General features: G+C 53.0%; 2 protein-coding genes and 1 long non-coding RNA gene across 9 annotated transcripts; 1 reads left to right on the top strand and 2 right to left on the bottom strand.

Moving 5' to 3' along the window:
- Nucleotides 1–11,525: 11,525 nt before the first annotated feature.
- Nucleotides 11,526–22,188, bottom strand: FXYD2 (FXYD domain containing ion transport regulator 2). 6 transcript variants are annotated; one of them, XM_041771131.1, is made up of 9 exons: nt 21,901–22,188; nt 18,605–18,748; nt 18,428–18,468; nt 13,812–13,850; nt 13,563–13,637; nt 13,053–13,220; nt 12,153–12,189; nt 11,951–11,981; nt 11,526–11,724 (listed from the first exon to the last, which is right to left on the bottom strand). In XM_041771131.1, the coding sequence occupies exons 1-8, from the start codon at nt 21,951–21,953 to the stop codon at nt 11,957–11,959; spliced, it is 582 nt and encodes a 193-aa protein (XP_041627065.1). In that variant the 5' UTR covers nt 21,954–22,188; the 3' UTR covers nt 11,526–11,724; nt 11,951–11,956. The 6 variants fall into 6 exon arrangements, with proteins under 6 accessions (XP_041627065.1, XP_041627064.1, XP_041627067.1 ...); XM_041771130.1 differs by lacking the exon at nt 21,901–22,188 and adding an exon at nt 21,183–21,859; XM_041771133.1 differs by lacking the exons at nt 13,053–13,220; nt 21,901–22,188.
- Nucleotides 22,189–24,370: 2,182 nt separating this feature from the next.
- LOC121499895 lies at nt 24,371–25,721 on the top strand. The gene is made up of 3 exons (XR_005990262.1): nt 24,371–24,426; nt 24,560–24,727; nt 25,244–25,721. It is a non-coding gene; the product is annotated as an uncharacterized LOC121499895 (long non-coding RNA).
- A 1,244-nt stretch (nt 25,722–26,965) lies between these two features.
- FXYD6 (FXYD domain containing ion transport regulator 6) lies at nt 26,966–57,971 on the bottom strand. Of its 2 annotated transcripts, none has more exons than XM_041771138.1 (8): nt 57,842–57,971; nt 32,550–32,612; nt 31,974–32,009; nt 31,780–31,854; nt 31,111–31,147; nt 30,251–30,300; nt 29,682–29,732; nt 26,966–28,293 (listed from the first exon to the last, which is right to left on the bottom strand). In XM_041771138.1, the coding sequence occupies exons 2-7, from the start codon at nt 32,605–32,607 to the stop codon at nt 29,704–29,706; spliced, it is 285 nt and encodes a 94-aa protein (XP_041627072.1). In that variant the 5' UTR covers nt 32,608–32,612; nt 57,842–57,971; the 3' UTR covers nt 26,966–28,293; nt 29,682–29,703. The 2 variants fall into 2 exon arrangements, with proteins under 2 accessions (XP_041627072.1, XP_041627071.1); XM_041771137.1 differs by having other exon boundaries at nt 31,974–32,012; nt 57,842–57,970.
- Between the last annotated feature and the right edge of the window lie 11,363 nt (nt 57,972–69,334).

Genomic DNA, 69,334 nt, shown 5'->3' with positions numbered 1-69,334 from the left:
ACTTGTTGAACGTTGGGGGCTGAAATACCTCGTGAATCAAATGGCACCACTTGCACACTCGCTGGGTAAGACCATCCCTGCGCCCGAGGTCCTCACTCAGCCCCAGTGAGGGTTGCAGATCTCAGCTGGGAATGCAGGAACGAGGAGCCAGAGGTCCCAATTTCAGGCTACATGTCATTGAGAGCTTAGTATCTGCATCAAACTTGACTTTATTTTATGATTATTTCTTGTAGAGAGAGAAAGAGCAGTGGTGGGGGTGGGCAGAGGGAGAGGGAGAGAGAGAATTTGAAGCAGACCCCCCCCCCCTGCTGAGCACAGAACCCCATGTGGGGCTAGATCTCACGACCTGGAGATCACGACCTGAACCAAAATCAAGAGTTGGCACTTAACCGACTGAGACACCCAGGTGCCCCTAAACTTGACTTTCTTTTAAACAAACCATCTGAAAAGGCAAATAGATCTAACACCACATTCCCCAAGTGTGTCATGAGAAGGAAATGGGTTATAGGCAAAAACTAAATTATGGCCAAATAGGTTTGGAAAACACGAGTCAACCAAAGAAAAATAGGTGCCCAGAGCTCTGGAAACACTAACAGGCATGGCCAACCACCAAGTGGTGAATACAGGATGAGGTATTTGGAGATTGGTTTCCCATATCCCCTGGTCTAAAAATTCTGTCCTTTCACTGGCCACCACCCACATCTTGTCAGTCTATTTATTCCTTCAGCAAAGCTGTGCCCAGCCCCCACGTAGGTAGCTCCCAGTGTTCCTAGAAATTCCAACATGGAACTGCTGCCTTGGGGGAGCCCGAAGCCCAGTGGGGACCACCTGCAGAGGGCAACAGAGGGAGGTCCACGTGCTCAATCAAAAGGTCAGAGTGGGGGATGCCTGGGTGACTCAGTGCTGGAGCGTCTGCCTTTGGCCCAGGGCGCGATCCTGGGGTCCTGGGATCGAGTCCCACATCAAACTCCCCGCATGGAGCCTGCTTCTCCCCCTGCCTATGTCTCTGCCTCTCTCTCTGTCTCTCATGAATGAATAAATAAAATCTTAAAAAAAAAAAAAAAAGGTCAGAGCGGGAAGGGGCCTGGAGACCATCTACTAGGAGCAGCTTGTATCACAAAGGAGGAAATGGTGGCCAGATGGATGAAGAATATCCCTGGCCACATAGCCTGAGGGCTAGAATGGGGTTGACTCCTGGACTCCTGATTCTGGACTCCATCTACCATAGTGTTCATGGCCTCTGTCATGAGGATTGGGCTGGATGACTTTTAATGTCTTATCTAGGGTTGAGAAGTGATGAGTCTATAAGAAGAGCTCCAAAGGTCAAAGAAAGGTGTTGGCTGGAGAAAACCAAGGCAGGTTATGGGTGGGCTTGCACCCCACATGATGGGATGATGGGAAGACCCTGGACAGGCTAGCTGGAAGGAGAAGGACATAGCAGGCATTGGGAGGAGGGCCTCCCTGTGGGGTGAGAGCTTGGCTCTGTGGTGTGCGTTCACCCACCTGAGACACCCAGCACAAGGGAGCCAGGGCAGTGTCTTCCCAGACTCACTGGTTAGAATCTTGGAGCTGAACTCAATTGGTCAGTTGCTTGTCTGAGTCAGCTAAGCTAGCTTTTCCGTTTGGCAAATATAACCAGAGCCATGAACTCTGGATAATGATTATTATAATTGAACACTTGTGGCAGGTCTAGCACTATATGCTAAGTACTGTAGATGCATAATCTCAGTTAATCCTCAAAACAACCCTATAAAATCAGTATAACTATTGTTATCCCCATTTTACGGAAACGAAACTGAGCCACAGAGAAATTAAGTAACTTGTCCGACACACCCAAAGTCAGACGCCCAACCCTTGAGCTGGACAGTCTGGTTCCAGAGGCTTCATGCTATTTTACTGCCATTGGAGGTGGTTGGTAGTGTTTCTGCTGTCACATTTTTAAAAAGGTTTTAACATGGAAAATTTCATATCAAAAGTAGGGGGAATAGTATAATGAATTGCCACATACCCATCTTGTCGCTGCTACAATTGTTGACTCATGGCCAATCTTGTTTCATTTTTATTCCCACACTCCCCCCTCCACTTCCCATCACTGAGGATTTTTTTTTGAAGCAAATTGCATGCATTATATAATTTCATCCGTAGATCTTTTTAGTGTGCCTCTCCAAAAAATAAGGCTGAATCTTCATTTTCAATCACTACACTTCATACCTGAGAAGTAACTTAGGCCAGGTACCCGCCCCCCGCCCCAACACACACACATATATACACGCACTGGACTTCAGGCTAGCCACTGCCTACAACAGCTGAACTTGCACCCTCTGGGCACAGATGCAACCTGCTGAGTGGGCAGCCTGTCCCAAAGCCCTCACCTCACAGCCTGGCCAAATGGCCTCTCTGACCTCCTCAGGGTGTCTGGCTACAGCTGAAGCTGGCTACAGAAGCTGAAGCCCCTGCCCTCAGTCTAGCTTCTTTGGAGTTAGAAAACAATTACATGTGGTGGCCTTCTGCCCAGTGGGGTTGTTGCCACAAAAACAAGTCTTTCTCCACCAGCCTGGACCTGGCCTCCAACCCCCGCCATTCCCCTAATCCCAGTTCCTATTTCAAGATATTTTGAGGTGCCCAGGAGGGAATGATTCCCTACCCTGCCCAGTCTAAGAGCAAGAGGTATGGAGGAGATGTAGCTGAAACACCTGGATTCAGTCCACAGAGATTCACTGTGCCTCCCAAGAAGTGGGAGTATGATGTCTCACTTTCCGCATCTGTCAAATGGGAGCATAACACTTACCTGGCAGTGTGGCTGTGAATGTCCGAAGAGATGGGGAAGGGGACCCTGGCTGGCTCAGTGGGAAGAGTCTGCAGGGTCATGATCTCAAGGTCATGAGTTCGAGTCCCACATGGGTGTAGAGATTACTTAAATAAGTTTTTAAAAAACTTTTAAAAATTAAAAAAATAACGAGATGGGCAAGTTTTCTCTGTGGATTTGCTTGGCTAGGGTAGGATGCAGTGCCTGCTATAGCCAGCAGGTGTCACCCAAAGACCAGCACCTAACGGTAGGGGCGAGATGGGTGGGTGGCTGCTCCATTGAAAGGATTATCCCTATTAGAGCCAGTTGGACTTAAGGAGAGTGGAAGAAAGCCTAGCCTGTGGGAGTTCTCCTTGGAAATTCAGTCTGGGGGGCCCCCTGGGGCGACTCAGTCGCTGAAGCATCTGCCTTCTGCTCAGGTCCTGATCGCAGGGTTCCAGGATCGACTTTGCATCAGGCTCCCTGCTGAGCATGGAGTCTGCTTCTCCCTGGCTCCTGCTTGCCCTCGCTTCTCTCTGAAATAAATAAATAAAATATTAAAAAAGCAAAAGTAAAAGGCAAAGAAAAGTCAGTTTAGGTCTGGCTGTACCCAGAATTTAAAAAGTAGAACTGTGTCACCTTCGAAGCATGCTCAGAGGAAAGCCCCACAGTGAGCCAGGCATCAATAACCCCATTATACAGATGAGAAAATTGAGGCTTCATGGAGATAGCGACTTGCTAAAGGTGATACAGCCCCTAAATGGTAGATGCTGACCTCTGAGCACATCTCCCCTCAGTGGGGCTCAGATTCCACTGTTGAGCGAGGGCCTCCGAGGGCTCGCCGGCTAAAATTCACAACCGCACACACATGTGCATGCACACATGGGCATGGGGAGTTGGGGGGGCTGGGAGACAGAGAAGTCCCAGACTATAAACCAGGGATCTATATGATGTCCCGGGCCATTGATGAGCATGTAAACATAGCCTGGGACTAGCGACTGGCATCTGCGAAACACTGGACTAGAAGAATCCTTCATGGGTTTAGGTTCTGTGGTTTCACAAACAACTTCCATGTAAGCTTGTCGAAACACCTAACACCGTGCCTGGCACATCCTCGGATGTTTAAATGCTTAAATACTTTGCTGAATGAGTGACTGAAAAAGAATGCCATCACCCAACTCAGTGAAAGCCTGGGCTGACATTGCTGCATCCCTCAAACCCGCATTGCGTTCTCCTAGTACTCTATGGCTCGTTTATACGTGATCTCATTCAATCTCTTTAATGAGTTGAGTAGGGGGATCCCTGGGTGGCTCAGTGGTTTGGCGCCTGCCTTTGGCCCAGGACGTGATCCTGGAGTCCAGGGATCGAGTCCCGCGTCGGGCTCCCAGCATGGAGCCTGCTTCTCCCTCTGCCTGTATCTCTCTGCCTCTCTCTCTCTGTCTGTGTCTATCATGAATAAATAAATAAAATCTTTTAAAAAATGAGTATTATGAGGCTCATTTTACAGAGGAGGGAAGGGGGGATCAGAGACACTAAGGCACTTGTCCAGTGCTGCCCAGCTAGTCGGTGGCAGAGGCGAACCCAGGTCTGTTTGCCCCATGATCAGCACCCCTTCTACTTACTATTCCCACTTGATCGCGTTTTCATTGCACAGTTTGAGGGGAGGGAAAATATCAAATCTAGAAGACAGTGAGTCTTCCTAAACTGTCAGGCATCACCTCACATGTAAGGAGAGGTGACCCCAGGTCAAGAGTGGTCCTGCCTCATCTGCTGAAGGGGCTCATCGTGGAGCTCCAGGAGGGTGGATGGGTTCCACTTAGGGTGGCCCAGAACATGGGCTCTCCATTCCCTGGAGAGGGCGGTTTGGGAAGGATAGGAGTCTGCCTCCTCCCTCCTCTGTCTGGGCTCTGGGGTGTGCTCTCACTGCCTTCCCACTTTCCCACTGCTCACCCACAACCTCTGCACAGGAAGTCTGGTCACCTGCCTCCCCTCTAGTGTCACAGGAGGGGATAGAGTGCTGCAAGGTGCCTACTCCACCACACAGCTTGGGCTCTCCACCCTACTGGCCCTGCCTTCACCCCACATGGTACCTCACAGGCAGAGCTGGAGTCTGGGCTTGCTCCCTGCCCTGGCTGTTTCCATGCTGGCATCTAAGAGTTACTGGAAGGGCTGAACAAATGACCTTCTCCCATCCAGGTCCCGGCTCTTAGTTGAGGGGCCAGAGAGGGGTCTGCAGAGAGGCAGGGTGAAGACAGCCCATCCCCCAGGTCTCCAGAGGCTTGGGCCACACTCCTGTCCCTCCAAACCTCCCGGCCTGCTTGGCTCCCCCCAGTTCCAACACCACTAGCAACATAGGTGCTTACACACCCTCGCCTTCACACACACGCACAGGGGAAACCTGTAATCAAGATACTTTTTTCCACCAAATCCTCCTGGTCTTGGCCCCAGAACCATAGAGCACCCTCCGCTGGTCTCAAAGGAGCTGGGGGCCAACAGGGAGCCCACACCAAGCTGGCAGTGGTGTCCTGGGGCTGGGACCTTCCCAAAAACAGGCCAGGCCAGGTCTCCGTGGTGCTCAGGAGTGTCTGGGGCTGGGACCTCTGGTTGCACCAGCCTCTCCTTGGGACCTGGTGAGTCTGAGGGTGGGACTCGGGGGCCCCTGCCTCTTGGTCCTCCTGGACAGTGTCCTGAGAAGATCACACTGAAGAGCAAACATTAAAGCAGTTAAGGGAAGGGGCTGAGATGCCTGGAGGGCTCCAGGAAGATGCCGCAGCATTGAGTGTTAGCGCTGCGAGGGCCTTAGGGACAGTAGTCAATAGCCTCGGCTCGTTACAGACTGGTTGGGAGCAAGGAACCACCAAGAGTTAGAAATTGTCTCTCCACTGAGGAAACCGAGGCTCAGGAGGGACTTGCCCAGGGTCCCTAACAGTTCACAATTAGTGTAGCCAAGGATCAAAGCCTATGATCTTTACCACGATGCCAAGGAAGAAATGCTGGCCGTCCCCGAGAGAGGTGCCCAGTATGGCATCCTGAGCCATACTGTGCACGCACACCACCACTCCAGCCACCCGCCCAGATGGCTAAGCCCAGCGGCCCTCCTCGCCCCTTGGAAAGTGGGAGGGTGGTCAGCCGGTCATGTGTGCATTCAGCAAGCACTTACTGAGCACCTACTATGTGCCAGGGACAGGCTGGGCTCTGGGGGTTGGTGGGTGAACCATCAGACAGGGGCAGTAAGGCAGGCCTCTACTCCCCTTACAGAGGGATGATCCGAATCCAGAGAGATGGGGGGGGGGGTCCCCCAGCAGGTCTCTGGTGGTGCCGGGGAGGACAGGTCAGGAGGTCAGGAGTAGCTGAGGCCCAGCTGGGCCTATCCCACTCACACCCGGGGCAGGCATGTAAGGGCTGCAGCCATTCCCTGATAATGTTATTAACGGTGTTGGGAGCATATGGTCCATGGACGTGAGACCTGAAATATTATTTACTTCAGAGCAGAGGACACTCCACTCCCATGCAGGCTGCATTTGGCACGACTCTGTTGCTGATGGATAGGCCTTTCAGGAGACAAAGACCACGAGAGAATTCAACATGCTCCTGGCTCGGGGCCAAGCCAGCCTCATCTCCTAGGCTTTGTGGAGTGTGGCTTTTTGTCTGCCTTCACCACTTGCAGGGTACCTCTGCTCTCACCACCGGGAGGAAGCAAGTGTGTATACGCACACACAAGTACACACACGCAGCTGTCTCTGAGCACGGCTCTCCTGGGGGCAGGAAGCAACAAGGGAACTGCTAAAGCCCCCCCATTAGCCCTTTCCTTTGGCCCTTTGGCTTCTGAAGCCGAGACCTGGGGTGTTGTCTTGTGTTTGCCTTTCGTGAACCCAAGCCCAGAGACAGTCTAGGGCCCTCTCAAGGTCACACAGCAGGCTGAGGGCAAAGCCACCAGAAAGGCCAGTTCTCCACCTCTCAGGCACCGGCTATGCTGAACTGCTGGGGCCACAAAAGACTGCCTCAGCTCGGAGCTTCCACCCCACGTTGCCTTCCCCTGCCACCGTCACCTGGGGAACTCCTCCTGATGACACCAGAGAAGCCCTTTGGGGAAGTGACGGAGAATTTCTTGAAAAGGGAACCAAGTTTAGAGCTCTACAGATATCTATACAGACGCAGACCTGGGGGCCTCTGGGTTTGGGGGAGCAGGACTCGGGGAAGTCACCCAGGGTGGGAACAGGCAGGCCAATACGCTGGAAAAATAAGCTGCCAGGAAAACCTGGGTGGCTCAGTCACTTAAGAGTCTTCCTGTGGCTCAGGGTGTGACACCGGGGTCCGGGGGTCGAGTCCCGCATCGGGCTTCCCAGAGGGAGCCTGCTTCTCCCTCTGCCTATGTCTCTGCCTCTCTCTGTGTGTCTCTCATGAATAAATAATTAAAATATTTTAAAAAATAAATAGATTAACAAAAAATAAGCTGCCAAAGCGAGCCTGGGGGCTGCCAACACCCACCCCAGGCAGCTCCTTCCAATCACAAAGCCCATCCACACCTGGAGGGACAACCCCTCACTTGGGTCTCCCTCACCTCTCCCCAACCCCTCTAGTGTCCGGGCTGAAGTCCTGGGCACCGAGGTCCCAAGTTCTAAGTAGGACGTCTTCCCAAGCCCTCAGTGGCTCAACCATCAAACTGTCAAGTGTCCCCAGTCCGGGAGGGGGGCACAGAGCCTCAGCCAGGACTGTCTTCCATGGCTGGGTCACTTGGATGCCCCCTCTGGCTCTCACAGGCCAGCTTAGGGCTCAGAACCGCCCTCCCGAGGGCCTGGATGGAGGCCCCTGTGGTCCTGGCCCCAGGTCCCTGCCTGTTCCATCTTCCCAGCTGCGGACTCACCTCCACCACCAGACAAGGCCTGGCGGCTGTGGCATTTGCCTTGATCTCCCCCTGGCTAGGAGCGTGTCCAGCAGAGGATGGAGAAGGGGCACACCGCTGCCGCCCCAGAAGCCTCAGCTGAATTGCAGTTCAGGGCTGAGCTGCCTGGAGCCGCAGATCAACAGGGAGGCCTTTCGTCCCTCCAGTGGCAGCCAGCCGGAGCAAGGAGGAGCCCTTAAGGGGAGCACCTGGGGCGGGGGGTGGGGGGGAGACTCAACTCCCCTTTGCTCTGGGCCCTCTTCTGCTAGGCCCTCCGGCCCCCATTCCATCCCTGTCTGCCCAGACACCCCACTCCCTCCGACAGAGGTGGGACCAGAGTAGAAGCTCTGGGCAGGTTCTTTGGGGCACCCCCTCCTTGCTCAGCCCGGGAGAGTTCGGGATTGCTGGGGATGAGGGGGAGTATCCCGAGGTCCAAAAGTTTAGAAAATCAGAGGCCTGTGTCAGAGGTACCCTCACTCTGGAAGGGAGGTCATCTCAGCACCTGTAGGATTAGGGACCATCTGGTCCAGGCCCTCCGTCCCTCTGATGGGGAAAACCAAGTGCAGGGAGGAGGGCTTCCCCCACCCCACCCAGGCCACTGAGCCAGAGGATCCAAGAGGGAATCTCCTGCTCCCCCGCCCCGGATCTTTCTCAGCCCCCACTCCACACGTACGGGAGCTCCCCAAGCCCGAGTGCACAGAGGCTGGGTGAGGTCGGGCAGCTGAGGACAGGGGCACCACTGACTGATGGGGCCACTAGCTAGCACTGCCCCACCCCGACCTTGAGCCCAGCTCTGCTTGTGTGTGGAGGCTGTGAGGGAAGGCCAGGGCAGGGCAGGCTCAGGAGAAGACCCCATGACCCTAGGATTATAATCCAAGGCCAGCGCGTACCTTTTACGCTCTGAAAGCCAGAGCAGGGTTTCCTGAGGGTGCCGGGGTGAGGCCACCACTGGGCAGGTGGTGCTGCCTGGCCCTCTCCCCAGACTGTGAGGCCGGTCAAGTCTGATTGGGCCCTCTGAGTCTCCACCTCATATCTGTTCCCCCTGCCTCCCATCGCCCACCCCACCCCCTAGCTGTGCCCACCTAGGAGGCCAATAACTTGCAACTTTGCCTCCAGAACGAATTCTCCTGGGGGGTGGGGGGTCAAGCATGACCGGCATCGCCTCCATGAAGCCAGAGTCTCTGTGGCCCGATCTCTGTTGGGCGGTGCCACTCAGACCACCAACCAAACTCTTCCACCTGCCGCCTCCACCTCTCTCAGGTCCTGCTCATGACGTTGATTAGCTCAGACTATGGGGTTAGAGGCTTTGTGGTTACCCCGAGCACTGGGGGAGATGTGCAGACCGCACATGATCACTGCCTTCCCCAAGGAGAGGGCCCGTGACCCACAGCCAAGAACAACCCCGGATAGGGCACCTGTTACACCTGAGGGATGTGCAAACAGACTGAGAAGAGCTCTCGCAGCTTTCCCAGGAAGCCTGGAAGACCATCCAGGGAGCCCAACTGTCAGCAAAGGGCCCCAGGCCTTGGAAAGGACCAAATTTGAAGGAGCTTTTAGACTAAGACACATGCTCTCTCTGGTGGTGATAATGGGAATTGCATGGCCTCCGACCAGGGGGTTTTGTCGCTGTTGGTGATGGAGAGTAATTCATTCAACCACTACCAGGCTTGGTTGCTCTTTATGACCCAATTTGTGTCTGAATCGTGAAAAATCCCAGAGTGAGGTGAACGTACAGTAGCTCCCAGTCCCTGTGACCTTTGTGGAGAGGGAAGGAAAAGTATTCATAAAGACCCTGGGCCAGGAACGGGTCACAGACCTCAGAATGTCACTTAGATCCGTGGTTCTCAGCCCCAGCTACCCTCCAGGGCTACCTGGGAGCTTAAGCATCAGCATTCAGGGGCCCCACCCCAAGATTCATATTCGATAAGTCTGCAGGGAATGCTGGGTGTCTGGTGGTTGGGTTCTCTGGGGTACACCACCTGAGACCCAACACAGCCTCACATTTCACAAGGACGGAGGATTTGCACCAGGGCTGGGAGAGCTGAGTGATGCACCTGGGACCATTTCCCCTGTGGAGCAGTTAGAGTTCCCTTCCATTTTTGGTACCCTCCGAGGTCTGTGATAGAACATTCTAGAAGTGTAAGCCCTCTGCACTGCTCTTATTTCTTCCCAGGTGGGCCACAGACCTAGAACACCCCCTCCTCTACTTTGTCTTGCTGCTTCATCCAAGAAGCTTCAGGACCCAGCCTCCTTCAGGAAAGTGCCCCTGGCCAGACCCACCCCATGCCTGTACCTATCTCTCTCCCTCCATCGTGGGCAGGTCAAGTACGTGCTCCATCTTGTGTCTGGAAATACTGAATTCCATCTAGGGGTGCAGCCTGTCACATTTTATTTGTCCTAGGGGAGCCCACATTTGGAGCAGGGTGTCACAAAGACCTTGGCCCCAAGTTGCAGGCAGCCAGACCCTCTCTTTTGTCCCTCTGCTTTCCTAGCCCATGGGGGCCCGTGGGGGGTCTGCTCCACCACCCCCAGGTGTCAGGAGAAGAATGCTGGAATGGGAGCCAGAGACCTGGTTTCTAGCCCTGGCCCTGATACAGGGCTGGCTGTGTCACCTGGACACATCACTGCCCTTCCCAGGGCCTCAGTCTCTCTTTCTGAAAAGTGCAGCTTGTCTATTTTGCTCCCTAAGGACCTTGCGTGTCGAAACCTTCTGTGACGCTGTGACGGCTGGTGGTCTTCAGGACCTGGGAGTGGTACAATGAGGCAAGGAAACTAATTTGAAATGGAACGGTGGCCTACTCTGCCTCTGGCCCCAAACATGCCCTGCTCATTTTAAATGTTTTAACTTTTTAAAAAAAAATTTTTATTTTAAGTAGGCTCCACGCCCAACGTAGGGCTTGAACTCACAACCACTCCCCACCCCCACCCCAGTTCATTTTAAACTCCACTAATGTGCTGCTGTGTGGGTTCCCCTGCCAAGTTCTCCTCTCCCTCCCCGGCATGCCTACAGACCCGGATGACGAAAATGGACACTAGGTGGTGCCATGATCCAGCCACCCCATCCCTTCCACAGGAAGAGCAGGAGAGGGAAGATAGGCTCCTTCGGGTGCAGAAAATGCCAGAGGGGAGCACGCTGCCCTGCAAGGGGGCCACAGGCTTTAGGAAGTCGGGGGCTGCTAGGAGAGGCAGCCTGATACCCTCGTGGCTCAAGTTGTGCTTGGGTGGGTGCCTGCCAGCGTGGACAGGGCTAGAAGAGAGGGTGCCAAGGTCACACTTTCACCATCCACACCTTGGCCCCGGGATCAACCAAGGCAGCACCCAGACAGGTGGCTGAGAACAGGCCCAGTGGGAGTCCCCAAGGCCCAAGAGTAGAAAGGGAGTGGCCTGAGCTTAGCACCAGGGTCAGGAGGTGGGTAGGGGGACAGTGTATGCCGAGGCGCTTGCGCCAGGCCCCCCAGACTCATCCTGGCGCGCTGGTGCTCATGGAAGGTAGCAGAGCACACACTGTGGTCACAAGCAGCTACGACTTTGGCAGCTCAGGGCACGTCTGCAGAAGCTCCCAGCAGAGAGCTCCAGGAGCAGCACCCAGGGCCTGAGCAGATACCCAAGGAGCACCCAATTGTCATGAACGCTTCACCTCCGCCTGGCATTCAGAAGGCAGGCTGAGTCCTCTGCCCACGGGGCTCCTGGCAATTCAGGGATCAAGGAGAGGCCTGTGACTGTCATACTGAACTTCCTGCCACATGGGCACCTGAGCGAGTCACTGAAAACCAAGAGACTGGGCTGTATTGTTCTCCAGCTCGGAAGGGAAGGGGAGTGGGTCACCGCAGGTACAGGAGCCAAGGAGGGAGGGAGGCAGCCGGGGAAGGAGCCTCTCTGAGGCTGGCTTTATTATTAACGTGAGGCGGCCTGGGTGGGAGGAGGCCGAGCATACCCAGAGGTCACGTGGAGCCTGGCTCTTCCTTCAGCCCCAGGGCCTGGCCATGCTGGTGACAAAGGTCACCAGCTCAGGGAAGGCTTCCCAAAAGGCCCCCCTGCCCTGGGAGCACCGCTGACTCTGAAAAGACAAAGACAGGATCTGGGCTGCAGGGATTTTTGTTTTATCCCTTCCTCATCTCACCTTCCTCTTTGCCCCATCCCTGGGCCACCCACGCCACCCCAGGCGCTTGGCCATCTTTTGGAAACCCAGGGTGGGTTGCAGACCACCTGACATTCTTCCCAGCTTTCCTTCTTTCTGCACGGCCATCGCTGGCTCCCCCCTCACCTGTCACTCCCCAGCTTACCTGTCATTACAGATCATCCTCATTGACTTGCCTGGGGCGAGGAGGGAAAGACAGGTAAGGAGGTCAGAGGGGGAGGTGGCGAGTCTGGGGCCCCTGAGGTCTGGGACCCCTCCTCACAGGCTTGGGAGACCTGGCCCCCCTTTCCCGCCCACTCCTGGCCTGGTGTCCCCACCTCACTCCAGGACCCTCAGCCGGCACTCACCGGTGCTTCTTTTTGCCTCCACAGCGGAGTCTTTTACCTTGAAGAGAGAAAAGAGAAGAGTTCCCATCCACTCTTGCTTCCAAGGTGAGCCTCTCTGCCCTGAAGGATGAAGCACTGTAGCTTCTAGTCTCTGCTCCCCCCCCCCGCCCCCGGCCCCAGACCCACACTGACTCTTTCGGTCTGCATATAGGGCTGGGCCATAAGCATTCAGTCAGCTGGTCTGTCAGTCAATCAACAAACATCTACTGAAGTGGCTCCTTGGTAGACTGTGAGTACATCGAGCAGTGACCGAGCCTGGGCCAGGGCGGTGCCCCCAGCATGGGGCTGAGGACAGAGTAGCTGCTCAGTACGCTCTCGGAGGAGGACATCTGGAAGTCCAGAGCCAAGATCTCTGCTCAGGCCTGTGGCACCTGTGTGCAGGCCCACAAGACACTTCCGAGAGCTGGCGAGAGCAGCCGCGTCTGCAGACGGAGGCCCTCAGATGGAATGGCACTAATCGTGGATGTGCTAGGATCCCAGGCCCCAGAGGAGGTCATGTTTCTGTTTATTTTTCTTCTGGCTGCACCAGACCAAGTCCACAAGCATTTACTAAGCCCCTGCTGTGTGCCTGCTGGGGCTGGGAGATACACAAGGACCTCTCTCTCCTCTAGAACACTCTGTGCCTATGTCTGGGTGCTTCCTTGGCTGCCATGTCTTTGGACGCTAGCCCTAATTTTATGAGATAAGTAGGATCATCCCTATTTAACAGATGAGCGAACTGAGGCCCAGGGAGTCGGGGGGCCACACACGGTAAACTAGCAGTGGAATCCAATGCCCTGGCTCCCAGGCACGCTTGCTTGGTCAGCTGCACTCGGCTCTGCTTCGGATTGGCTGTGGAACCACAGGGGCAAGCTGGTGCACCTGTCACCAGGTGGGTGGTGGGTAGATTTTCCTCCGACAAGTGTGACCGTAGTGGCCATGCCTCCGTGTTGCTGAGAGGATTAACTGGATTGAGACGCAGCTCATGCCAGGAAGGGAGAGTGCCCAGATCCGGCCAAGGGAGGTGTCCGGTGGAGTCGGTTCCCTCTCCTGCAGTGAACCCCAGATGGCTGGAGTGTCCCAGGCTGGACGCAGCCGGCTCTCCCCTCCCAGTGCCACCAGAGGGCGCACGGGAGAAAAGGGGATTCCCTCTGCGTGGTCCAGGGACCCAGTAGGGAGGCGTCCCAAGGTGCAGGGGTCTATGGGGTGGCCCTCAGTTCCCGCACCCTGCGTCACCCTGCATGGGGGAGTGGGGGAAGCGGAGAGACTCACTTCCCTTCTGGCATCTAGGAAGTGGGGTGAGAGGACTTCCCCCCACCCCCACCTGGGGCACCAGTACTCATGCGGCCCCCCTGTGGCAGCCCTTTCCAATATGAGGCCAGCCCCACTTACTGAGGATGATAATGAGCCCCACGACGAAGGCCAGGGCAGCAAAGATGAGGCCCCCGTTGCGGACAGTCTCGTAGTCTGAGAAGGAGGGGGCAAGGAGGTGGGTGGCTCGTCCCAGGCACCCCTCCCCACAGCCCACCCCAGCAGCAGCCCCAGGCTACCAGAGAAAGATAACCAGGAGAGGGGGGCAGCTGGGGGACTGTGGGCGGTGGCAGGCTCAGGAAGGGGGGGAGGGGGCCCCACCAGGCTTACCATAGTAGAATGGGTCCACGTCCTCCTTCGGGCTGCCACCTGAGGGGAGAGCCAGAGGCAGGCTGAGCCAGCCACAGAAACAGTGGAACTCCCATCCTTCCCATCCCAGGGGCCCAAGGGTCCAGGTGGGCAAGAGGTGGGCCTGCTAAGGCCACTGCAGGTGCGAGCACCCGTCCTAGGCCGCTTTGGATACAGTGAACCCGGGACCACACACCGAGCATCCGAAGCAGGGTGCTGTGCTGCCTGCGGGGCCTCTGGCAACCCTGGGTGGGTTGGTTCTTTCCCCTCCTTGCTTCCTGCAGTGGAAGGAAGGTCGACAGAGACCTCTCCCGTCGGACTCACCCGTAGCCTCTCTCTCCCTGTAGACTAATCAACTGCAAGATGCATCTCAAATATTTGTGGAATGAATGGACAGAGAGGCCCTTCGCTTCCACGGAACAGAAGAAGGAGAAACTGAACCTGCTTAAAGTCCCCCACGGAAGCTGGGGGCGGAACTGGGTCTTGGACTCGGGTTTCTAGATTCTTCTTTCTTATGTTTCCATCCTCAAAGGGAAGCAAATTCTTTTAAGAAACAATGTATAGTGCTTACCACATGCCAGGCGAAAGCTAGGCAAACATCAGCTCCTTTAACCATTGCAACCTCTCCCCATGAAGCATGAATATGACCCCAATACAATCCCTAGAAGCTGGAGGCACAGGGGGGTTAAGCGATGCTCCCACAGTTCCACAGCATGAAGTGGAAAGCTGGGATTTGAACCCAGGCAATAGATTGCTAAGAGTGCAGGAGCCTAACCCCCTTGCTACGTCACCTCTCAGATGGTCAGAAGGCACGAGGCATTTCCAGGCCAAGTGTGGTCCAGTCCCCGTGCCTTCTGGGGTCTCACCCACCCGAGAAGGTGCTGCTCAGCACCAGGTGTCACAACTCTGCCCTCCAGCCCTACAAACTGAGCATGCTTGCTTCGGGGCAGCCCAAGGGCGCCGGCCAGAGCTCTGCTGCCCTGTCGGAGGATGGCCCCTCTTTCCTGCCCTGCTCGAGCCCAGTCTTGGCCCTGTACGGAACCGTGCCCCGGGTAGTGGGTGACCTTGGGGCCTGGGGAGCCCAGTTGTCCCAGGGCAGCCCCTCTGGCCAGGAGGGGCCAGTGCCTGGTCCTATGGGGAGGTGGCTATGGGAGCCCAGGAGCCTGTCCCCATGCAGGAGCCCATCAGCGTTGTTTCCAAGATTCAGTTCAGGTCACATGGGGGAGTTGGCACCAGAACCATGACTAGGCTGGTGGCTCCCCTCATACCAGGAAACCGCCTCCTCCCTCATCCTTTGTCTCGAGCCATTCGATGAGCTCCCCCCAACCAAACCCTCATGTTTTTTAGATCTGGCTCTAAGCCCACCAGAGTCAACAGATGGCCCTGTTGGCTTCCAGACCCAAGTGACCCCCATCATGCGATCCCTCTGGGGGCATCCCACACTTGGGAGCTCTGGCCCCAAAGCCAGCCTGAGCCCCTCCAGCTCCTGCTCTGAGCTTAGACAGTCCAGAAAGATACCCTGACCTGGGATAGGTGCATGCCAGAAGGTCAGGATGGGAGCTGGTCCCCACCCCCACGCCCCAGCTCTCACCTGGCCCCCAGGTTCTGTCTGTCGAGCTATACTCCTTTGGAGTTAAAGCCAGATCCCCTTTTCAAAGCAATTTTTTGAAAATCCTCTTAGGAGGCTGGCAAGGATGGGGGAGGGGTGCTGGGACTCTGGAAGGCAGGGATGCTAGGTGGCCCCACTCATCCCTCCAAAGGTGGGCCAGGGAGAGGCCACCGCCTGCCTCACACACGTACACACACTCACCGTTGTCCATCGACACCCCTGCCATCCCCCAGCAGACTGGGCTGGTCCCCGCTGCCCTCTCCTGCCTGTGCTCTGGGGAGAGTGGCTGGCCGTGAGGTGGCCGGGGATGAGGTGGGGGCATTAAACATTAACAGTGCCAGGTAATATTTACCCGAGTCACAAGAGAAGCCCTCGTGTGAGCGCAGGGGCTCCCTCCGAGGCCACAGGAGGTGTGCGGGCAGGCAGGGGCAGGGAGGAGCTGGCTGAGCTTCCAAACCCTCCCGAAGGAAATTTCCAGAGAAGGGTAGGGGACGGGTAGGCCACAGGGCTCTTCCACCTGCCAGAGAAGCCCTGGCGGGGGCTGCAGCACAATAGGGGGAGGAGCACTTCCAAAATCCACTCGGGTGGACTAGAGCTCAAGGGACCGTGTGGGGGGGGCCCCCAGGGGCCCCCACCCCCAGCGGTGGCCCACCTCCCTGACCACTGTGGAGACCACTGCTTCGGGTGCCTGGTCTTACCTGGCACCCAGGGCTCCCCTGAGGCCACCGCTGGGTGCCTCCCCATGGCCCACCGTGCACAGTCACGTCTCAGGCCTCTGCTGCCCGGTGCCTGCTGCTTCCTTCATGCATCGGGGCTGCATCCAGCAGCTCACACCTCAGGCAGGAAGGCTCCAGCCATCCCTAACTAATCTCTCTCCCTGCGGCCTCTGGCTGTTTCCTTCTACAATCTAGCTTTCCTGGGCCCCAGTTGCACCGTGGGCTCCTTCAGGAAGGGATCAGGCCCCAGCATGAGGACAATGTCTTCTTTTCTAACTCACAAAACACTTTCCCGTTGTCTCTTTGTGCCATGTGTTATTCCCCTTTTTCCAGATGATGCATCCGAGGCATAGAGAGGGTAGGGTCCTGGCCCAAGGTCACACAGCTGGTGAGGGGCCAAGGTGGAAGACAACAGGCAGGACTTAGGGTATAGAAGTCAGGTGCTTTCCCCCACCTCCGAGTCTGCCTCCCTGCTCTGTGGCGGCCTCTTTTGCCTTGGGGATCCCCGGGCTGGGTACTCCAGGTGCTTATAACCTTGAGCTGGGTTCCAGTCCATTGAACTGGCTTCCAGAAGAGGTTAATGCTCAGTGGTAGCCAAGGGGTCCAAGCCAGCAGTCAGCAGCCAAGGATGGGCTGCTCCTTCCAAAGGGAACTAATCCATCCGTTAACCCTCCTTGAGCGGCGGCAGGGGATCCAAGTGTGAGTTCATCCCCTGGCTTCTCTGACTTGCTAAGTAAATGGCCTCTGTGGGCTTACTGAACTTCTCTGTGCCTCAGTCTTCTGGTCTGTAAAATGGGACCACTCCTGACCTCAGGGAATTGTTGTGAGGAGAAGGGAGATAATGCAGGTAAAGAGCAGGGCACGGAGCCTGGTACACAGCAAGTGTCACTACTGTTACTGTCATATTTGGGTCGACTGGAAAATAAAGGGCATTAACCTTCTGTTGAACATTAGCTGTTGGGCACAGGAAAGCCAACTGCCCTACAGCAAAAATTAGCCTGGGGGTGAGATGGAGACAGAAGGTCATGGCCATGACCCTGCACACCAGGGGCCAACACCCATTCCACTCTCCTCTGCTTTCAGAGCCAAGCGATGAATATTCATGAGAATATGACAACACAGCTAATGCTTAGTAGGGACTGACCATGTCAGGCTCTTTTTTTTTTTTTTTTAATTTATTTATCTATTTTGAGAGAGAGAGAGAGAGAAAGCACATATGAGCAAGGGGCAGAGGGAGAAGGAGAGAGAATCCCAAGCAGACTCCCCATGAGCACAGAGACCATGCAGGGCTTGATCCCACAACCCTGAGATCATGACCTGAGCCAAAAAAAAAAAAACAAAAGTCAGACACTCAACTGTCTGAGCCACCCAGGCACCCTGTGTCAGGCACTTTATATGCACTGTCCCCACTGATTCCATGCTTGCTCCATTTTACAGATGGAGAAGCTGAGGCTGAGCATTCTCTCCCTGCAACGACCGCTGGAGGGGACCAGAGCAGTGGCATCAGCCCCACTGGGCAGACCAAGAAGATCAAGGGATTTGCCCACAACATCCCATTAGTGACAAAACCAGGGCTAGAAAGCCAGACCCCTGAAGCTGTGCTCCCAAAGCTACGGTAGCTCTCCACACAGGACACAGTGCCCCTTACTACACATTCTCGCAGTATCTTAGTGCCTTTTGTCCATTTTTGTAAGCTACTGAGGATTCTATGCAATAATGGATATAAAAATAGGTGGAAAGTTTAGGTAGACGGAGGGAGAGGTGGTGGCAGACAAAAGGGACAATAGGAAAAACAAGTTGTTAATCTGCATTTTTAATGCCATGTGCCAGGCCCTGTTCTGAGCACCTAACAAAAATTAAGCCGTGTGATCATCACAACGGTAAGGAAGAGGTAAGGAAGCCGTCGTCAGCATCCTCATCTCATAGAAGAGGACCCCGAGGCCCAGAGAGACAACTTGCCAACAGTCAGGCAGCTAGGGAGGGGGGGAAATAAGACCTGAACCCGGCAGCCTGGCTTTAGAATTCCCGCCAATGGACAGGTGGATAGATAGGACAAGCTGTCTTCCCGGCTCCTGCAGCTCAGAGATGCTCAGAGCAGGGATCACATGTCCAGGGCTCCACCTTGAGATGCCTTTGTTGAGAAAACCTGCCTGTCCTCGCTTCTGCTTTTCCTGCACCTCTGGGGAGCAGGTGGGTGCACCCGAAAGTGAGGAGGTGGACACCCGTGTCCGAGTCTGAGCAGGGGCGGGAGGCCTGGGGTTCGGGGAACTTACCCAGGTACCACCTGTCCATGGCAGGAGCCGCCAGCCGCGTCCTGGGTGGAAGAGAGCAGTGAGGCACCGGTTGCCAAGGGCCTGGCTGCAAAGTGCGGCACTCCCTCCCCCACGCCTCAGTGGGGCCCTTGGGCAGGAAGAGACAGGCAGGGAGGAGGGGCTGGCAGGGGCCCTCACCTGGTGCCTTCCCGCCAGCCCAGTGGGGATGGGCTGGGGCCAGGGATCCACGTGAGAGACTCTGACTTCCACCCGAGGAAGGGGGAACCTGGGAGCCACAGCAAAGCAAGCCACAGCTGGTCCCCTCCAGGAAGCCTGGGGTGCCTGCAAAGGTCACATGAGGGGTGATGGGGGGAGACCCCAAGAGCTATCTGTGGTCCTCCTAAGCTCCTACTCAGCTGCACCTCCACCCTCCAGCCAGATAGGGCCTTTGCCCTGACATATCCTGCCCCCAGATCTCATTCTGCAGCTGAGGGTCCCCCGAAATGGGCAGAATGGCAGCAGCCCCTCGGCAGCCACCCTGGGTGGGGCAGGGGTGCTTTCCAGGGCCCAGCTGGGGAGACTGAGGCAGCAGCTGCAGGTAGTAGGGTAGAGATGGGGAGCAGCTGGGGCCAGGAGGGGAAGCTGGTGTGAGCAGCTCCGTGGTGGCCAAACCATCCTCAGCTGGGGCCCCTCCCATCCCCCCGGGGATTTCCACGGGCTCTGCTGTCAGCCCCACCGCCGCACACAAGAGGCCCGGCTGGAGCCGGTAGCAGCCTAACAAGGCCTCCGAGGGCCGCCGGTTGGTGCCAGAGGGGATGGGCCGGAAGACAGCACCTCTTGTTCTGGAGGAGCAGAGGGCCCGTCCCCAGGGGAACCCGGAGCCCACAGGGGGCTGCACGGAGGGCCTCCTGCCTTGGCTCAACCAAGTCTATTCCCCGGCCTCTGCGGCCTCCAATGGCCTGGAGCAAGGTCGCCACAAGCAGTCTGGGTGCCGCTCAGTCCCTCGGTTACTTGTGGGCCACCCTGCCTGTCCACCCCAGAGCGGCCCCTGGAAAGCAGGGCTTGGGAGATGCTGGTTCTGTCCCCAGTCTCTGACCTCCGGCTCCAGTCAGACAACAAGCTGCCTCCCCATCGTCCCTCCTGAGCAGTGTCTCCTGCCCAGAGGGGATGACTAATGACACCCCCGGAGAGCCACCTCCAGGCTGGAAGATGCTCTGGAAGCGATGGGCTGGCCTGGAGGAGAGTGATCTGGGGGTGCTGAGGTCTGTCCTGAGGGCCCTGCCGGGGGGCCGAGCTGCTCACACCACCCGCCTTGGCTCCTGTTCCCAGGTGGAACCTGCACACCTGGGCAGCTCAGGGCTGCGGAGCTGAGATCCTCCAAGCTGGGCACTTGGAGAGATTCAGAAATCTCGGGGCTAGATGGCACTGCGGAAGCTACCTGGTCCAAACATAGCAGTGGTTCGGAAACGTGAAGATCTCAGCCGGAAGCCCCTTCCCACCCTCCCGCAAACACACACCTACACACATTCTGTGTTCCCTACCGGGCCCTCATGCTGTGAAGGAAGGCATCTCGACCCCAGGTGGAGAGCCTGTGCCACAGACTGGCTAACTGGAAAGGGCATCCAAAGTCATCCCACCCATCGCCATCACCTACAAAGGGTTCTCTCTCCTCCTGCTCCAACCCTCTGAGGGCTCAGATTATAAACCAAAGTCCTTTCTGTGTCCTATACAGCACTTCTTAATCTGGCCCCAATGACATCTTTGACCTTGTCTCCAACTTGCCTGCCCCTTCTCTCTGCTCCCGCAGTGCTGGTCTCCTTATGGCCTTCTCACCCTCTAGGCATGCTCCTGCCTCAGGACCTTTGCACTGGCCCTTCCGTCTTCCTGAACACTCTATCTCTGGAGAACTTCCTGGCTAACCTTGCTCATGTCTCTCTTCGTTGATTGACTCAGAAGAGACCCTTCCTGGCGCCCCAATCTAAAATGTTCACACCCACTCTCTGCAATATCTCAAATCCCTACTTTAGTTGTTTGTTTTCTTTTCTTCAGGAAAGCAAGGATTTTTGTTTGTTGTGCTCATTCGTAGATTCCTGGGCACAGGGTGGACCGCTAGTTTTGTTAAACCATTGAATACATCCTGGATGTGAAATCCTCTCTCCTGTGACACAGGCCCCAGAACTTGCCTAAACAGCCTCTTCCCCTGAAATCCCCTGCCTTGTAATAGGTAACAGGAACTAGTTTACTCCCACAGAGGGACGAGGGTGGTCAGCAACCCCATGCCTTGCCAACAGCACCCCCCTCAGAGTCCTCCTCGGCGAGTTCTCACCCCAACCCTCTACTTCCCCCCAGTGCTTCACCCAAAGACCTGCAGCCATTTTTATGAAAGTATTTGTTTCTCCTTTCAGGGGGAACCTGGAGCGAAGAGCCAAGCAGGTCTACTCTCTCTTGCTCACACCCAAGTCCTCCCTCAGACGTCTTGTCCTCCTCCAGCTGAGGTCATCGGCCTGGCTGACACTGGCGACAAAGGTGTCCCTCTTTCAGAGATGCCCTGCTGTCTCTCCCCGGCTCCTTCAGCCCACACCCCATGCCCCCCAGAGAGACGCCCAGGAGAGCCCCTCCTCCCAGGCATCTCTCCATGCCGGGGCACCCCTTGGGACAGACGCACCACACATGAGCCCCTATACAACCTGACTCTTCACTGTGGACTCTGTGATGCTGGGGAAGGTCACCTCTCCGGTCCCCTTCTCCCATCTGTAAAATGGGACAAAGCACCTACCTTGCATGGTTGTTGTAGGAATTGAAATGATGTAGGTGGAAGGCCTGGCCAGAGAAGGTCCTAACAAATGTCGACTTCATTACCCACACCCGAGATGGCCTTCAAGGAAGCGAGGACCCTCACTGTGATCCCCTCCCTGGGCTCCGTCCCTTGCGAAGACGATCTCTAAAGCATGTTCCCAGAGCACCTTCCCCTCCCTGACCCTCAGCACAATCTCTGCCAGCCTACCATCCACCCAGCACCCCCAACCTTCCTCTCCTCCCCTGCACCTATGCAGCACTGCTGGTCACTGCTGGGGTCTGGCTGCACTTCTTCTTTTAGTCTTTCTCAGGATACGGGGCCAAATGAGGTGGGAGTGCTGTCCCAGAAAGGCTATGGGGCAGGCCAAGACCCCCCGACTCCCGCCCCAAGCCATCCTTGCTTTGTCTGATTTTCCAGGCTGGAGCCAAGGAGATCTTTGGGAGGCATGGAGAGGTAGCCCCATGTCCTAGTCCCTCTTCCATCACTGTCATACACAGTGGGACAATATCCTTGGTTGTCATGCCTCAGTCTCCCCTGTCTTCCCCAGGCAGCTTTCCATTGTCCCCTGAATCTTCAGTCTCAGGACAATAGTCTGGGTGGTCACTTTTGGGTTCCATGGCAAGGGAGGCAGCAGGCTGGAACACCACTCAAGCATCGTCTGCCTGGTGCTCAAAAGGCAAAGGCCCTCACCACCCACCTTCCCAAGATGGGACTCTCCAGCCTGCTATCCCCCCACGTCTGGGGCTGCATGTCAGCGTGCACAGCCTGAACCCCAGGTCCCCAGCAGTCTTCCTGGTGTCAGCTTGCATCTGGAAAGAAGCCAGAGCCCCCAGAAAGCCCTGGTTCCAGGCTGGGGTCCGTCTGCAGCTGCATGGCATGTGTGGCCCCTCAGCAGGGAAGGCGGCAGGGCCCAGACGCCGATCCTTGCTGCCCAGAGGTCCCAAACCCCAAGGAGTGTTGGCTCTGTCTCCTGCTGTAGCCGCAGATGCCAGGGTCACTGGGGTCTTATAAAGCGAGGCCAGGGGAGGTGGGTCCTGGAGGGTCCATTCCTTAAGTGTTGGCTTCAAGATGACCTGAGCCGTGGGGCACACAGGTCCTGGGAGCTGCCAAAGGGCAATGTACTATGAAAGTCAAGGTCACCGAGGCTTTCTGCCCCTGAGCTGGCAAGGGATGAGGACGTCCTCTTCTGTTTCTACAGCTGGTGACAAGGGCAAACCTGTTTGACCCACCTCTCCCACAGTGAATACCCTGGAGAGAAATGCATTCTTGACTTTTCTCAGAACTCACGTCTGAGCTTGAACTAGAATAGGGGCTGCTCTCTCCAGCTGTGGTCCTTCTCCTCCTAGTAACCATGTCCCCCTCCTTTTTAACAATTTTATTTATTTATTTGACACACAGAGAGAGAGAGAGAGCAAGGGAGAGAGAGAGAGAGCACAAGCAAGGAGAGGGAGAAGCAGACCCCCCACTGAGCAGAGAGCTCAATCCCAGGACCCCGGGATCATGACCTGAGCTGAAGGCAGACGCACACCTGGCTGAGCCACCCAGGCGCCCCTCCCTCCTTATTTCTGAAAAGCAGCTCCCAGCTCACCACCTGCAGAAAGACCTCCAGGAGCAAGCCCACCCTCTCTGCTCCTGCCTTTCCTCCGTGACCTTCTGGATTATGCTGATGTGGCCCAAATGGCTCACATCTGGCTTTATAACCATCTTTGTCATTTATTTCACAGGTGGCCGAGTCTGGCCTATTGCAAGAACTCAGCTCATGGTGTCTCTGATATGCCTGTGTCTTCTCAAAGTCTGGTGCCCAGAAATCCTCACTTGGTAACAATTCCATCCATTTCATGGTTCTCGAGAGTTCCAAAGAGCTTTTGCCTCCTGGACCTGCTCTGTTCCTCCCAATGACTCAGCCACACAGGTGTTGTAGTACCCATCTAACAGAGGAGGAAACTGCACTGTGATGTAGGTGAGCCAGAACTCGAACCCAGGTCTGACAGGCAGGAGGGGCATCCCGCTATCAAAGAAAGGATGCAAAAAAAAAAAAAAAAAAAAAGAAAAGAAAAAATAAAGGATGCATAAGGCAATGAGAGGTAATATACATATTAATAATACAATCATAGCTGCGCGTAGAATTTTCAGTGTGTCCACTGTATCACTGTGACCTGTGAGGAAACAGGAAAGGTATTGCTGGGCCCATTGCACAGGTAAGGAAACTGAGGCTGAAGTGGCTTTCCCAGGGTTACACTGGAGCCCAGCTTACCCTCTGGCCAGGAAAGGACTACATTTTGCAAAGAAAATGACAGATGCTGGGGTGTGCCTAAGCTTACACAGCTAGAGAGGAGAGGGGACTACCACGGTATGTCCTGAGCCTCCTTTGCCCCTGCCAGCCTGCCTGCCTCCAAGCCTGGCTCTGAGGCAGGAGCCCACTCCTCAGGACAGTGCAGGGGGCCCCTCCCCTGCCACCCCTTCTGGCCCAAGCCGTCTGTGACATCCGATCCAGCATCACCTGCTCTGCCATCACTGCCTTGGCAGGTGCCCCATTATTGTGCAAGCAGGCCCAGGGCTGGGGCCCGCTCCATAAAATCAACAGCAGGTTGGCTTGAGCTGGCTGATTCTGCTCCCCTGGAGTTTAGCTGTGACAGCAATGAATCACACTAATGGTGAGAGGTGGCATTCTTCCTCTTTGTGGCCTGGAGACAGGTATTTCCAAAGCTCCTCCCCTGGCTCAGGCAAACACACCTGGTCTCTTTCTCTCTCGCTCTCTCTCTCTCATTGGGCCCAGAGTGAGGCAGAGCAGCCAGGGACAAGGTGGGGTGAACCAGATAGAGCTGGACAGCCCTCCACCCTGGCTTTGCCCGGCCACCCCTGCCAGCCCACGATCACTGGGAGGCCAGAGCCCTCCTCCCCAGAGGAAGGAGAGAGCCCGGTGACCTTGGCGTGTCCTTCAGCCTGGCATCCCCCTCACCCCCCACCCCTCCCTGCTGCTTGCGCTCTGCCTCTGACTCTCTTCCAAGAACAATTTGGCAAGTTCCAATCCACAACTTGCAAAAACAAAAACAAAAACAAAAAAACCACACATGCCAGAGTGGTGGGGAGGGTCACAGCCCGGGGGCTCAGAAGGCAGATTGACCTATTTTTATGTGGTGTTAAATAACACAAACACCTCCATGCAAACAGGCTTGAAAATCCTTGGAGTGGAATTCATGAGGAGCGGGGCAGTAGTTGGGAGGTAAGATGCGCAGGACACCTGGGAATCAGTGTCTGAGGCTTGGGGACCTTAGCATTCCCTTCTGGGAAGTGGCACAGCATGGCAGCTCTCCTATATAACCAAGTCTTAGTTCCTATATCCAACCAAATTACAGATATCAGTCACCGGCCTCGGGGCTGTGTGGTCAGACATGGTCCTGCCAGCGCGGAGCATTGGTCCAGAGGGAAGACACACATCAAATGGCAATCCATGCCTGGATTCTGGATTCTTCTTCCCTGACTCTACAGCTCTGGACCAGAGAGGGAGAAAGGGCTTATCCATTGTAAGTGGGTGGTGGGGTGGAGGCAGGGGAGATGGTCCTCAATTTGAGCCCGGACCTGGGTAGATCTGGCCATCCCGGGTAGATTCTCATAGTCCCTCTTGGTCAGAGGGTCCATTCTTGAACACTCCCAGTGACAGGGAGCTCACTCCCATTTGGGATCATCACAGCTGTGAGAACCAGGGACTCCCTCACACAAGGCCAAATTCTGCTCCTCCCATATGCACCCAAATGGGTCTATATCCTTTCTTCTGCTGCACAGAGCAAGATGGGCTTGGAGCTGGATGGATCTGGGCTGGACCTTGGCTTTGTCCCCAGGAGTGCAAACTCAGGCCAGTCCCACTGAGCTATGGTTTCCTTCTCTGTAAAACTGAGATACTACCAGGTAGGGCTGTGAGTTCTGAATGAGTTGAGCTGTGTGACATGGGCAGGGTTTGGCACATATTAGCTGCTTTATGTAGTTATTAATAATAATATTATTGCCATTATTTTGATCGTCATTATGCATCTTATTTCCAGGCCACAAGACGCAGAGTACAGTCTAGCTGGTGTATGCCCTGAAGGGCCAGCCAGGTTCCAGATGTGGTCACACCATGCCCTGTGATCCTCTTCTTCTGGACATCAGCCCTCTCCTGCAGAGGGAAACCAGGCCGCCTGGCATGCCAGAGGGAGCTTTGAAGACAGACAGCCAGGCCCTGTTCCTCGTCCCTCCAGGCCTCAAGGCTGTGACCTAGACCAGCCACAAATTTAGCAGAGAATCTGTAAGGTATGAATATCCTACCTGCCTCAGAGATAAGGTTGGGTTATCAGGAGGGAAAATAAGTGGGTGCCGACAGTCTGGCAAAGGAGGGACAACTATTTTCTAGATACACCAGAGCTGAATAACGTCATTCTCTGCCATTAACCTGATCATTGTGAGAAAAATCAGAATCTCCTCCATTAGATTTCCTCACACTTATTTTAACGTTTTATTTTTAATAATGAATGTGAAGAGGTATATCCATCATCTCTTGTGTTTCTGGGGCCTCAGGGTCTTCTTCGGGCCACACTCTGAAACTGCCACCAGACTTGTCGATTCCCTGATCCGCGAAGGTTCCACAAATGGTCGCTTATTTACAAACTTTAGGTGCAACCAGAAATTTTTTTTTAGCCCCCATGATCTCTGAGCTGACAAAACTGAGCTAAGATCTCAATGAAAAGCCCCAATCTTTTCAAAGACCTGGGGTGGGGCAGAGGGCAGGGCAGTTGCAGAACTAGGATAGGCACTCTGCATATCCCAGGGGTGGCCAGGGAGTAGCTGGACCTCCATGTCACTCAGGACCTGCACCTGCCAATTCTGTAGCTCTAAACAACTCCCAGAATCTAGACTCTTTGAAGATTTGGGGATGGGGGATGGTGTGAAGGTGTTCCAGGCACTCTTTTAGAACAAGACTTATTAGTCCTTACCCACTGAGAACTGTGTCTTGTAATAAAAACACACAAAACGCCCAGAGCTGGGGGGCGCCCAGCAGTGACCTCCCAGAGAATCAGCTTGCAGCTGTGCTTATTTGGCCAACAGTACTTTCTCAAAGACTGAACTGGAACATCTCTGGGAGGACACCATAGGTGACGCCTGGCCCCTAGGTGCCATCTATTGTGTCACCACAGCTGATTCATGAATGGACACTGTCCACCTGGACTCCACAGTTTGGAGGCAAGGTACGGAGCACTAAATGTGAAGATAAAGGCAGGAACCAGTGTGAACCGGAGCACAGAAAGGGACTTGCTCATTCTACCTGAAGTCCAGGAAGGCTTCATCGAGGAGGCAGTATTTGGGTTTAGAGAAAGATGAAAGGGTAAGAGCTCTGATCATAACCCAAGTGACCCACATACACCCTCTTTGCCAAGTCCTTAGGTGGTGGCCCCAGAACTGACCAAAGGGAGAGGTTAGAGCCTTTCTTTCTAGGCCAGCATGTCTTTGGTGGAGCCACTGTGACTCTGTGCTATGCAGGACATGCATTAGGTATAGGTCCCGCCACGGGGCAGAGCCTCAGCCACTGACCCAGGAGCAGGGGGTGGCTGGAGGAGGAAGGAGTGAGGAGGGGTCCAGGGGAAGCGGAGAGGCTCAGTGTCGCGCCGCTGGACCACACACACCACCTGGCTGCCACCCAGCTGCCGCTGCCTCCCTCTGACCAAGGGGGTGTCCCACAGGCCCTACACACGCTCAAGCTCTTTACACAGAGGAAAGCATTTCAGAGCCACTAGGAAACAAATGGTATTTTATTCCTTTTTGCTGTTGAGAGGATAGATCACAACACGGAGAACAGCAGTCCCGGTCACAGCGGCGCGGTTTGGTTAGTTTCCACGAGAACACGATGGATGGGACGGGCGGGGTCTGGCTGGACTTGCCATCCTTCCTGACTTTCAGCCTCTTGCTGTTCCCTCCGCAGCAGGGCTGTGCTGACCTGCCCGGTCTCTAACCTGCAGCCCAGCTGCCACACTTGCCGCTCTAATCGGCGACAGGCCAACGGTGCAGGAGTCATCGCTGCTGCCTGAGCAGTGGGATGAGGGGCAGAGAAGCAAAGGACCTCTGCTCCCCCTGCCGCCCCCCCCCCCCGCCAGAGTGCTGGCCCCAACAGAATGGATCCTATCAGCCCTTGCCTACCAGAGACCTCATTCAGGGACAGGAATCTGAGTCTAGAAAAGCCGGGCTGTAGCTGGGAGTCTCAGAAGCAGGGACGACAGGGGAGAGGAGGAGGATGCCAGAGCCCACGGGGTTATTGCTGAGAAGATATGCAAGGGGCACATTCCCCAGGGGCAGAGTAGAAGCCCTGGCCCTGGGATCCCGGGCTGCTCTGCCTTGGTGCAGGGCAGATGAGGACTCCGTGGTGGAAGCCCCAAGAGGAAACGACCATGGATGGCGCAGAGCTTGCCCGGAGGCAAAACTGGGCTCACCAGCTCCCTGCTGTGCCCCTCTGATTGCGGAGAGACCCCAGAACAGACTCGGGTCAGGGTAAGAATTCAGGAGCCAGGCTCTTGCAAAGGAAGCAAAGAGAGGCCATGTAGAGGGATCACGAAGGTGATGTAAACCTTCCCAAGTCCCGAGACAACTGGAGACCCCCACCCATGCCCCCTACCCCTATCTACACCCACCCCTATATCAAGAGAAGGGACTGGTCTCTCAAGGGAAAAAGCAGGCTCCCGGGAGTGGGAGATGATCAGGGGGTGGGGGGCACCGGGGAGCAGGGAGGTGCTGATGGCGACACGGCTCAGCACCCGCCCAGGAAAGTGAGTCCAGGGTCACTAAAACACAACATCATCCACAAACAAGCAGCCACAGAGACCACGGTCATCGAACACACACAGACACGTCACAGGAGGTGGACGGGACCGCAGGCTGTGGGCAGGGGAGGCGGGTGTTAGTTGCATCGTTAAGTTGCGGACCGTGTTGTGGGGATGGGGAGGGGGTCAGGGGGACACACATGTTCTTGGCTTCTCCTGGGGAAAGATCTGCTGCTGAAGTGGCCGGTGTTCTTAAGCATCAACATTTGCATCTAAAGGTTCAAGCAGCTCCGTTCAGGTTCTGGAGGCTAAAGGCGGAGAGAATTTAAATTAAAACACAACTTCGGTTCCTTTCGGGAATCTACCTGCTGCCTCCCTGCCTTTAGCATAGTCTCTCTGGCCACTGAGACCCACAGGATGAGACCCACTCTGAGCACCACATTCCTGGGGACACAAGGAGGACGAGCCTGACTTGCAGGGAAAGGAGGGGGGAATGGGGGGGGGTCCTCAGGGGAGTGCTTCTCTCAGCAGGGCTGGAACCTGGTAGCTGTGGAAAGAAAATTGTTACACCCAGAGTTTCTCCGTCAAGACACCGCCAGTAGTTGCTCACAGTCCCGTGACCTAAGAGAACAAGGTTTCTGAGGAAGTCCAAGTTTGTTGTTTTTTTTTTTTTTAAAGCCAAGACATGACAGCTGCTAGCTCACACCTCCCTCCCTGAAGCCCCCCCCCCCCGCTCCCCATGCCCAAGATGGGCCCTGCTGGCTGCCACAAATGGACAGAACACCAAGCCGCCAGCCTGGCCACCTGCCCCCCAGATTGGCATCGATGGCCACCTCGCACGTGGGCAATCCCTGACCTTTCCGAGCCCCATCTGGAAGATGGACATAACGAGCCCTGTTCTGCTCACCCACGGGGCTGTCATGAGGGCATCAAAGCACCTAGGAAAAAATTCACATGCTACCCAAGTCCACCGTGTTATCGCCATCACAGTAAAAGCTGGTGGTGTACCGGGCATTTCTGCATGAGAAATCTCTTCACTGACAATTTAGGATGAAGTCGTAGACCTATCATGCCTTATGCAAGGCAGATGTGAGTGGACTGCCCCCCTCGCACCCCCCGGCCCCAGTAAGTTCCAGGTACATCATAAAGCAAGTCTGCGTGTGGCAATATTTTGGAAACTAAAGCGTTTCATAGTTACTAGTCTTCTGTGTCCCTACAACAATCAACGGAAGCAAATACTAAACACAATGCCTCTGAAGGCTGTGCATGGATGATGCAGGTTGGGGGGGTAACCCACTCTTCTCGATTTTCTGTAGACACAGAAAGTTTCATTATGAAATGTTAATTTTTTTTCAAGTGGCCCTAAGATACCTTCTGAATCATCACTAAAAGCCATTATCTTCATGCTGCTCTGATATTAGGGGTATTTCACGAACCATACTTCTCTCCCAAGTCCTGCCCACGTGGCAGCTAAGATGACACCCCATGCACTTGACCACTGGGTTGTGCAGAATCCTGATTTTCCACCTGTTTACTGCGCATGTGTGGTGTATCTCAGATGTTTCCATCTGTCTTACTGCTCTCAGAGCATGGCTCATAAAAAAAGCTGTGCCCACTGCACCAGCTGGCCCCATACTTCTTCTCTGGGGAATGAACAGTGATGGGACCAGAGAAAGACACAGAGACAGAATCTTACCTTCCTACCCAAGGGCTACACTTCAGTTCTCTGCTTTCTGGGGCTCCGTTGCTAGAAAAAAAAATTGAATGGGTTGCAGTGAATGGGCCCCTCACCCCAGTAGGCCACCCCCCTGCGGGCAGCTGTGCCCATGCCCGACACCAGGGGAGAGTCTGGACCGTACAGCCAAGAGGCAACTTGGCAGGATTCTGAGTCAGACAGACCCAGGTGCAAATCCTCGCCCTGCTACTTGCTGGTTCTAAGAGTCTGGGACATTCCTTAGCTTTTCTGAGTCTTGGTGATAAAATGCTGATGGTGAGGTCTAATCACATGAAGGCCCCTGGTACCGTGCCCAACACAAAGCGGATGCCCTCTGAACAGTGGCTGTCAGTAGGGAGAAGAAAGCCTGTCTGGGGGAGGTGAGGGAGCCATGCAGAGCAGAGGCCCTGGAGGCCCCTTTTGTGGCACAGACACGGGAACACGTCTACTTAGCCCTAGGGAGGCTGTGGTGCCCAATGACCACCCCTCCCTGAGATGTCCGAGGACTCTCCGCAGTGACTTCTATCCCCCGGGGCTGGTGGTCACATTACCATTTGCAGTGATGAGGTTCTCCACCTGGGCCTCCTCATCCCCTGGAGCCCTGCAAGAACAAGAGACACAGCCCTTCCGTCAGAGGTCTGCACAGCAAGCCCAGTCTCCTTGCTGCCACGCGACAGTCTGCATGGGTCCCCACTGAGTCACTGGAGGGTGGGTGCACTCTCCACCTGGGGGTGCGTGGGGCAGGGGGTAGAAGCTGGGGTTGAAGGGTGCGGTGTCAGGGGAACTCACAGGAACCTTCAGTGTTGGCTCTGGAGACAACTAAGTGCTGGGAAGGAGTGGCCAAAGGCCGCCTCAGGGCTTGGGTTGTGTCCTGCCAGACTTTGGACTTTGGAGGTCCAGTGCTACATCTGGTTTTTGTAGTGGACTAATGGGGTACATCCTTTAAGGGAAGGGATGAATGACAGGGAGCCCAAGCTTCTACTCAGCCAAAGAGCCCCATGAGCAGGTAATAAGCAGGGGCAGTGACACAGGTCCTATAGAAAGGATGTAGACCTTCTGAGAGGCTCTGAGGCCCTCTGCATCCCTCCTCCCAAGCCCAACTGTCTCCAGGGCCTCCAGGAGAGCATCCAGCACCTTCTTGCCTACCTCCCCTCCCTAATATACATCAGAAGAGAGGAGGGGCTCGCCTAAACAGTTTGAGATTTCCTTTGCCCCAGAACATGTCTCGCAGTGCTCAAAGCTTCTCCTCTGCTCCCAACACACACACACACACACACACACACACACACACACACACACACACCCTCTTTCTAAGAAGTCAAAAGAATGCTCATTTGGGCTCACACATCAGGGGGCCTTCCCTGTCCCCTCCTAGTGTCACCCCAGATGTCCATAGACACGGCATCCTTACCGGGGCTTCTGATTGAAACTGCACTTGCATCTGCGACCTAAAAGGCAAAGAGACCACCCAAGGTCATGCTCCCAGCTTGAGCTTCAGGCCATGCTCCTGCTGTGAGCCCAAGGTCATGCTTCTTGAGCCCACGGTCATGCTCCTGGCTTGACCGCAGCAGGGCTGCCACACAGGACTACATAAAAAACACAGCAACACGCAGCAATCCTTGGAGTAGGGTTCTTCTGAGGTCAAGGTTCAACGATTCAGCAGTTTCGACTGACTACCCTGCCATAGTCGACTCAATCAGGCAAGTGCACAGGGCTCCATGCAGCCCAGGCTCATGTGGGAAAAACAAATGCAGGGCACATCCTCCGAAGCACTCTGGGGACAGCCTCTAACTCCTGTGGACACCCCCCACCCATGCCTCCTGGACACAGCCCGAAGAGAGCCACCCTGCCCCTTCCTAGTCCGTTTGTTTTCATCAAGCATTTATTTTGCTCTTTCTTCACTGTTTTACTGAGCACTTACTATGTGCCCCGGGCTGTATATTAGGTCCTAGAGATACCAGGGAGGATGGACAGCCTCTTCTCTGTCCAGGTGAGGGTGTGGCCTGGCTCTGACACCATTCTCTACCTGCTTAGCAGCCTCAGACAACACTCTTCCAGAGCAAACAGGGAACGAACTTACTCAGGATAAGGAGAATCCCCACCGAGAAGAGCACCACGGCAAACACCAGGCCCCCAATCCTCAGCGTCTGGTAATCTATCAAAGGAGCAAGAGTGAGACATGGAATGAGAGGAAGGTGGGGAAGAGCATGGTTTGCCCTCCCCCAGGTGGGGCTATACCTCCCCGTCCCCACCCGGGGTTCCCATCAAGCTCACCATAATGGAAAGGGTCCTTCTCATTCTCCTGCTCAGCTGCTGAAAAAAAGAAACAAGTGTGGGCTAGAGAAAGACACTTATACCTCTGGTTCCCGAATACCACCCAAGCTCCCCAAGTCCTCATTTCTCACAAAGGGACTCCTGGGAAGCACCATACAGGTGCCTGGGGAGGCAGAGAAGGGTGGGCCAGCCTGAGAGTCGAGGGGGGTCGGCTCAGAACCCCAGTGAGAGTCTACCTCCACAGCACATCCACATCCTTTGCGAGGCAGGGGCTATTACCCTCTTGTTACAGCCGGGGAAACAGAGACCAAGGTCAGGTTCTAGAGTGGGCTCCCGAGGTTCAGGCCGACAGTCTACAGAGACCTGGAAGGCTTGAGGACTGATGGTAAAGCCTGCTGGGCTCTGTGGGGAGGGGTGGGCAGGCTGGAGGTGGCTCGGAGAACACCTGCTGCCTTCCAGCACCTTCTCTGCTGACTAAAGCGGGGACGGGCTGTCACTGATCAGACATGTAGACTCTGAGAGCCCCCTTGCCCGGCCCTATACTCTCACAGGGTCGGGACCTGGAGGGGGACTTACCACTGGCCAGGACGGTGGGAGCCAGCATGCTGCACAGAAAGATCAGTGCCACCTCCATGGTGTCTGCGGACGGAGGAGGAGAAGAAGTCATTCTCTGCATGAGAGACTCCCCACCCCAACCCTCAGCCTGATTAGGGGGCTCTGAGTGGGGTTCCCAGCTCTACGCTGAGCACTCTTAACGCCGTGAAAGTGATAGAGCTGAAGCAGCTGCCGTTTGCCCAACTCTTAAGGAGAGCTCTGCCTGCATTAATTCAATTCCTACAACAGAATCAATGCAATCGGTAGGCGCAGGGACTGACCCATCCTGTAGGGGAAGAGCCTGCCTGAGGTGGACGCGCAGGAGAGTGAGCAACAGAGCCTCGGGGAGCCCTCCTTGAGAGCCCACGCTGCCTCTCCCAAGCCCAAGCCAGAAAGCCCCCAGGGCTTTGGTAACGACCCCCTGCTGCACCCTCCTCTTGAGGCTACCTCCAGGTCACCAAGAGGTTTGGGACTTCCCAGCCAGGTTCCCCACCTTTGATGAGACTGAATGGGGCAGGTAAGTGAATGCCTCTCTAGCCTAGCCAGCCACACGGGGCTGGGGAGACTTGCTATTCACTGGTCTCCATGTGGTAAACCCTGAGATGCCCGACACCCTCACTTCTAAAGTGCCCGAGTCGATGCTTCCCACAGGCTTCATGGGGTTAATACTCCTCCAGGAAGGCGGTTTGGTCAAACAAAGGTAGTGTGGTTCTACTGGTTCTCAGTGTCAGCACTCTGACCTCCGCTTCCCTGGACTTTTGCTCATGAGTTCATCAAGCCCCTGTCTTTGGGGCCAGGGTCCCCAGGATGGGTCCTCTGGACGGAGGCGGAAGGTGGCCAGCTGGTCCCTTCCAGGGACAGAGTTCAGTGCCATGACACACACCTCAGTCCTGGGCTTACACAAGTGTGGTGATGAGCCAGCAAGGAAAAGTGGGGAGAAAAGCCCAAACTAGAAAAGCACAAGGCTGTCCACCATTTATGGGGGTGAGCCTGGCAGTGGCCTGCACCCTGGACCGGTATCGAGTGGCCAGGACCATGCTGGCTCCAAGGGATCACCCCCATTGCCTCTCAGGCCGCAAGCAAGCAGCCCCAGCTGCCCTTCACCTCTCAGCCACCAGAGGTCAGAACAACTGCATCCAGCTCCGCGGGGCCCATGAGAGAAAGCCTCCCAGGAAGTGTTTACCAAAAGGCAGTAATTTGCTTCTAATGCCATTTCATCTAAGATTTGCAATTCTTTTCAATTTTACATGTTCTGTACCTATAAAAGTGTATGTAGCACATACGTATAATGAAGCTCAGTAAGATGAACACGGGTAATTTAAGAACTAGACCTTTACAAACACCTGCTGCATTTACCTGTACTTTCTTCCAACCCATCCCTCCTCCCTCTGCCTCACTCCCACAGGTGATCAGTATCCTGGACAACAGGTACCCATACATTTGTCATCATTGGCTTGTTCTTCTTCAAAGGCATTTTTTAAAAAGATTATTTATTTGAGAAAAAGAAAGCATGTGAGCGGGAGGAGGGGCAGAGGCAGAGGGAGAGAGAATCTCCAGGACACTCCCCACTGAGCACGGAGCCTGGCAAGGCAGGGCTCCATCCCAGGACCCTGAGATCATGACCTGAGCCAAAACCAAGGTCGGATGCGTCACTGACTGAGCCACCCAGGCACCCCACTCAAAGACATTATTTTTAGATTAAGATATAATTCACATACCATGAAACTCATTTAAAAGTGTACGATCCAGTGCTTTTTAGTACATTCAGAAAACTGTGCAGCCATCAGCACTGATTCCAGAACGCGTTCATCACCCCAGAAAGCAACCCTGTCCCCATAAGCAGTTGCTCCTGTTCTGTTCTCTCCACCCCCCCGGCCCCTGACAACCATCATCTCCCCTCTCTCTCTGTGGATTCGCCTATTCCAGACACTTCATGTAGAAGAATCGTACAATCTGTAGCCTTTGGTATCTGGTTTCTTCCACTTAGCATCGTGTTTTCAAGGTTCATCGATGCTGTGGCTGGTTTCAGAACTTTGATTGTCTGGCTATCTCTCCTGCTCCTCTTCTTAAAAATCTATTTATCGCACAGATATTAATACGGGTGTTTAGTGGAGCTCTTTTGAGCCTTGTAATTGTGATATTATGTTGTTTACAGTCTTCCGGGACTGGCTTTTTTTGTTCAACGTTATGTTCCTAAGATTCATCCATCACGACACGTGACCCTAGCTCGTTCACTCCTGAGGTTGTGTGGTATCCCACTATGCGGGTTAATTATCCTGTCCATGCTCTGCCACTTGATTATCTTTTTTGGTTTTCCCATTTTGCGTGGTTGTAAATAACACAGCCGTGAACATTTCTCTGCACACTGCCCAGGGCACACACGCAAGACACTGTTTTTCACATTTTTTTGCCATCATTGTCATACGAAATACTTTTTAGGCTGGAACTCAGTGCAAATATATATTCATATATACCTGGGACAACATTGCAAAATAATACTTAAAATGAATGACAACCTCTGATATTTTCTATAGTTTCCCTTTTTAAAATAAAAAGGCTAGGCCCATGAGTGGGTCACTCTGCAGTAGGAAAATGTATGTTCTAGAGACAGGCCTAGGAGTGAGGTCATTGGGTGGTATGGTATGCAAATCGTCAACCTTACAGAATACTTGCAAATTGTTTTCCCAAGTGCCCATTTCCACATCCTACCAGTTGCATGACTGTCCCTGTTACTCTGCATCCCTATCAATCCTTGATATTGCCAGACTGCATATTTTCCACCAATCTAGAGGTGCAAAGTATGGTCTTAATTTGATCACTCAGTAATGGACTTGGGCTTCTGTTTCTTTGCCATTCCTGTTCCTTCAGCAGTGATGTGTCTTTCATGTCTTTGGTTCATTTTTCAAGTGGGTTGCCATTATTAGTATTATTCATTTAGTATTCTGGATTCGAAATCTTTGTCATTAAGTACTGCAAATGTCTCTCCCCAATTAGTGGCTTGTCTTTTCATCTTTTGTTGCTTTCAATGAACAGAATGTCTTAATTCTAATGTAATTGAATGTGATGATTTTTTGGGTCTTGTTGAAGATACTGTCAGCCTGAGTCAGGAAGAATTTTCTTCTGGACATTTTGCAGCTTTGTCTTTTACATTTAAATCTTTATTCCACCCAGAATTGGTGTTCATGTAAAGCATGAGATAGGGATCTAATTTTTATTTTTTTCCCATACTGACAAGCAGTCGTCCTGGCACTATTTGTTGGCAACCCGTCCCCCACCTTTCCTCCTGAGATGTAATGCCACTTTCGTCATACACCTGGTTTCTACTCAGGTGTTTCTATTTCTGCGACTTCTCTTTTGACCTATTGGTCAACTTGTTCCTGCATCAGAATCCATGCCTAATTGTTACAACCTGATAGTAATCTTCCCATGTGGTAAAAGAAATTCCCCTCTTCATTTTCCTCTTTCCTCTCTTCCTCTTCCCCTTTTCCCTCAGGAATACCCTATTTTTGGTCTATATTTGGTCTAAAATTTACATATGAATTTTAGAATCAGACCATCATATTTATCTAAAACTGTTGGAGTTCTCATTGCAGCTTCAATGGATCTATGTGTAGAACCACCTGGGGAGAACCAGTATTCCTGTAATCTTGAGTCATTTCATTGGTTTATGTCCTTTTTAATGTCCTATAACAGTTTTATAAATGCTTTCATATAGGTCTTGCACATCTTCTACTAGACTTATTCCTAGGTGCCTTTTACTTCTTATTGTTATTTTACATGCTATCTCTTGTGTGTGTTTTCTAATTTTTCCTGGTGTAGAGAAAGGTAATTGATTTGTGCATATTGATCTTAAATCCAATAATCTCACTAAACTCTTATTATTTCTAATAATTTACCTATAGATTCCTTTGGGTTTTCTCTGACATATCATCTGCAAATGACACAGTGCTGTTTCTTATTTGCCAATGCTTATACTGTTGATTTTCATTTCTTCTGTCCTGCTAGGCCTTACAGTAAAATGTAGAATAGAAGCAGTAATACTGGACACACACACTCACATACAGGCAGTCTTATTACTGGTTTTATTTTTTACTTGTATTTCATTTTTATGTGTGTTTATTTTTTATTTTTTTCAGCTTTACTGTGATATGACATCTAACATTGTGTTGTTTAAAGGTGTGATGATTTATCTGATGCATGTTTAGTCTGCAAAATATTGCCACAATAAGATCAGTTAACACCTCCATCACCTCACATAATTATCTTTTGTGTGCATGGTGAGGAATGATAAAGAAAATGTGGCATATATACAATGAAATATTGTTCAGCCATAAAAAGAAGGGAATTACTGATTTTAAATAGATTTCTTCTAATGTTTTAAAAATCCCCCCTCTAATCCTGGTTCTCCAAGATGTTTCTGTTTTACATTAATTATGAATGAGTGTCTTATATCTATAGTTTTTACCTTTATCAATGAAATAAGTTATGTGCATGGGTCATCTAATGTCAAATCATCCTTGCATTGGTGGGATAAGACCAATACATTGTCTTCTTAGTAAATAGATGGATTTGGTTTGCTGGTATTTTGTTTAGGATTTTTGCACTTATGTGAATGAGTAAAATTGGGCTGCAATTTTTATTTTATTGTGTTGACCTTGCCTGGTAACGTGGTAGTCCTGGCCTCACAGAGCAAGTATTTCCTCTCTTGTTATTCCCTGGAAGAGTTTACAGAAGACTGAAATAATCTGTTCTTTGACTGTCTGGTAGAACTAAATGATAAAATCATCTTAGTCTTTTCTTTGTGGGGGGATTTTTGATTGCTTTTTCAATTCATTAATGGCCATGACATTCTTCAGATTTCTCTTCTTCTTGTACATATTTAATGAGTATAATTTTTATAGCAATGTGCTCTTTTCTGTTTTCAAATTTATTGCCATAAAGTTGTTTATAGTATTTTCTATGTATCTTTAGAAACCACTCATTTGGGCAGCCTGGGTGGCTCAGTGGTTTAGCGCTGCCTTCAGCCCTGGGTGTGATCTGGAGACCAGGGATCGAGTCCCACATCAGGCTCCCTGCATAGAGCCTGCTTCTCCCTCTACCTGTGTCTCTGCCTCGCTCTCTCTCTCTGTGTCTCTCGTGAATAAATAGATGAAATCTTAAAAAAAAAAAAAAAAGAAATGAAGGAAACCACTCATTTCTGTTGGATCTGTGGTTATTTCTCTTTTTTGCATTCCTAACATTGTTTATTTGTGATGGCGCTCTTTTTTCTTCACCTTCTACCAGATGTTCACCTATTTCATGTCTTTTCAAGAACCGGCTCTTGGTTTTGCTGATCCCCTTTACTGTGTTTTAAATTGTCCTTCATTCTGCCCTTATGTGTTCTTTGACTTTATCCTATTATTCTTTCTTTATATTTATCTTCTTATGATGGATACTTGGTTAATAATTAGCCTTTCTTCTCTAATATCAGCATCAAAGACTATAATCCTCTAAATGCCACTTTCACCCCAACATACGAGCTTTGAAATGTGGTTTTTGGATTATTGTTTAGTTTTTAGTACTTTAAATTTGCACCATGATTTCTTTCTTTTTTTTTTTTTTTTAAGATTTTATTTATTCATGAGAGACACAGAGAGAAAGAGAGGCAGAGACATGGGCAGAGGGAGAAGTAGGCTCCATGCCGGGAGCCTGAATGCGGGACTCGATCCTGACCACTGAGCCACCCAAGGATCCCCTGTACCATGATTTCTTACCAAGAATTATGAAGCCGTGTTTGTTAAATGTCCAAAAGTATAGTGATTTTTAAAATTTACCTTTGTAATCGACTTCTAACTGATGTGCACTGTGGTCAGAAAACATGGTCTGAGGATACAGATGCCTCAAAATTTGCTGACCTATTATATGGTTAGTGATTTTAAAAATTATATTTCATTTACTAGAAGACTGTGAATTCCTTGATTCTTGGGAAGAAAGTTCTGTGTGCCCAACAAATTAAGATTATTAGCTGTGTTATTTATATTTCTATATATTTTCTTATTCTTTTTTGACTGTTGGGTCTATCAAAAATTAAGGTAGGTGCTTTAAAAGCTACCTCTATGAGAAAGGATTTACATATTTATCACTGTGTTTCTTACAATATTCTAAAAGAAAGTTTAAAATTCTTATATTGGCCTGTGAGTTGGATCCTTTAGGATTATATAGTGATCCTCTGTCTTATATTCTATTTCACTTTCTACCTTCCTGTGTCCTTATGTATTATATGTGCATTTTACCAACTTACAAATGGCAAAACTTACATTAAAAAAAAATTCCAAAAAATAAAAAATAAAAAATAAATCCACCTGATAATTTCTGTTAACTGCCAATTTTATCCTGTTTAACTTTATTATGACTATTGACTGGTCCAACTTGTTTCTCTTTTGACTTTTTTTTTTTCTTATTTTTGACTAATTTTTTTTCTTCTTATTCATTGTCTCCCTCTACTGGTTGAGCAATTATACATGCTATTGCTAGTCTTAATAGTGAGCTTTGGAACTTTACCACGTGTGTTTGCTATGGACTGTTTGTGTACCCCAAATTCATGTACTGGAACCTAATTCTCAATGTGACATATTTAGAGATGGGCCTTTGGGAGGTGATTAGGTCCTGAGGGAGAGTCCTCACGAACAGTATGGGTGCCCTTATAAAAGAGAACTCTCTCGCCTCTCCCACTAAGTGAGGCCTCAGTGAGAAGATGGCCATCTGTGACTCAGGAGGAAGGCTCTCATCAGACACTAAATTTGCCAGCACACCTTGACCTTGAATTTACAGCCTCTAGAACTGTGAGAAATAAACCTCTATTATTGAATCAGTCACCTAGTCTATGATCCTGTATTATAGCTGCCCAAGGAGACTAAGACAGTATTTGAGTTAACAAAGACTGTAAAAGTCTAACGTTAAAAGGTATTATACTTACTAGGTATAATACCTTTCCTGAAAAATACAAAAATACAAACCACCTCCCCCCTAACATATATGCTATTATTGTAAAGCTTTCAGTTCTTTTTTTAATTCTATGACATAGATATTAGTATTTATGTTTCATGGAAACACGTTTGTTTTGATTTACGCGTGTGTTGGTCACTAGTACCCCCTGGAATTGACAGCCTTGTAGAGTTCCCTTCTACACTGCACTGTGTGGCCAATAAAACACAGTGGAATTAACGTGTCATTCCCAATAGTAGATTACAAAAGGCACCATGGCTTTCTCTCTCTCTCTCTCTCTCTCTCTCGGATTGCTTGCTCTTAGGGAAAAATCACCTGCCATGTCTTAAGGATATTCAGGCATCCCTGTGGAGAGGCCCACGTGGCAGAAAACAGAGGGCCTCAGTTCAGGGAAGTACACCTGCCACAAACCACATAAGTGAGCTTGGAGGCAGATCCTCCAAGCTTCCACATGATTGCCCCCCTGGCTGACAGCCTGACTGCAGCCTCGTTAATGACTCAGAGCAGAACCACACAGCCAAGCTGCTGCCTCATTCCTGGCCTTGGAAACCTTACAAGATAACTAATGCTATTGTTTGGGGCTCATTTGTTATGCCGCAGGAGATAACTAATACAATGTATTTACTAGCCCATGTCTTCATGATTCTTTTTGAATCCTAGCCATCCATCTAGACATTTTCTTTGATCCTCAAGAACATCTTTTTAGAATTTTCTTTAATGAAGCTCTATTGGTTACAAATTCAGTTATTTTGTTTATCTGCAATGTTTTCATTTCACCTTTCTGTGGACAGACTGGAAGGTGATCTCAATAATTCTGACCTGCCATCTCATATTCTAGCCTCAGTGTAATGCTCTCCCTCTTGGTTGGGACAGCAGCTGGTACTGGCTGCTAGCCAGGAGAAGGGTTTTTGGCCCCTCCTGGGAGCAGGAAAGACACATGTCAAGGATTCCAGCACACTAGTCCCTGCCATGCCTTTCCATCAACTCCCCAAATCCCCTCCATAGCTGCTCAGATTCAAGTCCATCCTACAAACACACACTGAATCCTAGAAAGGGCCATACTCTTCTGGGCTCTGCAAGAGATAAATAGACAAACAAGACATAGCCCCTGCTTCCAAGGATTGGCAGGATTTGGCAGCCTAGGCTCTGGCACCTCAGCAAGAGTGATGAGAGCTTTATGAGAGGCAGAGGTAGAGACTACAAGGGAGAGTCCATCGGGACAGGGAAGGGGACAACAGGCAATTCACAAGGGAACCAGGGGCATTCTCACGGAGGAGCTGACAATTCAGCAGGACCTTGAAAGGAGGATTGGATTTTGATGGACAGGGCAGGAAGAGAGAAACTAAGGGCATTCTGGCAGAGGACATAGCATGAACCAATGCACTGAGAAGGGAAAATGGGAGGCAGGGATAACAAACAGTACTCAGTTCAAGTCCAGTTCCAGTTGACCCTCAAGGCACTTCTTTCGGTGGTGGCTACCCAAAGCAGCTACTTCAGAAGGCCTCTGGATGAGGTCCATCGAGAGAGAGGGCCTCATCCCTTAGTCATGCCTGCCTGGCACTGGAGAGGGCTGGGCCAGCAACCTGCCAAGTATTTGCCATTTCTAGAGTAAGCAACCTTCCAAACAGTGAACAACCCTGTTGAGTAGAGCATGGGCGGTAGATGGTGAGAATTCTGATAAGTCAGATGGTGGAGGATCTCGAATGCCAAGCTGAAGAGTAAAGACCTGTCTTTGTGTTCTGAGGAAAGCATTTCTGATCAAGTTACAGTGAGCTCAAAGAAATACTGTTACAGATCTGGAAAGTGACCAACTCCCTGCTCCTCCAGGCTGCTGCCCAAGCCTGGCCTACACCGGCCACACCTCAGCACAGGCCTCCTCAGGCTGCCTCTTGGCCCCTACACCCATTTTTGAAAGTCTCATTGGTACCACTGGCATTGCCCCTGAGTCAAGTGGCCAAACACATACGGAGCCTCTGAAAAGACACACAATGTCCTTCTCTCACTGCTGTACCAAGAAACCCAGTCTGGGCCTCCCTGCCCTCCCACACAACCGCCCCTCATGGCCCACGCCCTCCCCAGTCCTCCCAGTTACCACACATTTCTCTCTCCCAGAAAGGAAGCAGAGCTGCCTGGGGCTGGCTAAGGGTGGGTGCTGAGCGTAGAAGTGACAAGTCTCCCTTCCAGGCTACAGAGTCTAAGGAGTAGATGGAAGAGAAGAGGGAGGATCTCTGGGAGAAGGGGCTCAGGTGGCCACACTAGCCTCCACGTGCATGGGAGGCCCCGGGCCTCTGTGTGTGTTTGGGGTGGGGCGGGGCGCGGTGCCTACGATTGTGGCTCTCAGGGCCTGGGGTTTGGGAAACATCATCACCAGGAGACTTCGATGCCTCCTCTTTCTGCCGCTCCCCAGCTCTGAATTTCTAGACCCTTTAGACTCCCCTTCCCAGCTGGAAAATGGGACCAGCCACATTCTGCTTCCTCTGTAGCATCTCATGAAAAAGAATTCAGATTTCCACTCGTTTCCCTTCCCCCTCCTGTTCTGTTCTGTCCACACTGGTCAACGGCTGGCATTTCAGGTGGCAGCAGCCCTTCCGTGTCAGTGTTGTTCCCTGGCCTTCCTGCCTTTTGCAGAGTCGCTCTCTGCATGTGCCGGAGAAAGCAATCAGAAGAGTTTCTCTGGCGATTATCTTTCCATTCTGAGTCACATAATTTCACATAATTGCTGGGTAAAAGCTGCTCAGAAAAAGCAGCCACTAGTTGATGATATAGCAACATGCTCTATTAGTTTTGATTCCATGCAGCAGTGAGGTAGAGCAGTATACCCGGTTCTATTGTGAAAATAACTCCAAAACAACCTCCCTCTAAAGTGCACAGGCTCCAAATTACAGTGAGACTTGATTAGCTCACGCTCATCCCTCCGTCCCTCCACCCCTAAAGCCTTCACCCCGTCCATCCCAAGCATCTCACCTGTTTGCCTTCTTTCAGACTCAGCCCATGGAAAACATGCCCAGAGGGACCACCAAGGCACGGTCCTGGCAGGATCCCCCCTAATAAAGATGAGCTTCTCCCCCCACCCAGACAGGACATGCTGGAAGGGACCCTCTGATGGGGTCACAGGGTCACAGAATGCCTGGGCCCCATTGTTTAGGCTAACTGGCTATCCTGGACTGTTACTGCATGTAATTTAGCCTGTGATGTATCCAAATTTGCAACAAAGAAACCTGGTAAAAGAAGGCTGCACTGTGTATAAATAGGATAAAACCCAAGATGTGAGGTTTACCAGATGGAGCCAGCATCGCAGCACGCCAGGGTTAGAACGATGGAGATGAAAGTTCTTAGTTTTTATTTGAGGAGACTGAGGCCCCAACAGAGCAGTGATACAGCCGACTCACGCAGCCAGGCAGGCCACACAGCTGTTGGCGGCTCCTGTCTCGGGCTCTGGTGTGCTGGGACTGGGACCTGGGCAGGCCAGGGTTGAGGGACAGGAGGCCATGAGGGTGGCAGAGAAGAAAAGAGGGCACCAGCAGGGATGGGGGCCACCAGGGCCAAGAGAAGAGGGTAGGAGGGAAACCCCTGACAGGCTCCTCAGCTCTCCAATGGAAGACCACATTTGACCAGAGACATTCAGGGGGACAGTGGTGGCTTCTGGACGGTGAGCAATGGCATTGATCCAGAGAGGACCTACAGAAAGCTTGGAGCCCAACTCTTAGTCTCTCAACAGGAGGGAAAAAAAACAGGAGGGGAAAAAAATTAGAAGAAAAAAAAAACAACAACAAAAACAGAAAGTCCTTTCAAATGATCCTGGCCATGCCGTGTGCCTGAGCTTGGTGCAGGTGGCCTAGATCTGAATAGTCCAAGGCCAGCTAAGGACTAAGAAACATCACCAACAAATTGGTCTGATTTACTGACAGAGAGGTGGGTTCTTCATGTGCCTAAGATGTTGATTGGCAAGTCTTATTGTCCGGCAGGAAAACAGATGAGACTATCTGATCTATTTGTGTCAAGAGCCTTTTGGAGAGGGGGAATGGCCCCGGCAGGCTTCTCAGGCCTCCTTAGCCTGGGACTCTGTGAAAGGGCCATGCGTGCACCTCACAGGTGGGACCAGTACTTCTCGGGTACACATGCTGATGAGTGGGGCTGGGGGAGTGGCCTGCACAAGGCAGAAGATATTGTCCAAACCCGGGGTTTGGCTTTGGAATGTGCTGTACCATTATGACAATTTAGGTGTGATAATGCTTCAGCTGGAAAGGTTAGAATATTCTTGATCTTCTCTGGTACCCCGTTTCCACAGCCAATGTCCCCCTCTTCCCCATCCACGCCAGGGCAACCAGGCATCCTCCGCACTCACTCTCACCAGAGGCCCTTTCCTGTCTGAACTGCTCATCACCTTTCTGCTTCCCATCTTGGGTGCTGTAGCCTAATGCTCTCTTGTGGCTTTATATTCGAGAATAAAGAGAAAGCGAAGAACAAAAGGACGGTAACCATCTACTTGACAGCTGTGTCTGGAAGAGCTCAGAAAGCACTTTGCCACACTCCCTGCTGAGCCCAGCACTCCTCCGGCTCCTCTGTACCTCAGCTGCTTTCAGGATGTGGTGTTTGCCCCTTTTCAGGATGTGGTGTTTGACCAGTGACCTGGAAGGCCAGGACCACACTGTGGTCTCAAACCCCCAAATGGATGCCCTGAACTCTGACCCTGGAGCTCCCCAACCACAGTGGCCCAGGGCCACAAGCTTTGTCATCTGTTTCTGTAAAATACAGGCCAGACTCCTGATCATCTTTGGCCCCGGGAAGCTGCCCAGAATTCCCCTTCCTCATCTGGGCTTTGAGATGTAGCTGCAGCCTCACTGACTGAATGCCTCTGGGCAGCGCTGCCCACCTCCCACCCCCAGGCCAGTATGCCTCTGCCCCAGGTCCATGCACATGAGCTGGGTGCCCCGGAGCTGAGGGGCACCCACGAAGCTCCTGAGGAGAGATGTTCAGCGCTGGGGCTCCTTGCAGCTCCCACAAAGCCCAGTCCCCACTCATGCTGTGCACTTCCTGGAGCACAGCCTTGACAAGAGTGCGAAGGGGAAGGTGGAGGAAAGACAGGGGAGTCTCCTAGGTGGTGGGAAGCAGTGAACTTGGTGGTAGGAATGAGCAAGGTGCTGGCAATTGGGGGTTTGGGGCAGGGGACACAGGTCTGCATGGAACAGAGGAGTCCTATAAACTCCATGGAAGGAAACGTGAAAACTAAAGAGTCTGAGACAGGAAGCCCATATCTGAAGCCCAGTCTGGGCGCCTGGACTGGTACAAGAGCTGGTAATAATCACAATAAATAGCCTATGAAGTAGGTTCGATGCACCACCATCGAACCCATTTTAAAGGCAAAGAAATCAAGGTGGAGAAAGTATAGTCCTCTGGCAGGTGACAGCTGGATTCTAGACTTTAACCCAGTTTTGTGGGCCTCCCTGCTGGTGGAGGACGGGTAGGCTTCCCGCTGGGAGCCTGGGACTCATCGCAGGGGAGGATTCACATCCTCTGGGTGGGCCACCCATACTGGGGCTGCCCGAGGACAGGGGGCCTGCTCCCTAGGCAGCTCCTACCCTGTTCCTTGCTCCTACCCCAGTCTAATGGGCCGAGCTCTGCACAGAGGGCCACAAGAGAGGGCGCTCCTGCCTCTGAGTGAACATCACCAACCAAGCTCCCCAGCATTTCTAGCTTCATACATATTCATACAGTGAATATACAGTGCCTGCCAGCTCACCCTTGAGAGAGAATTTATAGTCCCTTGTTGGATAGAGAGCTGTTTACTCAGGAGGGTGATTTTTTTTTAACAGATTACAGAATTGCACAGCTGATTAGGGTGCATTTGTGTCATGCCAAGAACTGTTCTTGGTGGTTTAAATATACTAACTCATTTAACCCTTACAGCGGTTCTAGAAAGTGGCTATGATGACAATCATCCCCATTAGACAGATGGAGAAACTGAGGCCAGGAAAGTGAAGTACTTTGCCCAAAGTCCTGGAGCTGGGAAGTAGCAGACCCTGGATTTAAACCCGAACAATCAGGCTCCAGAGTCCTTGCTCTGAACCACTCTACTACCCTGCCACTCAGTGGTTTTGTGGCCTTGCGCAAGTGACTCTACCTCTTGGAGCCTTTGCATCTGAAACGTAAAACAAGAATAACAACATGCATCTCAGGAGCTGTGAGGATGAGAAGAAATCACTTTTGTGCATGGGCAATTATTGCTGGCCTGCCCACAGCCTTCCCTTCTGAGAAGGGCATCTCCTTTTGGAGGGGGGAGGGCTCCTCCCTCACTCCAACCCTATAGATCTCCTGGCTAAAAGGAATGTGTCCAAGACCTCATTGTTCCCCCAGGGGCTGTCATATCATGAGAACCAAGGGAGGAAGGGTCAAGGCTGCCAAGCTGTGAGGTGTGGGGGTCAGGGAGGCTGTGGGGGTGTCAGCCAGCAGCCCACAGGAGAAGAGCTGGTGGGGAGAGAGGTGTGCAGAGAAGGGACAGGGAACAGGCTGGGGCTGGGTGTGCTCTGGCCCACAGCTCCCACACCAGCACTGCCCATCCTGCAGTCCAGCTCTGACTATGATACCTGCCTTGTCCAACCAGGATGGAGCTGGGTTTCTGCTCTTTGCCACAAAAAGAGCTGTCATGTGGGAGCTGAGCTCTGTGCCGGGCAAACAGGACTATTCTTTAAGCACCAGCATTATGACTGTGATCACTCCCCAACTCTTCCCTCAGCTCCCCCTCCATGCTCTTCTACTTTCTCACGGAAAATGGAGAAGAGAAAAAGAGAAGGAGCTGGAACCCGGGGGAAGAGCCCTGGTCCCTTCTTCTCCCTCCCCTGCTTTCTTCCTCCAAGCTCTGGAAGGCTCTAGTGTCCTCCTGACTGGTGGGGAGGGGCCTCGGCCTGCAGCAGACACAGTCAGAGCAGGGCTGGATGGGCTCAAAATTCGCCCCCCCCCACCCAAGCCACTGCCTTGTCCTGCCCCAAGAGAAACCTCCACTGTCACCCAGTGTCGCAGCCAAGTGGCATAGGGAGAGCAGGTGTCACCAGGGCAGCTGGAGCTGGTGACATGCTTTCCACAATGGGGCAGCCCACATCCAGAGACACGGCAGCAAGATACACAGAAGGCCTGAGGTACCAGAAGAGGAAGGAAATCCTAGAGGAAGAGAAAGTGTGCCCAAAGGGAAGTATATAGGAGAGGCTGACACAGGGGGGACAAAGAGGCCACATGATGAGCCGAGGTCCGTCTGGGCCAGAATCCCTGCAGAGATAGAAATGAGAGGGAGGGAGAAGAGGCAACACAGGTGGCAAAGCAGAGAGGTGGGGACGACTGAGAGACCAGAGGGTCTGCTCTGGAGAAACCGGGAACAAGCCTCCGAGCTGCTGTCCACCCTGTTAAGGCCCTAGGGGGCCTCCACCCTCCCCCTGCAGGCCCTAGTCCTGCAGATGCTCCAAAGAGCAGAGAAAGGAAAATGCACTGTGGTGGAGGGGAGGGTTGGAGGGGGCAGGGTGGAGGGGGAATGTCAACAGACAGCTGCTGCTCCAGGGGAAAGCATCTGGAGCCCCCCACCGCCCCCCGGCTACAGGGCTGCTGCCCAACTGAAGGCACGTGCTCTCCGCTGGACAGGGTACAGGAGCCTGAGGCCCAGCCCTGGAGATACCCAGCAACCTGCCCCGATGCCCAGTCTTTTTTTGAACCCAAAGTCCTTCTGGGAGAAGCCACTGTCTCCACGAGAAGCCCCTTCAGTGTGTCCTCCAGGGAGGGCTGGGCCCTGAGACTCACAGGCAGGATCATGCAGATGTCTGCAGAACCGGGGTACCATGCCTAAGGCAGCCCTAACCATCCCACCTCTTGGGTTTAGGGGACACCAGAACAAGATATACCAGGACAGAGACTCTTCCTCCCTGGACTCCCAAGTGTAACTGTGGCTGCTGTAAGAGAAAAGGGGAGCAACTGTATTTTGTGTGTTCCCCCCTCCCTGCTCCTGATCCCTGCCCTGACGGCTGTAGGGGCAGGAGGTGGAAATGGTGGTGTCGATAACGCTGACCATTTGTAAGACAGCCTACTTGCCAGACAACTTCACAAGCACTCGCTCACAGGAATATCACCACCACATGTGATGTTGGGTACCTGCCATTTTATAGATCCAAAGCGGCAAGGCCCACAGTCAAGTGACTTGCCCACAACCCACAGCAAACAGTGGCATCGCAGGCAACGGCTCCTAACTCTGTGGGGGCCAAATGCCAACCGTGCCCTTCCACTCTTTCTGGATGCTCCCTGGCCGCTGTGGCAATGCAGGGGCACTCAGGGAAATGAAAATGCTGACCTTGACCCAAGTCCAAGGTGGGCTCTTTTGATGGGAGTGTTCCGACCTTGACCCAAGGGAAAAACCAGGATGAGAAAAACCTAAATAAAGTTAGCTAGGTCTGTCTAACTTCAGCATGCACGATGTCATTCTTGTTTGCCCAACTCTGCCCAATACTGCCTGGGCAGCCCTTTGGGAGGAGAGGGGAGGCCTGGCCCGTCAGCCAGCGCTGGACCCCAGCGGCTCACACCTCTGCCCCCATCCCAGCCGAGGCACCCTGGTCTCCCTCCTCAGCCTCCGCCCCTCTCGACAGCTGCTGGGCACCCTGCTCTGCCCTGCAGAACACCAGAGCATTTATGCCACAGCAGGACAGTGTACCCAGCCAGTTGTAGGTGATCCTGTCCATTGGAGCTTCGGGAAGCCCACAGAACTACCAGCCCGGCCCCTGGCAGCCTTTCAGAGGGGGCTGCCCAGCTGCCAATCCTGCTTTTTCTCTGGTGTGGCTCAGAATCAGATCAGGGAATAGAACTGAACTGAAGACCAGTCCCACTCCAAATCAGACCCCCACCCACAACATTCTCCCAAGGGAAGATGTTTTAATTTCACCAAATGCTTCTTTTCAGAGGTAATAACTTCCCATCCCAATGGTCACTGACACTGTCACCAGAGCTTTGAAATCAGACTGCTCTCCAGACAGCTCAGATCTGCCTGCATGTAGATGGAGCACAGAAAGGTAATGTTGCCCCTTCCAAGGTGTAACTTTGGAAGGAATGGCACTAGTACCTTTCTAGGAGTCAAGTTAATGAACTTTATTGACGGCCGAGAACTATCACTGAGGGTACTAGAATGACACAGTCCCCCTCCAGGAGCTTACCGTCTAACCCCGTCCACAGGTTTCCTCCCAGCCTCCCAGCCTCCCAGCCTCCCTGCCTCCCTGCCTCCCAGCCTGCACACTCTATCTTCGGTAGAGTCCCAGCCATGCTGACTCCTGCAGTATCTCTCTGATCTGGCCTTTTCTTCCAATGGCTCGCTCCACTCCAGAACCTTCACTGCCACTTCCCTGGTGGCTGCAGCAGCTTGCCTCACATTGCAACAGCTGCCCTCACCTTCAACCCCCTCCTGTCTGTCTGTCCCAGACAGACTGACTACTGCCTGAGTTATCTAATTGGCATTCTGATTACTTCCCTCTCAAACTCAAACGCATTCACGGTGCCCTAGTATCCCATCCATTTTTTTAAAAAATAGAAACTTTTTATTGTGGCACAGAAATATCTCTAGGTCTAGGCCTTTTCTTCCCTTCCAGTATTTTCTTCCATGCTTTCAGCTAAGATAGTCGATTCCTGTCTCCTGTCAAGCATGCATTGATCTCCACGCCTCTGTATATTCTGTTCCCACCACTTAGAATGCCTCCGCCAATGCAGAGCCAAAGTTGAGAAAGTCGTCCTGGTCCAACTACCACCCCAGCCTATGGACTGGCTGTCTTCATCTTTCCCCAGACTCAGCGAGCACCTGTTGCCTGTCGTCAGCACTGCTTTGGCACATGGCACTTGCTGTTTTATGCTCTCCTTAATGAAGCTCTCAGGGCTGAAAAGCCTCTGTGCTACCCCATGACTTGCAAGAGCTGAGGTGGGACAGCGAGCAAGGGCTAGCTGACAGACTGATGTCTGAAAGAGCCCAGCTCTAATCAGCAGGCCCTGGAATCGTGCTGGGGGGTGCGTGTGGGGGAACATCAACAACGATGATTCACGCTGATAGTACGTGCTCTTGATGGTGACGTGATGCGATCAAAGTAGCATCTCACCCCTGTGATTTTCCTCCCCCAAATCGATAAGCTCAGTCGAGTCACGAGAAAAACATCAGACAGGGGTATCCTGCAATCTACGTGAGCCTCCTCCCCCAAACTGTCAAGGTCATCAAAAACCAGGCAGGTCTGAGAAGCTGTCAGAGCCAAGAGGAGCCTAAGGAGACAGAACAACTCTGCAGGGCGTGGCGCTCCTGGAACAGAAGAGGGACATTAGGTAAAAACCAAAGAAATCTGAATGAAGTATGGACTGTAGTTAATAATAACGTATCAGTGTTGATTCCTCGATTGTGACAAATGTACCACACTAACATAAGATGTTAAAACTTGGGGAAACTGTGTGCAGGGGGGATTATATTGGATCTCTCTGTACTATCTGCTTGATTTTTTGGTAAATCTGTCATTGTTCAGCAACTCTAACCCGGACTCTGTTCAAAAAATAAAATAAAATCTGTTAAAAAAAAAAAAAATAACGCAAGGGGCACCTGGGTGGCTCAGTGGTTGAGCGTCTGCTTTCGGCTCAGGTCATGACCCCAGGGTCCTGGGATCGAGTCCCCATCATGAACCTGCTTCTCTCTCTGCCTGTGTCTCTGCCTCTCTCTATGTCTCTCATGAATAAAAAAAAAAAAAAATCTTTAAAAAATAATAATACAAAATTTTAAGTTCAGTGAAAAACAAAACAGCCTCCAACCCCCTCCCATCACTCCTACATCTGTTCACCTTCCTGGCAAAGCAGTGTGGAGCCCTGTGCCCTGTTCATGGTGTCTGATGCTCCTGTAATAGCAGTCAGGCTTTTATGGTTCAGAATCACAGAGCCAAAATCCAGCAAAGGCTTTTAGAGCTGCGTTTAAAACAAGTGCTTTGGGTCCAACCAGAGGTCACTGATGGATCTGTGGCCTCCAGAGGAAAATGCAACCTGTTCCCTTGATTTGCATTTTAAGTGCCCCTCAAATTAACATTAAATATCAATTATTCTGTTTAATAACCCAACTTGAAATGTTTGGCCCCCTTACAAAGTTCCAAAGAGCAGCTGATGAACAGAGAGTATTCAAAGCCTGGGATGGAAGAGAGAGCAGAGGACAGTGACGCTGTAGGAGGCCCAAGGGGCTGACAGTGGCTGTGACACTTTACTGAATTCCCTGTACTGCCTCAAGGCAGCTGGATAGCCGACCAGCATGGCAGGGCCCTGGGCCCAGACCATCATTATACTGACCCCTCCCAGGGTGGTTCCTATTGGGTCCCTCTCATTGCACTGCGGGGGCCCTCAGGCCTGGCGGGCCTCCCCCACATGGCTCCATCTCTGGGTCTGCCCCTGACATCCTTCACTCATGAAGGATGGTGCACCCACAGGTCCCCAAGCCTCGAAGCTGTTTCTCTAGAGCCCAGACCCAATCCAGGACAAAGCTCCTTTATTATGTAGAGACAAATTATTTTAACCCAGGGGCACCTTATCTCTAACATGGAGTTCCTTCTGGGGCAGAGAACATGGTCAAAGGAAGAAAAGAACTAACCAGAAGAGGAAATAAGGCCTAATATTCCTTAGAAAGGGATACATAGAGTTCACAAATCACAAACACAGGCCTGGTTTCTAAGAATTTCTCTGGAAAGATCCACCAGTGGGAGCACAGTGCCCTGCTGTTCCCTGCGCCCCCTCCCCACACCCCGTCACTGCCAGTCATGAGTCTTCAGAGTACCATGCCAGCCCTTACCCCATGGGCTGCTCCGGACAGCCCTCAGAGGCAGGTGCATAGAGCAGATACTGTGTGGCCAGCCCAGCACAGGCCAATGAGGTTGCTCAGAGTGAGTCAGACAGCAGGACTCCTGCCTGCTGAGTGCAAGCACAGGGGCCTGGGCCCTTCCCTCAGGGGAACTTCATCCAGTTCCCGGGAATCTGGAGAGTGGGCAGCACTGCACAGAAGCCCCAAGCCAGAGCCCCAGCAGGCTGCGCAGACGTGAGTGAGTCAGGCCAGCAGTGGGATCACCTCCTCCACATGCCTCCCGACAAAGGCCCATTCAAGAGAGGCCAGACAAGCCGTCGCAGAGGCTGAAACAGAAACTCAGAGCGGCTGCCAGGGCCAGAGGCCTGGGGCCAGGCCCACGTCACCCTGCCCATAGTCAGACCACAGTACCAGGCTGCTTGGCCAGTCCCCTTGTGCTTCTCCACTCCCCCAGCCCAGCTCCTGGAGAGCACAGCCCTGGCCTAAGTGTTTGAGCCTCCAGAGTACTCTGCATATATTCACATTGTCTGGCTTCAGAGTGGCAGTGGCATGGGGAGAGACCCCAATCCGTGGGCCTGCATACCTGGAAACTGCTCCTATCTCCAGAGGGTGAAGGTGGGCACATACGCACTGATGGAGGTTTTACCCAACCTTGTTTGCCTCCATTTCAAGAAACACACTGTCCCTTCCCTCCTGCCACATGCCCTCCTTCCCCTGTTCCCACTGAGCCAAGGCCCCCACCTCTTCCCACATTCTGTACTGCCATCACTAGTGTGTCTCCCCATCAGACGATGAACCCCTTGGGGACAGAGGCACATACTAGGCATCTCTGAAGCTCTAGCACTTAGCACCGTAGCTGCTCAATAAATGTCACTGACTCAGTGAATGGATGGTCGGTATCATTATCCCTTGTAGTTATAATTCAATCCAGCTCAGAACAACCTGAGCATCTGTGTAGAATTTTATGCATTTTATTAAATGCAAGGAATTAAAAACCTCTCTTGAGCCCCTCTCTTCCACTGCCTCATTTCTGCTCTCTGGGGATTTGTTAAGTCCCACCCACCAAAACACTAGGAGGAAACAGCTTCCCTCCACCGACTTTAGACCCAGACCTTTAGAAGCCTCCAGAGCTCAGATGGGGGTCAAATCCTTGTTTTCTGGATTCTACCAAAGAAACTGAGCACACTGAGAGGATGCATGGGCATAAAGGAAGGTTCACCTTAAGACTGTGTGGTGTGTACCTGGGTATGGGCAATGGGCAGGGAGACAGCTCTGAGGGACCAGTGGGTTTTCAACACTTCCTAGTGGGTGAGGACTTTTTCCCATATGTTCAGTTCCCACATACTCACTGAACTTTCTCCATGTGTCCAGTGCCATGCCAGGCACTGGGTAGGGGACAGGGCTTGCCTTTGGAGAGGTCAGGAAAGGGCACCTGAGTGACTCAGTGGTTGAGCGTCTGCCTTTGGCTCCAGTCGTTATCCCGGGGTCCTGGGATCGAATCCTGCATCAGGTTCCCCACAGGGTGTCTGCCTATGTTTCTGCCTCTCTCTGTGTGTCTCTCATGAATAAATAAACAAAATCTTTTAAAAAAATAAATAAAGTTTGAAGAGGTCAGGAAGGTGGAGGGGAGAAGGCATGTACAGACATAGCTAAAATGCACACACAGTAGGCCGTGTACTCAGCAGACCAGGGAAGAGGAGAGTATTTCTGTGTACTGGGAACTGGGGAAAACTACTTGAAAGAATGAGCACTCGAGAGGAGCCTCAAAGGCTGACAGAACAGTAGTTACTCCCTTCTCATAATAATACCATCACTACCATCGTTATCATCACAGCCGCCAGTATCTACTGTTGGCCCTGCGCCAGGCACCCAGCACAGCACCTTACAGAGCTCATCCCCAGTGTCCTTGTGCTCATTTGACAGATAAAGAAACCAAGGCTTAGAAAGTTAAGAAAACTAGGAAGCTCCAGAACCCAGATAAGCACCCAAGCCTGTGTGTCTCCCAAGGCCACAAGTCCCCGCTCAGCTGGGCCGGGGTGAGGGCTCTTTCCAGGCAGGGCCTGAGCACAGGCAGACAGGGTTGGCCATCTGGGGACAGTGCTGGGAGCGTAGCCACAGCCAGGTTATGAGAGCCTGAGCACCAGAGCCCGGCCCCTGTCCTTAGTAATAGACAAGGGAGAGTCACCGGAGGTGTGATGTAGCAGGACCCCATCCTCGGGATCACCAGTAAAGTGAATCAGGGCTGACAGAGCAAGGGAAGAGGCCCGTCACAATGGTCTGGGTGCCAGACTGCAGCTGGGCGAGGTGAGAGGGTGCGTGGGGACCTGCGAGCAGGTGCCCACGGGGGAGGGCTGTAAGGTTAGGTATGTGTCAGAAAGGGAAAGTGCATGCACGTGTGAGCCCACGTGTGTGTGAGTGCCAGGCCCTTCCTGCTGAGGAAGGCTGCAGGGCCGTCCTGGTGGGAGGCAGGGCCAGGGCAAAGCAACCAGTAGAGCTGAGCAGGAGGGCTCAGTGAATGCGGGACCACCATTTCACAGCTCTGCTGGATTTAAGACCTTGGCCTCTGATCTGAGGCCTTCTGAGGCCTGGCTTTGCCCTCCAGCTGTGTGGGAGTCACTGTCATTCCAACTCCCTCATTCCTGACCCCTCTGGCCCAAGTCAGATATTCTGAATGGGAACGGCCACATTCCCATGGCCGAGCCTGGTCCCCAGGGCCCTGGGCCCTCTTCCTGGACTTCATGCTCCCATCACCCCACCCCACTCACCCCTAATGTGCTCTTGTGTGGGCTCCGGGCTGACTTCATACTTCCCCCAGTCATGGTCTTTCCTCCTCCCTCCTATTCCAGGGCGGAGAAGAGGCTGCCAAGTTGGTTCCAGGCTTTCGTACGGGCCAGAGATATTCTGCTTCTCATCAGGGACAGAGGGCCCCGCTCGGCTCCTCAGGCCACAGTGACCAGCTGGCCGAGGGCTCTCCCTTGGAAACTTCACACACCCACAACTGGTGGCCCTGGATCTCATCCTCTCCGGGGGCCACCTCTGTCAACACTCTTCCCAGCCTGTTTCCATCCTGACCGAACAGAAGAGGTGGACCAAGGTCTAGGAGGGGCCGGCTCCTCAGCCCAAGAGGAGAAAACCCGGGCTCAGCTTCTGGAGCCCTTCCTGTGCAACCGGCTAAAAGGAGAGGCTTTCTCCGAAGGAACCAGAAACCAGCGCCTTCCCTGCTCAGCTCAGCTGCAACCCTGTATTATGAAATAATGAGTACAATTTGGCACCTGGAGAGAAAAGGGCTCTTTCAAGATTGTATAATCTACAAAAAATTAGAGGAAGAAATGCCTTAGAAATCCTGGACTCCAAACCCCCTATTGACAGATGTGGAAACAGAGGTCTAAAATTGTGTAGGCTCTCACCTGCTTGAAATCAATCTAAACCATTTCTGACTTCCCTCAAAAAGCCCAGTTTGCATCCAAAAGGATATCCGTGGAATGAGTGCACTTGCCCTTGGGGAAGAGCCAGGACCAGAACCTGGGTCTGTGCCTCGGGGCTCATAGCCTGGCCGCTACAGGCTCTCTGCCTCGAGGGACTGTGCCTGTCAGGACTGCTTTGCTTCCTCCAGGGCGCTCAGGCAGAGGCAGGTGGGTGATTTGTTAGACAGTGAGTCCTAGGGGCTGCCTGGCACAGCCTGCCCTCCAGATGGCAGCCAGCTAAGTCCAACAGGGCTCAGGGGCAAGGGAGCGTGTGCTCTGATTTATGGTGGATCAGGTGGGCTGGCTCAACTCCTCCTTCTACCCCCTCTCCTTGCCACACCCTCCGAGTAAATATAATGGCGCAGGTTCTTTGCTCACTAGGGTACCCACTGTGGACACCCACCCATTTGGAAGGGACATCTCAGTCCCCAGAGGGTTGCTGGCAAGAGAAAAGAAGACAAGAGATGTGGGATGGGAGTGTGCGTCACAAATCTCAGCCGAGAAGTCAGAAGGCCTGGGCCAACGCTGGGTGCGTGACTTCTGAGCCTGTTGCCTCATCTACACGATGTCCTGATTGGATGTTCCCTCAAGGGCCCTCTGGCTCTGAGAAATCTAGGATTCTCTTCTCCCTCGCTCTAGTATCCCCAACGATGAACACATAGCGGGTACTTAAGACAACTCACTGCATGACTGAGTGAAATGACTCCTCAGTCCAAAGAGCACACGGAGGCCAGGAGGGCGACTCTTTCCTCTGCTGTCTGCCACCTGAACACCATAAAAGCCATGAGGCTCGGAAAAGCCCTGGCAATGCAGGACCCCTCTGCAAACCAGCTTCCTCTCCTAGATGCACAGACATGGCTGGAGCAGCCACAAGAAGCAGGAAAATGTGCCGAAGGAGAGAGGGGTGGTCTGGACCCCCAACAGGAACAGATCGCATGGCTTGTACCATCTTACTGCCTAGCTCCTCTCCTTGCTGCTCTTTCCGGCTTCTCCTCCTGGCCCTGCCTCTACTTTGCGTGCTCTCCCTGCCCTCCCCCAGCCCCTTTGTTCTCTTGCTCAGCCACAACCTGTCCTCCCTCCTTTGTGGAGGCTCTGAGCCTTCTGCTGGTCCCGGAGCCACTGGGTCCTGTTAGCCAGGAAAGCTTAGGGGCCGAGATGAGACACCAGCCGGGGACCAGGAGCCTCAGGCTTTCTCAGGGGCAGGGCAGGGAGAAAGCAGCAGTGGAGGGACTGAATTTCTGGTTGGTGCTCAGCCTCTCGAGTCTAATACCCAGGAGAGGGGCTCCTCTTGGAGGTAATCTGAAAGTGCATTTCTTTCTACCTTCTTCCAACAGGGTTCCTGGGGAGATGTTTTCCTTCTGGCCTTCCTGAGCCATCCCTACACACACTCCCCGGCACAGAGCTAGATGGGGCAAAGAACTACCCTCTCTCTTCCAGCCTGAGACCTATCTAGAAGTTCTGTGTGTGTGTGTGTGTGTTGATGCGTGTGAGAGCATCCGCACAGGGACAGTGGGGCAGTATACGTGGCATTGAGGGTGCTATGTTCCGTTGTGGTCTATGTACGGTGAATTTGGTATGCATGCAGTGTATCTGGTCTGATACACACGTATGTGTAGTGTGTTTTATGGAGTGTGTGGAGCAACAGAATGCATGGTGTGTGTGAGAGTGTGTGTAATGTGGTATGCACGTATATGTGTTTGGGGTGCTGGGGCACGTTTGTGATGTGTCGTGGGGAAGACTGGAGTGGGTGAGTGGCCACCTCTGTCCCAGGAGCCAGCTATCAGGGTAGCCCAGCCAGAGAAGCCAGGGATCACTAGTATCCAGGCAACCGTGTTGGGGGAGGGGCAGAGATATGGAGGTGAGGAATGGGCAGGAAAAGGAAGGGAGGCTGAGAATTGAAGAGGAGTTTCCATGGCAACTACCAGGGAGGTCACGTGCAAAAGGCTAAGTTGCGGAAACAGATACACACATCCATACCCCCACAAGATGCGGGCACTGGGCCCCCAGGGTGGGGGTCCCTTCACAGGGACATGGGCTGCCCACTGATCCATCTCCGAACCTGGAAATCCCGGCCCAGCCAGAGGGGACCACACCAAGGAAACAAAGGAAGTGGAGAGGGAGGCCACGTTCACGGGCAGAAGGCTCAGCAGCCAGGCCCCCATGTCTGGGGGTTGGCAGCAGGGGCCTGCCCGGGCCCATTTCTCCAGCGCAGCTGCTCCCACTCTCGGGTGCTTTCTCTACCAGCCACCACTTGTAAGAGCCAGAGGCGAGCGCCAGAGCCAGGGCTGCTCTTCCAACTGTCCACGGAAGCCCAGCAAGACACAATGGGGGAGGCCCTGCCAGGGCCAGCCCTGCTGGGGAAGGGGGCTGGGCGTGAGAGAGGGGGTGGGGGGAGATTAGGGAGGCCCCTGGAAGAAAACAGGGCTGGATAAACAAGGAGGGAGGAAACCCAGGCAGACGTTCTCAGGAGTGCCATACTCTGGAGCCCCAGGCCTTCTTTACCTGCCCGCCCCCCTGCCCCTTGCCCCCCGCCCATGCCCCCAGCACCAAGCCAGCCGTCCCATTTTGCATTGCTGGTGCGTCTACACTCGCTCGCGTCCAGCCACCTGCCCGTCTTCACACGCCCGGGCTGCACTCAAGTGTCCACAGCCTCCCAGTAACAAAGGGGAAGCTCCCGCCGGACCCCGGAGGGAGCTGCCCCGTCGCCTTCTCCAGGACGCCGTAGCCCCGCTGCAGGCAGCGGCCAGGGCTCCGCGGGGCCCCAGCTCGCCCCCCCCGCCCCGGGCCTCCCCGCAGAGGCCGCGCTCCGCTGCCGACGCCCCCCGCCGCGGCCCCCGCGCATCCCCGCGCATCCCCGCGCCCCGCGAGGGCCGCTCACACCCACCGACCCGCAACTCCCGGCCGCCATCGGCCCCCGCCCGGGGCCCCCCGCCCTCCGAGGAGGAGCGGGCGAGGACGCGGAGCCCAACTTTGCCTCCCGCGCGCCCGCCGCTCACCCTCACCTGCACAGCGCGGGGCGTCGGAGACGATCCCGGAGGACGCGCGGTGCGGGCAGCCGGGCGCGGCGCGGCGGGGGCGGGGCGGGGCGGTGGGCGAGGCTCTCGCGTGCTTCCCGCCTCGCTCCTGCGCAGGGCTGGGGCGGGAGGGGGCGGGGCCCGGCCGGGCGGGGGGCGGGGATCGGGGCGCGCGGCGGCCCCTGCGGCCGCGGGTCCGGGAGGCGGAGGGCGCCCCCGAGGGGCGGGCCGCGGCGCGCAACAGGAGGCTGCGGCGGGGCGGGGGGGGGGGCGCCCAGCACCTGCCGCCCGCCCGGGGGTTTCCTCCGCGGAGGGCGGGCAGGCAGCGCGACGCACGCAGCGGCAGAGCTGGTGTCTCTCTCGGAAATAGTAGACTGGGGGGGACGGGGAGACAGCCCAGCACCAGACACGGCAACCCACGTTAATTGGGAGCCTTGGCAATTAAGGGGAATGTGTACCCGCAGCATGAATGGCTGTGTCGTGGGCGCCTGAGCGCCGCTCCCGCTGGAGTTGTCATTTCCAGCTCGAGCCGGGCGGGGGGCGCGGGCGGGGCGCCACCGAGGGACAGGTGTGCCGCCCAGGACCACCGCCCTCCCTTCCGGGGGCCCTCATCCCGGCCCTGCCCGGTCACCATCCCGCCCCTCAGGATCCAAATTTAAGGCGACAGCTGACTTTCAAGACGCAAATCCTGGCTCCCGCACGTCTCCCTGGGATGTAACCGTGAGCCAGGGGCTCAAGGAAGCTCTGGAGCCCCTTTGCTCGCAGGTGATGGTGGCGGTGCGAAGGCTCCCCTCCTGGGAAGCTGAGCCGGGAGCTCAGAGCAAGTGATCAACAAGCCGGCAGGAGCTGGCAGGGCTTATAGGAAGGGGCCCAGGCCACAGAACCCCAGCAAAGCCAGGAAGGCAGACTGCTGGCCACCAGGCTGCCCAGCCCCAGCCACGATGGAGACAGGATGAGGGGTGTTTCCGGAGAGGCGCTGTGATTGTCCACACCTAGGCAGGGCCATGGGGACTTCATTACAGACCCCAAGCCCTGGGATGACGGGTGCGGACGGCCAGGAAGAGACCCAGCCCTAGCTCTAACACCCCCAACCCTCAGCCTCAGTATTTTCAGCTGCGAGAGGAAGACCAGATAATTCTAAGGCCGTTTCTCACTCTAGCCCTGGATGATTTTAATTATTTTAGCGAAAGATCAGGTCTCAAAACCCCAAGGCAGGAAGTACTCTAGAATTCAAAAAGGACTTGTGCAGATTTGGAAGCGGTACATGGCTACTGAGAGCAAGTGGGCAGCCTCCCCCGACATGCACACACACAAGGGAGACCAATGGGGTGACGGTTCTGATCGGTGGAGTGCAGGACCTTGGACAAAATGGACATGGTTCCAAGAGTCCCCAGGTTCTATGGGTGCCTCTGAAAGCTAAAGCTCTGAGCCTGGCTCCAATCTCGCCAGTCTGTGTGACTTGACACAGATCGAGTAACCTTTCTGTCCCTGTCTTTTTCTCCACAAGTGAAGACTTGGTGACAGTTGCCCCCCTCTTCATTTGCTCTAGGGGATGAGAGATGAAACCACACGCCTTGGTGGGCCCATGTTCTTGGGCAAGCAGATTTAATCGCTCCCGGATGCCCTTGCATATTGCCTTCCAGACATTTCTCTGTGCTGCTTTTTGGAGTTCCTCCTGTTGGGGACACACCAAACCCAAGCTGGGAAAGCCTGTTTGGGGAAAAAGGAATTCCAAAGCCAGGTCACCTGGAGTAGCAGCCCTTTCCTAGAATTCCAAGGTGTTTGACTGAATTACTTCCTAGGGATACCTGCTGGCTGCTGACCAGTGTAAGGGCTGCAGCGACAGGATCTATAGTCATGAGAGGAAGGGTCACGCTTGCCTCTCAAATTGTGCTCCATCATCATTCCTCCAGGAACACTGATGAAGGTTGGGGTGGCACCGCTATGTAGTCCACACAAGCATGTTTCGGAGGAGTAGCATCTCCCTTCCACGGGGAGAAGAAGCCCATCTAGCCGCTGTGAAATGTGAGTGTGGGTAAGAAAGTGTCCCCAGCTCCTCCACTCTTTCAGTACATTTACTGATGACAGGAGCCACTCTGCACTGAGCCCTCGGCCAAGCTCCAGGCCACAACAGCGCAAGGAAAGTTGTAGTCTCTTATGGCTAATGAACAAGATGGGTACTTATCAACTGGTCCTGCAAATCAGTGTGTCACGAAAACCTGGTTCCGAGCCCTGAGGATGCAGCATTTGAAAAGCAAGCCAAAAGGTCAGGAGGTGTTAAAGAGATGTGGTGAAGGAGCCAGGAATCGGTGTGACAGGCAGGACTGGGAAATGATTCTGACATAGGAACAGAAATGACATGTGCAAAGGCCCTGAGGCAGAAGGAGCATGGCACGGAAGGAGCCACTGTGGCCCTCGAGCAGGGGAGACAGGCTGGAGTAGGAAACACATGCTAGACCAGGCAGGCCTGGTAGTTCCTGGGTAAATCCCTCTTTTTTCCTCGGGGATAATGGGAAGCCACTGAAAGGCATTAGGAAAACTGTTGCAAGCAAGAACTGGGGAATGGGTGGCTACGATGTAGGGGGACCCCACAGTGTGGGGTCAGGGGCTGTGGGGAGGGTGGTGCTAAGGTGAGGCTGAAAAGTGGGCCTGGCCCCTAAGTGAATAGAATCCTGCCTCTCTAAAGGCCCTGGGAGCAAAGAGAGAGAGAGCTGGGGCCGGTGTGCACAGCCATGGTGGAAGTAGGACAAGAAAGAACAGAAACCATTTCTAAAACGCTCCCCATGCGTCCAGAATTGGAGCCACGGAAAGACCTGGGGCTCAGAAGGACAGCCTGACTGTTGGGAGCAAAAGGGACGGCTCCATGCTTTAAAGCTTGTGCTCAGTAACTCACAACTGTGCTACTAAATACTAAAACCCCGTGTGGACTGCTCTTGCCTCGTCCCCAGGGACTGTGACAAAAATAGCCGTTCAGCCTGTCAGAGCCTGGGTCCCAGAGCAGCAGACCAACCCGAAGTGGAGGACCAGCAGGAAAGAGTAGAGGGGCAAGACCAGGAGTCTTGGGGAGAGACCCCTGCCTCTCCTAGCAGGTAACCCTCCAAGGTGGCTTTGGGGGTACCATTTCATCCTGGGGTGCGGACTGAAGAATCAGAGCACTCCTGCCCACCAACTACTACTTTCAGTCCATTCACAGCCACTGTGCTTTGTACAGGTTCGAACGTACCTTCTCCCCCCAGCCGAATGCTGAGCCCCCAAACCCTAGGACAGAACCGTTTCCTACTCCTTGGCTGAAAGAGATTGCGCACCTGCAAACTGCTCCTGGAACCTGGGTCCTTCCGCCCTCCCTGACCTGTCTTTCTCGAACCTGTCCAGCTTCTCCCTCAAGCAGCTTGTGTGAGGCCCTTTGTCACTTTACACAGCTCCTGGACAATCCAACCTGCAACCATGGCTTCACCATCCATGTAGGGCTGATGGCCCCACACTCGCCAGCCTGGTCCTCATCCCCAGAGACCCAGAGGAGTAATGCCCAGGCACCCCGTGCAGCTCATGCTGAATCCATCATCTGACTCCCCCCACACCCAAAGGTGCTCCCTCTCCGGGGTCTTTCTTTAATTCATAAATGGCACTGTCCCCACCCCGTCACTCACCTGGGAAAGCATGTACTATCCTCACTCCTCTCCCCTGACCACTTCTGTTCTAGATCAGGTCTCTCTGCTGCCAGCCTCCTGCCGGAGACTCGGCCTCAGTCTCCCCACCCCCAGGCTATCAACTCTGGTATTTTCTGCAACTCAGATGTGACTCAAACCTTCACAGGCTCCATGTTTTCTACACACTATAGTCTGACTTCTTAATATAATAGTTTTTACAACCCAAGACCCACCCACCTTTTGTGCTTCATCTCCTGACCCCACACTTTGCTCTGCCTTCCCCATTCCATCCCCACGCCTGTCACTCCAACCCTTGCAAATGCTGCCCCCCGGCCCAAGAGGGCCACTCACAATCATCCAAATATGCTGCCGGTTTGCATGCCGCCCATCTTTGCTCATAGAGTTTCTCTGCTTAAAACATCCCCTCTTGGGGCATCTGGGTGGCTCAGTCATTCGAATATCTATCTGCCTTCGGCTCAGGTCATGATCCCAGGGCCCTGGGATCGAGCCCCACATCACCCTTCTCCCTCCCCCACTACCCTTGCTTGTATGTGCTCTCTCCTCTCTCTCTCTTCTGTCAAATAAAATCTTTTTTAAAAAAGACTTAGAAAAAATAAAACATCCCCTTTCCCTTCTCCCCTTGTGAGAATCTTACCTACTCTGCAAAGCTAAATTCAAATATCACCTTATAGAAATTAAGGCTGTCTTTCTTGTCCACGCTGTCGCGAATGGTCTTGTGCCTCTCCATCTATAACGGTGCATATCATAGTCTGGATTTTACTGTGTGTAATTGGGCTGCCCTAATGGAATAGGAAGTTCTTGGAGGCAGCCTGGCCTCTCACTCCGTATGCAGACCCCAGTGTCTTGCCTGGTGACCCATCTATAACTCGGGTTATAAATGGGAATTGTAATTCAAGGGAATCGTAGCTCACAAGACCCTGCATGATCGTGTCCCGGCCAGCCTCTCCAGCTTCGTTGTGAACACCTTCTTCCTCGCTCTCTCATCAATCTCTCAGCTTAGCCAAAGACTTCAGAACCGGCTCCCCACCACCCAGTACCCTGGGGCCCCCACCACAGGTGTGCAATGCCTTTGCTTTGTGCTCTCTTCCCAAGGTGAGCGGATGAAGTCGCGGTGCTGTTGAGGTCACAGGCAGAGGTGAGATGCGTGGTGAACCTCACAGAGATGCGTGGTGAACCTCACAGGGCTCCGGGGCCAGACCACCTGCCGAGGAAGAGCAGGAGACCCTGACAACTGACACTGGGGGGTTGAAAAGCAGGACTTCTCTGTAGGGAGCTGTGGGGACTCCATGGGATGACAGACACCACTGTTTCCCTAGTCAGGTGGGTTTTCTTTTTTCCTTTCTGCCACTTTTTGCTAACTGAGCTCAGTTTAAAGCACTCATTCCCCAGACTTACCAGGGGGTGTCCACGTGACCCAGTTCTGGCCAAGAAGTTGGCAACAGAATTCTATTAAGAATGCTAAGGCATGTGACTCTTGCCTTTTGTATTTTTCTTCTCCCTCTTCCTCCTCCCCTTCCTCCCCTTCCTTTCCCACCGCTTCTCCTTCCTACTTCTCCTCCCCTTCCTCCTCATCCTGTTTTTGTCAGGAACACCAATGCGATGCCTGGAGACGAGGCAGCCATCTTGCATTCCAGAGTTTCCTGTTGCCTGAGAAAATTCAGCTGGTTTTCCATTCCATGCAGCCAACACAGTCCTAAATGGCACAAATAGATTGGAACAGCTAGGGGGGACAGCCTTGCATGACGAGAAAGCAGGATTTCAGCACGAGGAAGCTGCCTCCCCGAGAAGACCTCTGCCTGCCTGCTTACGGCCCGCTAGCACACACCTGACGCATGTCAGCTCGTTGAAACAGAAACACCAATGCCCCGCTTCCTGGAGCAGGTCCCCCAGAGTCCCTTTCCCTAGCTACCTTTAGATCACGATCTTGATTTGGAGAAGGGAAGAAAGCCAAGGCAGGCAGAGTGGGGGAAGTCTGAAATAAAATTTCACCCTGTCTTCCCACAGGAAAACTATAACATATGTCAGGAAACGAGGCATGCCAAAGCATGCATGAGATTTGTCTCTAAGTGAAAAATCCACCCCAGTCCCATTAGTCTGGAGAACGAATCCTGCCCGATTGACTTAAACGTGTCTTGTAAGTGTGAAGTGTCACCTCAAGGCGCCAATCTCTAATTATGAGCACGCCTCTTCCAGAGCTGCTGGTTATCCAAACCGAGCACATGACCACTCCTCCCCCCAGCCTCTCCACTCTGCAAACACGCACCCATTGGTCTCCTCCCAGTGAATGCAAATGGGAGAAAACGAGCAACGTTGCCCTTTGGAGACAATGACGTTGGAAATTCAATACATAATGGCTCCCTAGACAAGACCAGAATAGCTTTGTGTTTCTGCCTTCCCCATGCACAGAGAAGCTGACAGCCTGTTAGCATAAGCAGGCGTCTGAACTCCCCACCCCTCCCCGAGTGCCTGGAGCCAACGTTTGCAGGGAGAGGCACCTGTTCATCATCATATACTTTCTTCCAACCTAATGGATCCCGGCTCAGAACAGAGGCTGTAGCTGAGTTTTTGAGCCAGGAAGAACCATGGGGACCCAGCGGGCACCTCTGTTTGGTCTTTTAGGCCCGTGCTGCAACCAGACAATAACCCAGTAGCCCAGCCACTCTTCCAGGCAGGAAAGACTTGAACCCACTTTTCCTCTTTTGCATCTCCCACTCCAACTCCTTCCCCCAAAGCCCAGGCTGGAGTTTAGGGAAGCAATAAAAATGAACTTTATAGGGAAGTCTTAGGGGAAGCCTCCGGACTGAATGCCACGAGGGGAAGCAACTTTCCTGCAGCACAAACTCAGTGCCTGTAGATAAAGCTGTGTTTCTCCCAAGAAGCCGACAGCAGCAGCCAGAGGCCTGGCATCCTGGGGCTGTGCCTGGACTATTTGGGGAAGGGAGCTCATTCCTGATGACCATGGGCTTCCAAGAGGGATGTTGGGCAGGTCAGCAGACCACTTATGGTCATGAGGACACTGCCTCTCTAGTCTGCTTATAATGGGCTCTTGGGTTCATTAACATCTCCATTTCTCTCAACCTTCCTACCATTCCATTCTCTTTGATGATGTTGTTTGTGTAATTGCCTCTCAAATCAAAGGCATGTTTGATGTCCACCATTTAAAGCATTATGTCTATTGATTCTCGTTTTTCAGGCCTTGTCTGGAACCTTAGATCTGGCCGATGGGAGGTGATGAGCATAAAACACTCACCATTCTGGCCATTCACTCTAACATTAAACATGTATCTAGCACTTGAGCACAACTCCTTTCAGGACATTGTTTAAAAGAGAGTCCACAATTATCTTCCTGAGTTTAACTCAGAACCTTCGGCTTCTGACTCACCAGGAGGGTTGCAATGATTTGACCTAGGGAATCGCCTAAGTTGGTTGCTCTTGGATGGTGAATCAAATGAAGGCAGGAAGGATGTCTAGTTTATGCTTTTTGTTTGTTTTGTTTGGGGGTGTTTTTAAGGATTTTTTTTTTTTTTTTATGATAGTCACACACACACAGAGAGAGAGAGAGAGAGAGAGAGAGTCAGAGACACAGGCAGAGGGAGAAGCAAGCTTTATGCACCGGGAGCCCAACGTGGGATTCGATCCCGGGTCTCCAGGATCGTGCCCTGGGCCAAAGGCAGGCACCAAACCGCTGCACCACCCAGGGATCCCAAGGTTTTTTTTTTTTTCTTATTTGATGCTTTTAACACCTGCTCCCCAACACTTGCCAATATAATTGGTGGGTAATCAGTATTTACTAATGCAAAAGATTGGAATGATATTGATGGATAAAACCAACGTGCATCAAGAAAATTCCCCACATATCAGCGCTGTGAGGCTGTCTGACGCTGACTGTGCCTTGTCTGACAGGCGAGAGAAAGGGAGAGATGGAAAGAAGGCTTCCGGGGACATGATCCACAGCAGATTCATCCGGAGACTGCTCTCGAATTATAGCAGGTTGTGTTTTGAAAGATGGCCTCGGCAGCGTCTCCCATCCCATGGGCTCTTCTGCCGGGAAACTTTGCTGCTCCTACCACTTGGAGGTGGCACTGATCCCTCCTCACCACAGTCTGGACTTAGTTTGAGCAACAGAAAGAGCCAGAACTATCACCCTATAACTTTTTAGATGGGGCCTTAAAAGAGCTGCAGCTTCTGCCTTCAATGTTTGGAACACCACCTCTTGGAAGCCAGCCACCTTAGAAGTCAGATTATCCTGCTGGAAGGAAAAAGAGAGAGAGAGAGAGAACGTGGAGAAAGGCCTGAAGCCACCTGGGACATTCCCATCCAAGCCAAGCTCCTACTCCTCAGATCTTGAGTAAATAAAGTGCTTGTTGTTTTTTAAAGCATTAGGTTTGGGAGCATTTTATTTTGCAGCTGTAGATGACTCAAGCAAGGTGATTGGGCCCCACCTCAAACCCATGTATCTGATTCTCCAGGAACAGAACCTGGGCATCAGCTTTTTAGCAGAATCTGCCTGGCACAGGGAAATAGCTGAACCTCTCAGTGACTTCTCCTATGGACGGCTTCATCCGTGGCTTACAGACTTGGTGGGTCTGAAGCCCTGGAGTGCACAATATGTCTGAGCTATAGGAATCCAGGCCAGAGACATACACAAGACCACAGCTTGGAAGAAACAGAGCACGAGGGAGTTCTATATGCAGAGCCATGAACAGAGCCATGGGATATCTGAACCGGATGAGGCCTTAGAAGATGTTTTGCAAATGAGGAGCTCATGGCCCAAAGAGAGAAGCTGAGTGACTCAAAGTCACATAACTTATTTGTGGCCCGCTTGGGACCAGAGCAATGTCTCCTGAGTACTGGTCCACTCTTTCCCTTGCCTGTCTATCTCTCAGGATTTCTGTGTCCTGAGGAGTGAGAAAAACACATGCTTTCTTAAATGCATGGTAAGTATCTTAAAATATATTTTTTAAATATTTTATTTAAAAAAAGATTTTATTTATTTATTCATAGAGACACAAACAGAGAGAGAGACAGAGACACAGGCATAGGGAGAAGCAGCCTCCATGCAGGGAGCCCAACATGGGACTGGATCCGGCTCTCTGGGATCACACCCTGGACTGAAGGCGGCGCTAAACCGCTGAGCCACCTGGGCTGCCCAGTAAGTATCTTAAAATATTAACTAACCCAGGTGTTTTTAAGTACCAATTATTGATGTCCCAATTAATGTGAACATACCAAGAGTATATCCACAGCAAGAAAAAGATCAGGATAAGAGGTGAAACTAACCTGGGCTGCCTTCCTCAAACAGTTGACCTTTGAAGGGGGAGGATGAGGGTCTGTGGCAGGAAAAGAGCAAACCCAGGCACAGAAGTTAGAATGAGACATGTGGGAGGTGCAGTCTGAGCTACTTGGCAGGTTCAGAGAGGCCTGCTGGGAAGGAACAGGGATTTATGAGAACCTGTTTTCCATCTAGGATCTGTTTTCTTATCTGGTTCCTCCGCCAGCAGAGGTGGGACTGGACTGGGGGCTGCCTAAATGGAAGCCCTATGATGCAGACTTCCTGAGCCCCATCCCCCACCCCCATCCTGCTGCCGGCTAAGAAGGCTGACCAGAGCCTGGGAGAAAACTGGTGCCCGAAACTACAACTGTGAGGCCGAGGCTTCTGAACCTGGTATCAGGATCCTGCTCTCTCCCCCTTTCTCCCTCCAGAGTCCAGCCCCCCCACCTTTGCCATTAGAGGAGGCCCCAAAGACACCACCCTAAGCGAGTTTATTTTTAGTTCCCATTCTTTCCTGAGAGCTGCCATGCACAGACCACACATCTTAAATATTCCCAGCTGCCCTGTGCTGAGGGCTGAACCAAAGAGAAGGGATTTTTACTTGGAGTAGGAGAGGTCAAAGCCAAGCAAACAGAAGAAACTCCCTTGGAGTCAGAGTGGACAAAATGAGTGAAGTTGGTAAATTTATTTCTTTGGCAAATAATTCATGCTCAGCGGACAAATCAATAACACTGTCTGCAGTTTCCATGCTACAGAACAGGTTCTTTTGGCACCTGTTCTCTCTGAAGAACGAGTTCTTGTGGAAAAGTAGTAAGAGGCCAATAGAATGAGCATGGGTAGTTCCGAATTAGAATCCAGGACTGCTGGTCTTGAACAAGTCATCTGACTTCCCTGAGTGTCAGTTTCCTCTTCTGGGAAGATGGCCATAATGCTATTCTCTATTCCGTAGAGTTCTTTCGGGGGCTGATGGAGCTAACTCGCACAAAATACATGCTGCCTAGCAGTGATAATTGCTTAATCAATATTCCTGTCCTGACTTCCCTGTCCTAACTAAACCTACCTTGACCAGCCCCAAGATAGAATTTCATATGGAACAGACACCTACTGTGAATCTACCACATGCCAGGCATGAAACGAGGCCATGTCACAACGTTGCCACATGACAACCTTGAGCGCTGGGTGTTACTTATCCTCATTTCCCTGTGGCCCTCTTCGGGGTCAATCCTACCCTACAGCAGACCATCGTGACAGGTCAGAGCAGATGCAGAGATATAAAGCAGTGGCCACCGTGGGGTCCGAGTAACATGCCGCCTGCTTCTGACCAATACACCTTTGCAGAGCACCAGGACACTGGGTGCTCCAGGAGAAAGCACCTCTGGCCCCACCCCGTGTCTGGGGGACCTTGATCAACCCAAATGAACTCACTGAACTGGCTCAGATTGGAGAGCCAGGGAACTTCATTTCAAGGAAGTAACACAAAGGCCTCCCCCAACTTGAAGTGAGCATTTCCTATATGCCTGGCACAGTGCTAATGAGTTCACATACATCACCTCACTTCATCCGAGCAGCAACCCCACAATGCAGCGCCTATGACATCCCCATTTCTAAGATGGGGAAACTGAGCCCTAAAGACCTGAAACAACTTCCCCAGAGTCGCTGAGTTGATAAGTGTCAGAGTCTCAGGACACGAACCTGGGTGCAAACTGGGAACTTGTTTGGGGTTTTGTTTGGTGAAGATGTTTAGTGCTTAGCTTTCAGGCATTCTGGCCTCTTCTTCCCACGAGGAGATCCCGTTCCCTGGGGCTCCCATGGTGCACAATCCTGTGACACGAGGACACTCTCTCACAGCCACCAGCCACCCGCAACCCCTGCCCTGTGTGGGGCCGTGGCCCTCTCCGTCTCTCTCTGCACACCAGAGCCAGTAGCCAGGGATAGGCGGGAAATTGTTCTTTCTGCCCTGGCAATCTGGTCAGGGGCCATGCAAGGAGGTAGTTTTCCACTCTAAATAGGCCATTTCTCCTGCTCTCCATTACGAATTTCCTGCTTTCTGCACCATTGAGATTAGATCTCTGTCTGTGATAAAAGAAGGGCGCCTTGTGGCTGCTCTGCCCAGGGACTGGTAAGAAACAGGGGCTCAGCTGGAGACATATCTGTCTATCATCATTATCCTCATCATTTAATATCTGCTAAGTGCCCCAGAGTGCCTGCCCTAGACTTGGGAGTGCTTTGAGAGGACAAAGTCAAGAAGATGGGGTGAGTTTCCTGCCATGAGGATGCCTACATGCAAACCTCCACCTGCAAGTCAAATATCCCAACGCCTCTCTTACACAGGTGTGTTTGGACAAACACATCCTCCGGGAGTGCTTCTCAAACTGACGGGCACATCGCAACCACCAGGGGTTAAATCACAAATCCTGGGCCCCACCATGAGGGGATGTTGATGCTTCTGTTCAGGGGTCCCCACTTTGAGGACTGGCGCCCTCCTATACCCTCCCCGAACAGGGCAGCTCTCAGATCATCACACATGTGCTCAAAGGCATG

This window comes from Vulpes lagopus, chromosome 10 (assembly GCF_018345385.1).
Source record: "Vulpes lagopus strain Blue_001 chromosome 10, ASM1834538v1, whole genome shotgun sequence".
Classification (NCBI taxonomy): Eukaryota; Metazoa; Chordata; class Mammalia; order Carnivora; family Canidae; genus Vulpes; species Vulpes lagopus.
This window is presented reverse-complemented; position numbering and strand designations above follow the sequence as displayed.

What these genes read in the sequence shown, in the direction of transcription:
- FXYD2 (XM_041771130.1), bottom strand. Translation starts at nt 21,262, where the DNA reads ATGAAGTCGACATTTGTTAGGACCTTCTCTGGCCAGGCCTTCCACCTA. An exon ending in TCCTACAACAACCATGCAAG is followed by an intron (nt 18,749 to 21,182) that starts GTAGGTGCTTTG and finishes TGACCTTTGCAG; the next exon opens with GCACCCCAGGCTTCCTGGAG. An exon ending in GGCTGGCGGGAAGGCACCAG is followed by an intron (nt 18,469 to 18,604) that starts GTGAGGGCCCCT and finishes TCTTCCACCCAG; the next exon opens with GACGCGGCTGGCGGCTCCTG.
- FXYD6 (XM_041771137.1), bottom strand. Translation starts at nt 32,607, where the DNA reads ATGGAGGTGGCACTGATCTTTCTGTGCAGCATGCTGGCTCCCACCGTC. An exon ending in GGGGATTCTCCTTATCCTGA is followed by an intron (nt 31,148 to 31,779) that starts GTAAGTTCGTTC and finishes TTTGCCTTTTAG; the next exon opens with GTCGCAGATGCAAGTGCAGT. An exon ending in GAACCTCATCACTGCAAATG is followed by an intron (nt 29,733 to 30,250) that starts GTAATGTGACCA and finishes TTTTTTTTCTAG; the next exon opens with CAACGGAGCCCCAGAAAGCA.